The 72,089-nt window shown below is 36.0% G+C and overlaps 1 long non-coding RNA gene across 2 annotated transcripts; it reads right to left on the reverse strand.

The window, feature by feature from the left end:
* Positions 1-20,663: 20,663 nt before the first annotated feature.
* LOC147837971 (uncharacterized) lies at positions 20,664-26,301 on the reverse strand. Of its 2 annotated transcripts, XR_015524800.1 has the most exons (4): positions 26,226-26,301; positions 25,581-25,628; positions 24,573-24,727; positions 20,664-22,685 (listed from the first exon to the last, which is right to left on the reverse strand). It is a non-coding gene; the product is annotated as an uncharacterized LOC147837971 (long non-coding RNA). The 2 variants fall into 2 exon arrangements; XR_015524799.1 differs by lacking the exon at positions 20,664-22,685 and having other exon boundaries at positions 24,340-24,727.
* Positions 26,302-72,089: the final 45,788 nt, after the last annotated feature.

The following is a 72,089-nucleotide window of genomic DNA, read 5'->3' on the forward strand; positions in this document are numbered from 1 at the left end:
TTTGGTACCTCATATGCTTTATCAGGCCCTGGTGAAAGGAATGGCTCTTTTTTCCTCAAACGGTGGACCTTTTTATAGTTATTTGCTTCATTTTCTATTTAATTTTTTTACAAATAATACATCATTCATTCATTCATTCACTCACTTTCTTTTCTTGTAAGTCCCTTTAATCAGGGGTTACCACAGCGGAATAAACCGCCAACTTATCCAGCATATGTTTTGCATAGCGGATCCCCTTCCAGCCTCAACCCAACACTGGGAAACATCCATACACACTTATTTACACACATACGCTATGGCAAATTTAGCTTATTCAATTCACATATAGTGCATGTGTTTGGACTGTGGGGGAAACCAGAGCACCCGGAGGAAACCCACTCCAACACAGGGAGAAACAAAAAAAAATAAAAAATAAAATAAAATAAAATAAAACAAATACATTGACATGGTTTTTCATGCATCTGGAAAAGGAATAGTTCGCAAAACAGCAGCGTAAATATTTTTCTTTGTGGGTTTACTCACCTGGTGTAGCTATATAAAAGTGACATGATCATTCTTTAAATATGTTGTTATGCTTTTATTTGTATACATGATACATGGTACAGCAGGCACTACAATCCTACCTGTCAACATTGGGATGTGAAAATACAGGATCAACCCACCACCCCTGCAAAAAAAGAAGAGACAATTCCCCAAATTATTCATTATGTTCATCTTGACCACTTTCATTGTACATAAACAGTTGAAACGATCAATAAAATATATTTTTATTATTTTTAATATTATGATTATTTTTAATTACAAAGGATAGAATAAATGGTATACATTAGAAAGAGCTGCAAATAAATTTGCAGACAGTTTACCTTTTAAAATGAATTGCTATTATAAAGAAATTGAATTAAGTTATTAAATCTCAGTAATCTTTTCTTCACTGTAAAATTTAAAGAGCAGCGACTCTTACCTCTCCTTAGAGTTTTTGTTTGATCACATTAAATGTCACTTTAAAAATGCACTAATTTATAGTGAAAGCATTTGATTGATTTCCTAACTTTTTATGCTCATTTAAGACTAAATTTGTTGTGTTTACAAGAAAACCCACCAAGATCAACATGTTTAGATATAATAAAAAGAATAATAATACTAATACTAATAATAGTAATATGTGTATATGTCTGTTCAAACACGCACCCAAAACCCAGAGTGTCCATCCTTGATTGCCTTTCAAACCTTGTGAACAAAATTAGTTTGAGAAACATTGTCTATTTATCATGCATCTCTACATGGACTGACTGTTTTGAGAATTGCACAGGAGGGATTTTTTGTGGAAAGAAAGGGCATTTCTTTCCATCAAAGAAGGAAAAAAGTGTTTTCATGCCTTAATAAAATAAAAGCACAGAACCCTGGTGGTTTTGCGGTATGGTTTGCGTAGGGAGGATCTGCCGTTTAATGTTTATTGCCACCCTTTATAGAAAGTTAAAAAATACGGGAGAAATACGGGAAAATACCTTTATGGGATTATAGCCGCATATAATTGTAAAAATTTGGGAGAATCCCAGGAAAAAGAGGAGGGTTGACAGCTTTGTATTTCTGTGTGAAGTTTGCATGTTCTCCCTGTGTTTACGTAGGTTTCCTCCGGAGGCTCCGGTTTTCCCTACATTCCAAAGAATGAATTGGGTAAGCTAAATTGTCCGTACTGTATGAGTGTGTGTGTATAAGGGAATGTGTGTATGTAACCAGGGGAAGTGACATTGACAACAGAGTTCGGATCTACATGCAGGTTTATTGGGACATTCAGGCAAGCAATGGTCAACACGGACAAACAGATGTGTGAAAGCAATCCAGTATTGTAGTACAATAAAAGGTGAGAGGTCAGAAGGCAGGCGGCAGACAGAGACAAAAAGACAAACTAGGCGAGGATCAAAACACAGAAAAAACAAGACAAGGAAACGCGTTGTAATGTCACTTGAAGTAAACAAGACTCAGCGACTGGAGTGAGTGTGTGTGTTGCATAAATAGTGTGTGTAATCAGTCCTTGACAAATCTCCTGTGGTGTGTGTGTAATCAGTCAGAATGAGGAACATGTGTGTGTGAGCGGAGTGCATGTATGAAAACGTGGTCCATAATATGGCGGATTTAGTCCGTAAGCGATTGTGAGTGTATTGCAGTCATCTATTGAGTTACAATCAATTGTAATCGTGACAGTATGGGTGTTTCCCAATACTGGGTTGTTGCTGGAAGGGCATCCACTGTTGAAAACACATGCTGGAGTTGTTAGTGGTTCATTCCACTGTGGTGCCCTTTGAAATAGAGACTTACTTATTTGGGTAAACTGTCCCTGATGAATTAACTTCCAGAATGATTCATCACCATTGACTTCCCGACAATGGATATTAAATGTTTAAATGCCATCATTTTCCAACGTATATTCCTCTCTGTTTAGCAGAAGAAATAAATTCAAGTTCGGAACAAGATGACGAGACGCAAATGATGAAAGAATAATGTTTTTATCTGAATGTAAACTATTCATTTAACATGAGTTACTTTGAAAAATATAATATGACAGAACGCTGCTTTCTTTACCCTTATCACTAAACAGTTCAAAACTGGTAAAATAGCACAGTCTGGGAAGCCAGAAGTATGCACTTACTTCTGCGTGTGTGGGTGTATGTGTTGGACAGGCTGCCACGAGCTGTTCTGTGGTGCTGTAGAATACCTGTGGGTTCAGAGTCACATACTGTAGCTCTGAGGCTCTGTGACGTTTGCACTTCTGCCTCCCATTCTTTCCTCAGAGAAGACTAAAAAACCCAGATCATAAAAAAAGGCTTAAACTGGTCGTAGCCACTGACGTTCCATCTCCGTCTTTAAAAAGTGTTGTTAGATTTGACAAACCATGAAAGAGTGGCCAAAAGTCACACAAATGACAGACTGTAACCCAGAACCACATGCACTTCCCCACACATAGAAAACCAAAAGTTTAATGAGTTCATTTGTTTCGTGTTAACTTCACAAACGAAATGAAGTGGAAAGAAATGTCTTTTAGAGTTAAATGACTATAGATGACATTCCTACAGGGATTAAATGCAAAAATGTGAAGCTCGTGTGTTTTTGTGTGAAACCGCTTGAAATAGGGGTTTATTTTTGGATAACAACCGTCTGGATGTTCAGCTACTACACAGTTGCTTCTGGCATAAGTAAAAAGGGAAATTTTTTATTTGAGTCTATATATTTTATTAACTTACTGAACACAAAGCTTTTACAAATAATAGCACTTATTCTAAAATATGACGAGTTTAGATGCTAAAAACCTCTAAAAATTTTCTTTGGCAGGCTCAGAAATTTTACATTTATAGTGACAAATAAGTTAGCATTTTCATTGTCTTTTAAGTAAAATACTTCAACATAAACATAGATTGCTGAGAAAAAATGCTCATTTTAGAAGAACATTTTAGATGGAATTTAGAGGTTTTTGCATTTGAACTCTCATATTCAAAGTATACAATGGGGTTTTTTATAATACAGGTTTTCCCCACACTAACAATGGGAACAAGGGATACGATTTAAAATTTGTTTTAAAATCTTAGCTGTTTGTTATCTTATAATCATTTATATTGTACAAAATGGCAAGATTCTGAATTAGTTAACATGAACTAACATGAACTATGCACAACATATTTTAATACAATTTATTTACGTTGATTAAAGAGGTTTACCCAAAAAACAAAAATTCTGTCATTATTTACTCACAGGTTACTTGTTCAAAATTTGAGATTTTAAAAAATTATTTTGTTGAAGAAGATATTTTGGAAAATGCTGGTAGCTGGCACCTTCTGACTTTCAGAGTGCTTTTTTTCTGACTGTGGAATTAAATGAGTGCCATCATTCTTCATGATATCTCCTTTAGTGTTCAAAGGTAAAAATGTTTAAAAACACGAGGAAGAGTAAATTGTGAAGCAGTTTATTAAAATATAATACAAATGTTGTATTGTGCTAACACAAAAACAAATTCAGAAAATAATAATGGAACTGGCTAAATTTTATGTCAGTACACCGTCACATTGTGAATCCAAAAATGCGTGGTAAGTAAAAACGCCTAATAAATTCAACTCGGAAAAATATGATGCTTAACAATTAACCTATTATGCAACAATTTCTTTTATAAGGAGTTTAAAGGTCTTATGAAATTAAAGTTAAGTTTTTTAGATGCTAGTATAGTAAGTAGTTTTTAAGTTATGTGTTCTAAAAAAGTAACAACATTTGAGTTTAGAAGACATAAAACTGATATAAACATGCAAAGCTTGTACTTTGTCACTTCCACTTATATGGAGCAATGATTTTTTTTTCACATCACCTTAAACCAAATCAAATCAAATGCTCTCTGGTATCTTACAAGCTCCGCCGCTTTCAAAACCCTACTTAGTTAGCCCCGAAAAAAGCCAAAGCAACAAAAACACTACCACATTACTGTTGTTTTTGCGATAAGGAAAAGCGCTAAACACATGCAGGTATTTCTTCTTTCTTTCTTTTTACTGAACTAGTCTGCAGAATCAAAAATAAACAAATGGGTTATGCAAAGTTATACTCAGGGTTATGGGTTTTACTCAGGGTTAAACAAGGAGTGGCCAACACAAAATACATACAATTCTGACATCCCATCTCACACTCAATACACTACAATTACTATGGTATGAATACAGCACTACAAAATACAAAAGAGATAGATCGACTCAAGATATATATCTTACTTGTTTTATAATGATTTGATCAGCTGTAGTTAGAAATTGCAAGTTTTTCCTCCTCCAAAGGCTTATTATGCGGTCTCTGTCGCCTTCTCTAGATATCTTGTTTTTGAATCTGGCACTATGCTGACACATACAGTATGTATTTGTAGCTCTGCCTTCTTTGAAATAAGGTCTGGAAGCTAAATCTCATTTTAATTTAAAACAGCCGTTTTTGTACCAAAATGGCACAATTAGAATCAAAGCCTAAAAGAGGCAGTTTTAAAGAATTATAGCAACATTTGTGTCGTATTTTTGAGCTGAAACTTTACATACAAACTCTATAGACACCAGAGACTTATTTAAAATCTTTTTAAAAAGGGGCAGAATAGGTCCCTATTACTGCAGTCATGATAATATATTTAGATTAGTTTTTAGATCAGATTAGTAGCTAAGTTTTGCATGTTGATTGTCATCTTTGCGTTTAAAATGACATAACTGAGCAAATTACACTTAATAACAGTCATAAGCATGCATAAAATCTCATTCACTTACCTAAGCCTGGTCAGTATGGGAGACCACATGGGAAAACTAGGTTGCTGTTGGAAGTGGTGTTAGTGAGGCCAGCAGGGTGCGCTCAACCTGCATTCTGTGTGAGCGCTAATGCCCCAGTATAGTGAAGGGGACACTATACTGCCAGTGAGCACCGTCATTCAGATGAGACGTTAAACAGAGCTCCTGACTCACTCATTAAAAAAATCCCATGGCACTTTTTGTAAAGAGTAGGGGTGTAACCTCGGGGTCCTGGTCAAATTCATCCATCAACCCTTACCCATCAGGGTCTAACAATCATCCCCATCCACCGAATTGGCTGTATAACTGTCTCTCCACTCCAACTACTGTATAGCTAGTCTGTGGGGAGCGAACTGGCTCCCTTATCCTGTGGCTGCCGTCGTGTCATCCAAATGGATGCTGGACACTTGTGGTGGTGTGGAGAGACTCCCCTCATGATTGTGAAGGACTTTGGGTGTATGGCCATACACAATAAAATGTGCTATATAAAATTCACATAACATTACACATTCATGACATGACACATTAAGGTTACATGACAGTTGTATGAACAGCCCTACAATTAAAGTGTTACCTGTCGTTCCTTACTTTAAACAAGATTTTATCTAGTGTTGTGTTTAAGAATGGAGTTTATAGTCTTGTAATTAAAAACATTTGAATCAAACATGTACAGTATGTTAATTGTTTATACTTGTCCACCGTACTGTAGAATGTAACTGAGTAACTTTAAACTATTTAAATCTTACAGAAAGTTAAATAAAAGGCTCATTCAGAGTTGAACTACTGTATGAGCAGATTGAATGTTTGTGTCTTTGTCTTTCACACTGCAGTTGTAACTCTTTGTTTGTTTGTTTCCACGAGTTAGTGATTATTGCGGTTTTGGGTCATAATCACGCGCCATTACGGGCTTTGAATGACTGTCTCTCTTTACAGTGAAAGGGAGGCTCTGTAAGGAAAAGAAAAAGGAATGGATTGAGGAGGAAGACTGAGAGACGAGGGGTCTTCCACTATTACGATGAACAAGAGAGGTCTGTCAGCTTTAGTGGAAGCTGAAATATTATGATTAAAACCTATTATTCTATGATTTTTATTTAAACTCATTACAGGAAAGATATTTTTATACAGAATTAAATACAATCTGTTGAATGGAAAATTCCTCAGACATTTCAGAGTTTCAAGTTGTTTTATATTTAGTTTCTTTATTGCAGTAAACTTTGGACTGTTCGTTTTTTTATTATTGTTATTTATTTTATAAAATCTCCGGCCAATTTATTAGGTACACCTTATTAGTACCTGGTTGAAACCCCCAATTGGCTTCAGAACTGCCTTGATCCTTTGTGATATGGATTCAACAAGAAACTGAAAATATTTCTCAGAGAATTTGGTTTAAATGGACATGATAGCATCATACGGCTGCTGCAGATTTGTTGGCGGAACATCCATGATGCAAATCTCTCATTTCACTACATCCCAATGGGGCTCTATCGGATTGAGTTCTGGTGACTGTGGAGGACTTTTGAGCACAGTGAACTCATTGTCATGTTCAAGAAACCAGTTTGAGATGATTGGTGCTTTATGACATGGTGCTCTATCCTGCTGGAAGTAGCCATCAGAAGATGGGTACACTGTGGTCTTAAAGGGATGGACATGGTCAGCAATAATACTCATGTAGGCTGTGTCGTTGACATGATACTCAATTGGTACTAATGGGCCCAAAGTGTGCCAAAAAATATCCCCGACACCATTACACCAACACCACCACCAGCCTGAACCCTTGATACAAGGTAGGATGGATCCATGCTTCCCTGTTGTTGATGCCAAATTCTGCCCCTAACAACGTTTTTTCAATCAACTATTGACCAATTTTGGTGAGCCTGTGTGAATTGTAGCCTCAGTTTCCTGTTCTTAGCTGACAGGAGTGGCACCCGGTGTGGTCTTCTGTTGCTGTAGCCCATCTGCCTCAAAGTTCAAAGTGTTGTGCGTTCAGAGATGCTCTTCTGTACACCTCGGTTGTAACGAGTGCTTATTTGAGTTACTGTTGCCTTTCTATCAGCTCAAACCAGTCAGGCCATTCTCCTCTGACCTCTGGCTCGACAAGGCATTTGTGCCCACAGAACTGCTGCTCACTGGGCATTTTCTCTTTTTTGGACCATTCTCTGTAAACCCTAGGGATGGTTGTGTGAGGAAATCCCAGTAGATCAGCAATTTCTAAAATACTCAGACCAGCCCATCTGGCACCAACAACCATACTACGTTCAAAGTCACTTTCTTTCCCATTCTGATGCTTGGTTTATACTGCAGCAGCTCGTCTTGACCTTGCTATGTGCCATAGAGTATATTGACTCAATATGTTAAATTGTTCTCTAATATCTACATAGAAGGTATGTGGCTTAGAAAATTACTTATAAAATGAAAAGGTTTGTGCTTACCATGTTTGTAAAGGTTGTGAATATTAATGAGCTCTGCTTAGCACTTTAGTGTATTTAGAAATACACATGCAAAATAATCATACTTTTTAGTTGTAATAAATATTTTAAAAAATTGAGCAGATGACAATCTTCAACAGAAGCTGTAGAGATGTTTATTTTAGCTAGATTTAAATGGATGAAATTAATTTTGGTATTATTCCAAAACCCATTATATACTCTTTAATAACTAACTAATTCAAATGATCAATGAATTCATAGTAATATTTTATCAGAGTATCAGTGCTTTCACTCAAGTGCTTGTTTGGTGGTTAAACATAATGTTTTCTTCCACCTTGTTTCACGAAACCTTTAACATGGTTTACTTCTGCTTACACAAACACACTGCATTAGGTAAAATAAAAAGCGCTGTAAAAACAGTTTAATTTCCAGCTCGAAATTGCAGGCAGTAATCTAAAGTGTTACTTTAGTGAGTCCTTAAAGGAACTGAAATAAATAAGTTGATGACTTTAAGTGGTGATTATAGCTGACACATATTTTATGTAGTAGTAGAAAAGGACTTACTGAACCGCTTTTCATTGTCCATTGTTTTAAACAGGAAATCAAACAGCTGATGAACTGTCTGCACTGTAGGTTGATGTCAGCTCTCTACAGTTCATGACTGGACACACACACATAGCCCGTTTCATTAAAGAAATAGAATCCTAACAATGACATCATTGTAGAAGCTCCTGGGATGACAGCACACACTCGAACACACACTCGCACACAAAAGCTTCCGGCCAGCCTTGTAGGGCATCCTGCCCTGACTTTGCTGTAAATCTGCTGTGTGTCTTACCAGGAAGTTGCCTCTGTTCACTGACAGACACAAACAGCTGCTGTGTAATTCTTTGGGACACACAAACTCACAGAACACTATTTAAACAGTCAATCATGTTCTCACAAAGTTTCCAGCATGATAGGCAGGACTTGCAGTAATCTCTCTTTTGATAAAACTAACACATTTGAATGGGTTTGGCTGATAATTATTATGGAAAGCTGATGGTTCAAAGTTCTAATATTTACAACACAGAAAAATGATTAGAACATGCCATTTTATCTCCAATTATCTTCTTTTACGGACCCATGTCCATTGATCTCTTTAGATACTCTATGCTGCAAGTGAAATCTTTATCATGTTGCTGGACTTGAGACTCATTTAGGATAAAACTTTAAGTATCAATTCTAAGATGTAAACTTGAACATATGAAAAACACATTTTTGATTAATTATTACAAGTATACTAACTTCACGTCAAATGTTTTTGAAAATTTTATTAGAGAAATCGATTGATATGTCTGATTAATGTGCTGTTAAATCAATAAGCTGAAGTTTAAGCTTTTGATATGAAGCCATGAGGTGACAATAAAATAATTTGGTAGCTGTTTGAGTAAGAAATAATCTATCAAAAAGTCTGGCAGGCCTACCGGCTAAGAAGACTGAAGTAATTTAGTCTGCAAAAACAACTTTCTATACGTACTTTACCTCTTATTTCAAGAGTTCACACTTAGCTATTGCTTAATACTAGCTATTAATAGTATTAATTGCATTAATAGTATTAATACATAATACTAAGGTTTGGCATGCTTTCCCAGGAGAGAACCCTGAGCTCGGAGATAATTGAGCCCAGAGCTCCTGCCTGGTCATTTAGTATAAAAAGGGGTCCGAGATCAGGTAGGTCTCGAGAGCTCCCCATGTAAAAAAGAATAATAAGGGGAGATCGGGGGGAACGGGGGGATTCTTCAAAAATAAAGATAATAAAAGTGAAGTGAAGCAAAATGGACGTTGTTATTGTAGGGTTTGGTATCTGATTGGTTTATCGATGATTGTTGATGAGAGACCAACCATGTGATCCTCTCGAAATTAGTTTGTAAAACTTCACTCAAACAACTACCAAATTATTTTATTTTCTGCAAAAATTGTCTGCAAAAATTGTCTGGGAAAACAACCGCCTGCATGTACTTTATTCTGTTTATTGCACGACTCCTTGTCACAAAACATTAAAAAATTATATAGACACAAAACATTCTGAGCCATAATAGTTTATGAAACATGACAGAATTAGAATGAAAATGGCTGAATGGAGTATACATTAACCTAAAATATGTAATATTCAGTAAGATGACGACAAACAGTCAAAAATAAGCCTATGAATTATACAAGCATGGGTGTGAATTCAGGCGAGTAAATGATGCAGGCATAATTATTGGGGTCATTTGTTGGAATCATTTATTCATTTATTCATTTATCATCGCTTAGTCCCTTTATTAATCGGGGGTCGCCACAGTGGAATGAACCGCCAACCTATCCAGTATATGTTCTACCCAGAGGATGCCCTTCCAGCTACAACCCATCACTGGGAAACATCCACACACACTCATTCACACACATACACTACAGACAATTTAGCCTACCCAATTCACCTATACCACATGTCTTTGGAAACACACACGAACAAGGGGAGAACATGCAAACTCCACACAGTAACACCAACTGACCCAGCCGAGGCTCGAAACAGCGACTTGCTTGCTGTGAGGTGAACGTGCTACCCACTGTACTATATATTTAAGTTTATTCAGTGGAAAGATGACCTTAGGTCAACTTGACAAAACCATTACTCGAATTGCGGAAAACTGTTTTTTCAAATCAATTGAGTAGACAGCTTCTGGCTGTATGGAATATTCAATTCAATTCAGCTTTATTTGTATAGCGCTTTTACAATGTAGATTGTGTCAAAGCAGCTTCACATAAATGGTCATAGTAACTGGAACAGTGTGGTTCAGGTTTTAGTGTTTAAGTTCAGTTCAGTTCAGTTTAGCTCAGTTCAGTGTGATTTAATCATTACTGAGAGTTCAAACACTGAAGAGCAAATTCATAGATGCGTAGCTCTACCAATCCTGAACCATGCGAGGCAGTGGCGACAGCGGAGAGGGAAAAAAAACTTCACCTGATGGGAGTGAAGAAAAAAAACCTTGAGAGAACCAGACTCAGTTGGGCACGACCATTTTAATTTCTCCGCTGGCCAAAAGTCTTGTGCAGAGCTTCATTCGCCGTGGTTGAGGCAGGAAGATGGCCTCAGCGAAGACTCGTCTGTCCCTGGAGCGTCGCTGGAATCAGACTCATGTTCTCCACTCCCCACGACTATCAGCGCAGCAGCAGCTCAGGATATGGCCTGGTCCTGGATATGGAATCCTTGGGATCATCTCGTCGCTGGTCTTGGATCCAATCAGTGACTCCGCATAATCTGAGGACCTCGGGATGAGTATCCCCAGGTGAAAATAGAGAATAAAGAAAATAATTAGCGTAGCTGCTGTTCATAGTGTATATAAACAAGATGCAGAAGCCTGTGTGGAACCCGCTAGGTGATGCATTGAGAGTATGCTTTACTAAACAGATAGGTCTTTAATCTAGTTTTGAACTGGGAGAGTGTGTCTGAGCCTCGGACGTTATCAGGAAGGCTATTCCAGAGTGTAGGAGCCATGAAAGAGAAGGCTCGACCTCCTTTACTTGATTTTGCTATTCTAGGTACTACCAGAAGCCCTGAGTTTTGAGATCTTAAAGAGCGAGTTGGTTTGTAGCGAGACAGAAGGTTGGTTAGATAAACAGGAGCTAGATTATTTAGGGCTTTATAGGTGAGAAGTAATATTTTAAATTCAATACGAAACTTAACAGGCAGCCAGTGTAAGGAGGAATACTGTATGAAGAAGCATGAATGCACAGGTTTTCACAACAAAGCATTGTATTTTTCTGAATTTTATTAAGGCACAAGACATGTTTGGCAGATGTGTTGCTATTTTCAGACTATCACACCCCTAATTTTCGGGTTTCGCACCATGTTGTTTAAATAGCAAATCCATGTGGGCCACTTTGTAGATTCATGGGTGTGCTGGTCTATAAAGGAGATTTGTTAAGGCGCATTGTTTTGAATAACTGAAATAGGCTTTAGTTATGCGCCCATGTGGGTTCAAAACACTTACACATTGCTTAATATACACAGGATGTACAGCTATATACACATATTTTAAAATATTTTTTCTACATAAATATAAAACCAATGGCTCCTTGTTTCATCTCAAGGGTATTTTTCAGTTTATTCATGGAACATTTTCATTTGTATAATGTTATTATTATTAAAAGTATTTATTATATGCATACTTATATTTGTTTTAATAATAACAAGTTTAGATTTGTCCACCTGCATCACCATATGGAGCATAATAATAGGAAGTGTGTTTGGAAATTAAAATTTTTGACCACACTTTGTTATTATTGTTCATTTATTAGTTTGCTGGAAATTAGAACTGGATTTAGAAATAGTTTTGAAGCAAATCCTTGCGTTTAACAAACAAAATTAAATATGCAGGCTAATGGACGTCTTCAGTGGAGTGAGTTTTCACAGTTTCCTTACTCCACGCAAGTAAAGGAGTAAAAGAGAAAGAGAAAGTAAAGAGGTCGAATGTAGGAAGCTTGTTCTTTATTCTCGTGCTGCAGATGGAAAGAGTTCCGTTTTTCCACTTAAAGTCCGCCATGTAAATAGCAAATGTGCCATGGCGTGATGCTTAAAGGGAATGGAAGATAAGACTCTTATTGGTTTAATACACATTATACTCAAAAGATGTTTGGAACAAGCAGAGGGTGAAGAAAGGAAGACAGAATTTTCATTTTGGGGTGAACCATCTCTTAAAAGTTTGTTGCATCATGTATGTGTTCATTTGTCATTCTGTTAAAGGAGAGCATGTCAAATGTTTGAAATGCTCACGTGTAAAAACTCAGCGTGACCTCAGCTGTTAACATGCTGTGTTCCTGGAAACCCTTGAACTTTGCGAATGAGCCATTAGGAGTCGGGTCTTTGAGTCTAGTTCCACAAGGTTAATATTCAACAAGCCCCACACATCAGCAGGAGAGAAACGGGCGAGAGAAGAGAGTGAGAGATGTGGCACATTCCGAAGATTCCACACAAGCGAGTCTAGAGGCCAGAGCTATGAATGGATCTAGTGAGGATGGTTAGCTAATGCATGCAGATGCATACATACTTTCCCACATTCAGATATATCATATCATGGGGAAGCACACCGAGAATCTGACCTATGGAGGTGACACAAATAAGCACGTTTTTGGCACACATGACATGCACATATGAAGAAACATCAGGGGAAAAATATTTCTAACCAGATTTATATTTGCATATGCAAATGTATGAGATACCTTGTGATTTATTTCACAAGTACTTATAACCAGGCTACATAACATTTATCATGTTCCTGTAGAAAATGTTTATTTCATATTTACTTCCTCTAAGATGTTTTAAGCAACCATAAACCTAAATTGAAGAATGCATGCTAGGATAGTTTGCTTACAGCTCCAAAATGCTTTGAATAGGTTCCCATGAAGATCTTTAAACTGTGCATCTTTATTTGATGTTTGACAATCTCAACTGAAAAACAAAGAGAGGGTGGGACGTAATGTAACCCCTCCTCTTTTTTAAAAACAGCAAATAGCATTTTGTTTTATCACAGCTCTGCCAGTGAGAGTGATTGAGCTCAAGCACATCAAATGAAAAACAAATGAGGTTTATTGAAGGGGGCAGAGCATGCCAGATACCAGAAATTTAATTGGCTATGATATCATGAGAAAGTGTAGTGTGAGGTGACGTAAATGATTGGTTCATTTAGAATATATATATATATATATATATATATATATATATATATATATATATATATATATATATATATTAAACAAACTTTGTTACTGTTTTGGAGCACATGTAACAGGATTATTTTGGATATATTGATTTCACTATAGTTTCCTCCTGTTTACATGCTGTTCATTTAAAATTGTTTTGTGTTAACAATATAAATGTAAAAAGAGTCTGTAAAATGACAGGGGTTTCACCTCTTCTCCCCCCTTGGGTTAATGTCAAGGTGGTATAGTCCAAGCACCCATACCTGTTGCACTATTGTTTGAGCGTCTTTTCCACCTTAACCTTGAACTAAGTAGGTATGCTCTACCTGTTCCATATTGAACTTGGCTCTGGTCATAATTAACACACACACAAATATATATTTAAGTTTAATTTTAATCATTTGTTATATTTACTGATGTAAAAACAGTTTGTTATATTGTAGAATGTTATTTTTGCTAACAGTGTACAATTAATGTATTGAGCTGAAGCTGCCAATCTATCATAATAACATTCTCTGTGCAGGTATGCATTTATGATTTTTATTTTGACAATGTAATATGTGGATTGTCACTGTTCACATGCTGGTTTTTGTAATTGTGGGAGCTAGTTTTCTCTTTTCCTTTCCTGTCTTCGCGTCCTTCCGCGGCGCCTCTCGCTCATTTGCTCCTTCTTTCATTCGCCTTCTCCCCTTTTCCACCATTAACTTGAACAAAGGACTGTACATTTAATGTAATGAGCTGAAGCTGCCGATCTATCATAATAACATTTTCTGTGCAAACTCAAAATGGTGTCTTCTCGTCCTTAACTACACAACGCAGAGCAAAAGAGAGTACGGTTACACACACTAGCTAATAGATATCTTAAAAACTAACAATACTCATATTAACATCTGAATTTTTTTACTCTAATTTCATGGGACCTTTAAAAAACTCTCTTACATTCAGTACTGTGTTTATATTTATGATTCAGACTTAGGCACAAACTTTGGAAAAATCCTTTTTGGTTTACTAATCTGAATATGAATATGGAGACGCATTGGCGCAGTAGGTAGTGCTGTCACCTCACAGCAAGAAGGTCGCTGGTTCGAGCCTTGGCTGGGTCAGTTGGCGTTTCTGTGTGGAGTTTGCATGTTCTCCCAGCGTTCGCGTGGGTTTCTTCCGGGTGCTCTAGTTTCCCCCACAGTCCAAAGACATTTGGTACAGGTGAACTGTGCAGGCTAAATTGTCTGTAGTTTATGTGTGTGAATGAGTGTGTGTGGATGTTTCCCAGACATGGGTTACGGCTTGAAGTTGACAGTTCATTCCGCTGTGGCGACCCCAAATTAATAAAGGGACTAAGCCAAAAAGAAAATTAATAAATGAATGAATATATATACACACACATATACACACAAACACACATACATATATTTCTCGTTCTTACTGTAATTGTTTAAGGGTCCTTGTTTGAGCTTCTTGTTTAATTGTCAAAGACCAATTTCAGAACAGTTTTCAATATCTCAATCTTTCTGTTTATTGTTAATCTTTATTTATTTTGAGCTTACTGTATATATAGTCAACTATAGTTTAGTCTGTCAGTAGCATCCTGGTTAAAAGATTGATTTAGTCTTTCACTGATGGTTCACGGTTCGTTTCTTGGTCACACTCCATAGAATTATTATGCATCATTTCATCATGAATCACTGTAAGAACTATAGAGAACATAAACAAACAACAAACACAAATAAATCTTGAAAATTAAAATCTAAGCCAACGTCAACAATCAAACATTAATTTTAAACAAATAAACAAAATTATTATTTTTTTCCTTTAAACCAGGAGCTAAAACACATGAATGATGAATCCGTGAAGCAGCCGTATACTGGTACCTTTTTTACCGTGTTTCATCTAGAGTTCCATGCTTGGTGTACTTTGCTTTTCATTCATTATTACACGTGATATATATCCGGTAGGCTCCGCAATTTTGATGTCACAAATGAATGGTGACAATCCCCCCCCCCCCCCCCCCCCAAAAAAAAAAACTACAAAGAAAATTTCAAAATCTACACTTTAAAACAAATCTGTAATTTCACGGTTTATTTCCAGCAGCTGGGGTACCGGAAATTAAAAAACAGAAATGTGCGCACGTCTAGAAAATCTCTAAGCCAGGTGCTCGATCAAAGACCAACATTTGTAGCAAAAGATCCAAAGAAAATCGGCACACTGCCACTTTAGCTCCTAAAAAAGTCTTTATTGTCACAGCGTTTCGACCGACATGGTCTTCATTGGGTAAAGCATTACAAGTGGGACTACTCAAGAAATAGTAAAAATGCTCTACACACCAAACCTGCAGTCACGCAGTTACCAGAAAATAAGCCATAAAATTACGGCTTTAAAATTAAATAACAGAAATTTGCAGTAAAATACAGACATGCCGTAAATTTAAATTTCAGGTAAATTTCTGTAATTCAACCTGTTATTTTACTGTAATTTTCTGTAATTTAACAGCCCTTAGTTTACACTTTTCTTCCACCACCCCAGCTGCTGGAAAAAAAACGTAAAATTACTGATTTTTTTTTTTTTTTTTACAGTGTACCCTTTAAATTATTCTTTTTTTCGTTTGGGAAATCTGTGATAATACATAAAACAAAATCCCAAACCCCAAGACATCAGACATGAGGTAATGGAGAATCGATATGTGTGTGTGATGAGGGCCTTTGACCTGTGTTTCACTATGTTTGCGCTTCAATCCTTTGATGATAATGTTGTTTATGTGTAGCTCCAGTCAGGGGTGGACTTGACATTTAAGTGAGGCAAGCAGCCACTTAGGGAACCAGGGAGCACCATCTGATATTGGTTAAATATTTTTGATTTTCGAAATATTTTCAATTTCGATGATTTAATCCTTCGTAAACTGCAAAAAGAGGTTTTAGCAAAGTATTTGTTTTGCTATGTTCAAACTGCAGGTAAATGCAGCCCTAAAACCAAGCCTGATCTGTTTTTGTCATGACAGTGTGAACAGCAAAAAAATCCATGAAATCTGATCCTAGCAATTCTAATATGTCCCTTTCTTATTTTCATATGTTCAATCTGATAGAGATCTGGGGCCTCATGTACGAAGACTTGCGTGGAAATCTTACTAAAACATTGCGTACGCACAAAGCTGTAAATGTGCGTACGCAGAAAAAAATTCAGATGTATGAAACACTGCGTACGCCGAATCTCACGCATATTCTTTTGTACATCTGAATGAACGTGAAACTGAGCGCAACATGCACGAGCACAAAACCCCTCCCTGCCTCCTCCCCCGTATGAATATGCTAATGACTATGCTAATGTCAAAACCCAACGAAAAAGCAATGGCAAAAGCAAGCAAAAAGAGAAACTTTGAACAGAATGTGAAATGGAGGTGCTGCTTTCGGAGGTAGACCGGAGAAAAGCGGTGTTATTTGCAAGTTTGTTCGGCGGAATTAACAACAAAAGAAAAAAAATAGAGTGGGAGAGTTTAGCTGATACGGTTAACACAGTTGGGTCTGAACATCGCACTGAGTGCATTTAAAAAAGACATAGTGTGGTTTATATCTGTAAAATGTTGCAGTACTCTTCGCAGTCTCAGTGGCGCACCTCATAAGAAGCATATGATCATGAACTGACACGTTCGAGCATAAACTCGGCTCGAATCCACCGTCTGATGAATTCATTCTTCTTTTTTTCCCCCGCTACATATCAGATTTTGCCCACTATTTATCACGAGAAAGACAAGTAGGAATCATCAATAAGTTTGTGCATCATATTTTATTTGCACATTTATTGAATGGAAATGTTTCTGATTCACGCATGCAAATTTATCTTCACATAGTGTCTTTATAGCAATGTGCGTGCAGTAGATAGCTCAGATTACATTGGGAAAACAGGCGACTTTGAAATTGTGCTTTGATGTTTAGCTGCTCAACTGTATGGTATGGAAATCTTACATACCTACTATATGAACCCGTCTCATACAGACGCCATTGCAAGGATCAGACACTTTGTAGAGAAGAATTTAACACAACTGCCTCTAGGAGTCGCCAATGGAAATAAAACAGACACGCACAAAAAATGTGCGTAAGCCAGCCAGAAAGCTGCCGTGAACCTGCGCAAATTCCCACGTTCAGTTCATTGTTAGTAAATCCAAACGTGAGCGATTCTGAGCGTGAAACCTGGCGTACGCAAAGTTTTTGTGCGTACGCAGCGTTGATACATGAGGCCCCTGATGTTTTGCCATGCAACCGCTGTGTTAACTGTCATGTCGGAATTAATTACTTCATTTTTGATCAATATTCTTCATCTTTCTACTCTGGAGCATCCTACAAATATGCTTTTCCACCTCAGTGGCTGCTCATTAACCCTCGATGAGTTCACAACACTGGTGTTGTCAGTCTAATCTGGTCTGTGGAGCAAACGATCACTGCAGTGTGATTACAGTGACTACGTTTACATGGACATTTGTAATCAAATCTGAATTAGACAATAATATGATTAAGTTGTTTACATGAGTAGCTTTTTTAAGTGTTTCTTTTATGATCCCGTTTTACATGTTATAGCACATCTCAGGTAGTAAGGAATTCTGGCCCAGATTTGGCATAAATCTGGCACAGCAGGCAGTCATTCAGCACTGGCATACAGCATGTGGGCCAAACATGGCCCTGGTTTGACAGAGGTGGCACCATCTTTAAGGTTGCACACCATACTCGGGCCAAAAGTAAAATGTAGTATTTGGCCCAGATGTTAATAATTGATATGTGGGCCATGTAAGTTTGGCATATCTTGACCCACATTTAAAATAAATTTACAAAAAAAAAAAAGAACGCCCTAAAGAGCAATGCTTCATGAGTTTAACAATTTCATTGCAGTTTCATTCAGCTAAAATCTGCAGGGCACCGGCCCTCCAGGAACAAGTTTGGTGACCGGTGGCAGGGCCGGAGCGGGACTCCTTTTCAGCCCTGGAGTTTCAAGCAGACCGGCCCACCTCAGTTCATGACTGACTATATTAAAATAAGGTCATTTCCAATTCAGTTTCTAATTACACTATCATGTCTTTTTCAAGAAAACAGCTGACTTAGAACTTTAAACGTTCAACAACCTTACAGTTTTATATGTCTTAACGATAAAAATGAAAAAAAAAAAAAGAATTACTCAGGTGAGGATCGAACACGGATTCGTAACACAATGAGCTGACTACCACAATGGCACTGTTACAGTTGTGTGGTCGGAATAATAATTACATCATCATTACCATGCAGGCTGCATTTTGCTCATGAGACTGCAAGAAAATAAATAAGAAGAGCGGAGCTGCGGCAAAATAATGAATAAAAAGAGTGAGGCTATGGTCAAATAAATAAATAAATGAAAAAAAATGCAACTGCTGAGAGTGCAAGCAAATAGAAACACCGGCTCTCGCGGCCAAAAAACGGACCGGCCCACCGGGAATCCTCCCGATCCTCCCGATTGGCCAATCCGGGCCTGACCGTTGGTCTACACTAATGCAGATAAATTTGAAAATGCATTAGTCTAAAAACACATTTTTTCAGTCATTTCCCAAAAGTTGGTCATTTGAACTGTCAAGGAAAATGCTGAGGTAGAGTGAGGTGACATAAGAGCATAACATTTCAAAAGTGAGTGAGAATATAAACTGGGATACATGCTAAAAACAACAGCTTTCAGTATTTTGTGTCCTTTGAAAAAAAGTAATCTGGAGCATGGGCAAACTGAACATCAAAACAGCTAAATCTTAAATTTCTGTACAATATCTATCCCCATTTAAGCTGAATTAGTCACATGACTCAAAATGCATCATTAGCTATGTTTCTATCCAAAACTGCAAATTAACTTTATGCGTCAAACTGGAATAACGCATAAAAGACATGCGAATAAAGCAGTTTATTTGTTTCCATCCAACGAGTCAAAGCAAACAAAATCATGCGAATAAAGCAGTTTATTCGTTTCCATCCAACGAGTCAAAGCAAACAAAATCGTCAATTCCTTACTTAACGGCGCCAAATATCAACAGTTAAAACAGAATTTGCTGCGGTAAGAAAAGCTGCAAGAGTGTTTTGTTCATTTAATAAATGACTTGCGCCTCAGAAGGCAATTCTGACACGCAGTGAACGCGCGGTGGCGTTTGAAGGCATGAGACGCGGAACAGAGACACTCTTGATTCTGGAGATCATTAATAGTATAGGAACACTAAAACTGATAGGGTTAAGGCGTTTTAGCATGACCAAAACAACATTTCAAATGTTTTACAGTGTGTCAGCCTGCTGGTTTGTCCATTCACACACATTTTTATCATCACATGATCGCTTATAACAAAATCACATGACCTTTTTTAATGCGCAAACTGGAATTTGTGCGGTAAAAGTTTATCCTTCTCACTTATGCACATATATTTTTTATGCGCATTTTCAAAATTGATGCGCATCTTAGCATTTTCATCAACCATTTTTTATGCGCATATCCAAAATGCACATAAAAATAGGTAGATGGAAACGTAGCTATTGTGTTCAAAAACCCATCTTCTCACAGTATACACTGTGACACAAAAACTGCATTTTCAAATGTTTAGATAGATACATTTTCATTGCCTAAAAACCCAGTTTTAGTGTAGATGGAAGCCCAAAACAGAGCTTTATATAAAAATGGATGTGTACATGGTTTAATTTCTGTAAAACTAAAAACTATGACCTAAACAAGCACACTGTTCTGGGGGCCTGAGTTGGTGTTTGATTAGGGCATTCAAATTATTAAGGTCACACCAGGATCCAATGTTGTAGTGACCCACAGTGGACATCCCAGATCGTGACACGACTGCAAAGGAGTCCAACCAAATGAATCATGCACTCGCTCAAATGATTAAAGTCTCGAGAGAGGTTTGTTTAAGCATTAGAGATAATTCATTTCAAACATTTGATAACGAGTGTGAAGTAAATTTTACAAGCAGATGGAACAGCTCTGACCCATAACTGTACTTCAGTTCAGAGGAAGTGAACAGGAAAATTGCTTAGTTTAACTTGGCACTGGCGCTAGCAAGCATTAACTGTGAAATCTTCCAAACAATGCACAATATGCTTATTTATTCACAATTTACGTCTGCCATCTGTCAGCGTAAAGTCCTGTTAAAGCCGACAGAATATCCCCCAAAATGTATGGAATTGAGACAAGACTAATTTGTACAGATTATATGGATATCTGTTTTTTTTTTTTTTTTAAGTAATCTGAGTTGACTCCAGTACAGCTTAATTAGGCAATGAAGGATGGCCCCAGAACTAATAGCTTAGTGAGGACTATGGATACATGATCCATTGTAAAGCCTCTCTGTACAAGCTTTAAGAAGATTTAGACAAGTTTTAGACTAATGGAGCGGCATTTGAAATGTGCGCTTCAGATTAAGTTAGGTTTTATCAGCGGAAACAACATGGCAAATTAAGTCATTTTAATACTAAGGTTGAGTGTGAACTGAAAAGTCTACAGATGTTTGCATAATTCAGTCATTTGCATACTGTAGATACAATGCATGTCTTAGTATTAAAGATAAATGATTTCAGGTCACCCACAGTGTTAATGGTTTTTGTAAATTACACAGTATTTAACTGTAATATTAACTGTATTTTACTGTAGGACAGTTATGCAGTATGTTACTGTATTTTAAAGTTTAATTTTGAAAACGACTGGATATTTTATGGTAAAGATATACAACGTTGTAAATACATATACAGCAAGATTAATAGTAGTTAAATGTAAATACTGTATTTTTCCTGTAATTGATTTACAGTAAGTTATTGGCAACTGCTGCCAGTAAGTTACTGTAGATTCTGCAGGAAATTGTTAACAGTGCATGAGACTAAAAAAAAAAATGTGTGTTGTTTTTTTTAGGAAAATGGGTCAATTTTTATTTTGATGGTCCATTTGTTGAATTTGAGTTACATGGCAACTAATTCTCATTAGATTTTAAGTAGACTGTTACGGTTGGGGTTAGGGTTAGTGTAAGTTGACAGGTGCTTGCAAAGTGTCTTATAGTCAGTTAAATGTCGGTTGTAGGAGGAGTATCAACAGATATTAAGCTCAAATACTAATATTCAAATGGACCATTACAATAAAGTGCTACCGGAAAATGTTATAGCTATACTTTTAGACTAAGCCACATGGTCTTTACAAGTGCAAAAATGAAATGATTACTTTTTTAGAGGATGTAAATTTCCCAAAATCACATTCCGTGTGTGTTTCATGTTTGATGTTGAGGATCAGGGGACGGATTTAACCAATAAACAAGGTAAGCGGCTGCTTATAGCCCCAGGAAATCTGAGGGCCACCAAGTAAATACCTAGACGAATAAATTATAGCTATATACTTTGTATAACATCATGTTCTATCATATTTTGCAGGATGAGGGTCTAAAAAAAAAGTTTAAAGTTTATTACATCGCAAATGTGTCCCCACCCTTAATCATGGAGCAGTCCAGCAGTCAAACTAGGTAAAGATTTAGGGTAACACTTCATTTTGATGGTCCATTTGAGTATTAGCAGACTGTCTGCTTAATATCTGTTGATACTGCTAATTTAACAGACATTTAACTGATTATAAGAAACTTTGCAAGTACATGTCAATTTACACTAACCTTAACCCCAACCTAACAGTGTACTTATAATCTAATGAGAATTCGTTGGCATGTAGATACAATGGAACTTAAATTCAACAAATCAACCATCAAAATAAAGTGAGACCAGATTTAGTTTTAAAAATTAAATAGTTTTTATATCATTTTAATAAAAACAAATCCTTTAAAAAGTGTTACAAGATGCTTTAAATGTTGTTATTGTTGTTTTGCTTTAGGACAAAATATAGAAAAGAAGACTGAGTGATATAAGAATAAAAACAGCAAAATAAATAAATTAAAAATAAATCAAAGTACAGCATGGGCATTTTAGAACTTTTGGGCCCTATTGCCGGAATTGCTTCTGGCCCCCAAATTACTAAATCCACCCCTGCTTGTGATTGCACACATGAAGCTCATGTAGTGTTTTTATAAAGGCATGAAGCCAAAATAAGTGTATTAGAATATAAATATAATATAAATATTACCATTGGCGAGGTGGCGCAGTGAGTACCGCTGTCGCCTTACAGCAAGAAGGATGCTGGTTCGAGCTTCGGCTGGGTCAGTTGACATTTCTGTGTGGAGTTTGCATGTTTTCCCCTTGTTCGTGTAGGTTTCCTTCAAGTGCTCTGGTTTCCCCTACAAGTCCAAAGACATGTGGTATAGGTGAATTGGGTAAGCTCAAACTGTCCGTACACTGTAAAAAATGCAGGGATCCACACAATTCATTCATGTTGTCCCAACACAAATTGATTAAGTAAACTTAGCACTTTTAACAAATTTACGTGGATTGAAAAAAACTAAATTGTCTCAATGAAATCTCAAGAATTGTGTTGTTTCAGCTTATTTTAAATAAGTAGTTTAAATGAGAACAATAAATAAATAAATAAATAACATTTAAGTGTATTGTATGTGTGTGAATGAGAGTGTATAGGTGTTTCCCAGTGATGGGTTGCAGCTGGAAGGGCATCACAGATTAATAAAGGGACAAAGCTGAAAATAAAATAAATGAATGAATTAATAATAAAATATTATAAATTTTTTTGGAGTGTAAATAAATTAATTCATAAAATAAATAAATGTGTATATACCCAGATTTAAGATTTAGAAAATGTGACAAACCATATTTTCACCTGTTAACATTAACTATAATAAAAATAGTTTTAAGAATCACATAGGTTACATTTTATTTCGAAAGTTTTCTAATTAGTTGACAGCTTAGTAAACTAAATGTCAAAAAATAAAGTGTTACACAAAAATTAAAGACTTAAAAATAGCTTTTTCTGTTTTTTAAATCTCACATGATGCACCATACACTATGAAGTCATCCAATACTCTATGTAATTTTAGAAATATATAAGGTTATTATCCAGTATCAGTCTGAAAAACAAGAACAGATTATTCAAATTGTAATCAACACTATGGGACAAATGCTATTGATTGAGCATAACTTGCAACTCAATCTTGAATTTTCTGGCATTTACTACAGTATATATGACATTTTATACTTTACAAATTCATCAAATGTGATTCTTTTTAAATTTTGAATGTGTAAATAAAGCATATTTTACAAATTGTACAACATAAATTAAATCAACATTTTACTTTTCAGCCACAATTAGCTAACCTACTGAACTGCCTAATGTCTCTCATTAATCATTATGTTGATACTTTGGTAGATGCATTGCTTCATCGAGCATCTGATTGTGACAATAGTCCTCACAGAGAGTGTGAATGCCATTCAGGATGCCCGGTCTTTGCAGCCTGGCAAGGGCTGAGCCATCTGCCATTCACCCGTCCTCAACAAATGGCATCATGTGCTTCACGTGCACTGTAAAAAATGTTACTTAGATCTAACTTATAAAAAGTGAGGCAAGTGGTTGCATCGGACGTTTTAGGTTGATTCAACTTCCAGCCTTTTTTAAGTATTTTAAACACTAAAACATTGCTTAAAACAAATGCAATAAAATTAAGTTGAGCCAACTAATATTTCTAAAATTACTCAAATCAGATAAACTTACTTTTTTTTGTTAAACTTAACTTACTTATACATTGCTATATGTTGACTGTACTCATTTTAATTAAGTATTATGAACTTAATGATCTAAAAAAAATTACCCATGCATATGTCATTTAAAACAAATTTAATTGACTTCTGGCTGTAACCTCAGAAAATAAATCTTCGTTTCTATATTGTAAGCACAATATACACTAGTAAAAACAGATAAACAGACTTTCCTGTCAATAACAATTAAATAAGAATGGGAAGATGAATTAAAGACCATAACATGTATTCAATATCAATCGGTGTTCCTTTTAATAGTGACTACAAAATAGGCCATTAATGTGGCTACACATACACAATACATAAATAAAAACATTAATAATACCAGATCCTATTGAGAAATCATCCAAGGCAACTCAGTGAGGAGATTTGCATATTTTAAAGAAGATTTAGGATGCATAATGTCCAGTCCCACAAAGAGTCTATAATATATCTCAAATGTATACAGTTTTGATGGATACTTGAAGTCGAGGACATCGGTAAGTCCAAACAGGAGCCATCATGCATTTGACAGGTTTGGCAAACCTCTGACAGTCCTATGATAATCCAAACTGTGTTGGGCTGATGGCAAATTTTTCCCGTGGGCAGCCGCATGCACCTCTGATTCCTCACAACTCTATTGGTAGAGACAAAAAGAAACAGGAGTTCAGGTGGTTGATACCAAACAACATTAAATAGCTAAATACTAAATAGAAAATAACTACAAGTGAAGTTACAAAAGTGCAGTGAGAATGATGCATGGATGAAACACCTTAGTTTATCAGTTAAAAATTACCTTAGTTAAAATTACCTAACTTCTATTTAAAAAATAAAAAAAGGTTATAGAGGTTGTGTAATTACATTATTCCAGGTGTTTTTAGTTATCAAATTTTAAAGAAAACTGTGATTTTACTCAGTGTAACAGTGCATGTCATTGTGGTTTCCTGTCAATCAAAGAATTGTTAAAATTTAGGTATACATTTTTTGTTTATTTTGGCAACTTGTAAAGCATAAGAATGTGTATTTAATTTAGATATTAAAACTGTTTGAAAATGGCTATATGAAAATTATAGAATACAAATTCTATAATTTAATTGTCATCTTCATTTTGCACCAAACTTTGCACGTCATAATACAAATTTTATTAAATAAATAAATAAATACATTGCCATTTTACACATTACATTAAGGTTTACATAAATTTTTTGCTAAAGCTACATTTATTTAACTTTTTCTTCAAATTTAATGTCACTGGCAAATGACAGTTCAGTGATTCAGTGTTATCAGTTAGCTTTATTGAAAGACTGACAGATAATCAGAAACTGCATTAGGATATTTTTATACTGTTTGTACTGTTGCACACATAAAAAAAATCTTCAGATATCAAATGTAACTTAATTCTATGGAGCCCACTATTGTTTGCAATTTTACCAATGTTTTACTTACCTGCAAATAATTATAGCTGTAATTGTATCTAATGTTTTTCTTACCTGGATGTGAAGTTTGAAGATCCACAGGTAACAAAATCACTTTGGTATCTAAAGACCAAGAACATGCATTTTAGAATGAGGTGCATACAATTTAAATGGTTCTGTAAACATCAGTAGTAAATGTAATTTAAGTTAAAATAAATTGTAAATCTGTAATTTATTCACTATGCAGCATTAAAAAACTTATGGACTAAATCTCTAAAACACAAACTTTAAGTTATACTTTCTCTTACGTTAAACACAAACTACTTAACTGTTGCATACGTTTCTGCATTTAGTATCCACCCTTGATGTGCTGCTATAACTTAGGTGAACTAACTTTAGCTAAGTTAGCGCTAACAAACTGAACCCCCACACCCCGACGCCCACCAGTGACCTTGTTAATCGGTTCTGCAACGTTAGTTATACCTACTAAGTGTTTTAAAACTACTTTCACTATTTTTTCTCAATAATATCACTTATAATCGTTAGCATAAACTAGCGTTGGTTAGCGTTAGCCAACTTAGCTTTCCATGTGAGAGCAGTCTAACTGTTAACATACTTGAGGCTACAGTACAATTTACAAAGCTAAAACCTCACCTGCCTAGCGAAGACAGCAGTTTTGCATGACTTTACAATTATCATTCGGCTAAATTTGCAACTTACCGTGTTAATCAGATCCGCTGCTGGGAGCAGTTAATGTCGACCATTGCAGAAGCTGCGTCTGCCTGCTAAATCCCGGGCAATGAAAAAGGAGTCGAACCAAACTATTAAAATCACGTTTAATGAACACCTGCCCACATCGACAGCTGCTCTAATAAATTGTCTGTGTCAACTCACTTTTATAACATTTATTCTACACAATAACCACGTACAAAAATCTACTCAAATAAATTGCATTAGTTTTATTCAAAATATACAGTTATATAAAAACTGATATATTTTAAGTAAAGAGGAAGCAAATTTTATTTTTTTGGTATAAAACAAATAAAATTAACTAGATTGCAATTATTTAAAGTAGATAGAACCAACTTTGTGAGTGTAGCACTTTTTACAGTGTGCGACTCTGAGCCCATATGGCATTCTCTATCTTGCAGGAACAAGATTTGAAAGAATGGATGCAAGCATACACAATAGAAACAAAAGGACTTAGCTTCTGATATGTCATTAAATGTAGTCTAGTTCAAGCAACTCCCTGAGGTTTACTGTGTCATGCTTGGTTTGACATTGTGAACCAAGAAGACTTAGAGCAGGGGAAGAGATGGGTCATGGTCAGGTGAAATTTTACCTCCCGACGCAATGACATCACAGGATCCCGATAATCCTCTTACACGTGCACTATATATCCTGAAGTCATAGGACCGCACCTGTCACCACATGAAGAGGACTGACTAGCAGCACTTGGACAATGAAAGAGTAACTGGCAGGCGTCCAGTGAGGTTAAGTTTAAGGGTATCATTGTTACTCCTTCTTTAGCCTTGCATTTAGATAATGAGCCTGGCTGAAAAAAAAAAGAACAGAACAGAGCACAGGATTTATGATACACTCATGCAGTCCCTAAATATCTTCAAGCTAAAAAAATCTAAGGGAAAAGGAAGAGGATGAGACTGAAAAGGCTAGACAAAGACAGAGATAGAGACTAAATATAAAAGTATCCTAAATTAAAAAAAAATGCATAAATCTTTTTTTTTTTGTAGGTCTCTAGCTGAGATAATCCGATTTTCTGCTTTAATGTAGTGTGTGTATGTTAGGTATGGGATAATGTAGTTGATCTCAAAGAATACTGTATTAGCCAGAATGGCTTTATTCGGTGAAAACAATCAGCTGGATGTACTTTAAGCCAGTTATTTTAAGCCCCTTTGACACAGTGATACCGGTAAACATCTAGAAAATTTCAGGAATGACTTTACTGGTAAATTCAAAAAAGCGATGTTGACAGCGGCAAGGACATTCTGGAATTTTTCCGGAAAAGACCATTCACACATCTATTCCAGTTACAGGTAAACTCTGACATCATTAACCAGAAATGAGCTCTTGTATTTGTAAACATAGAACGAGTTGTTGATGGTTTCACTTTTATTTAAACCTTTAGCATTCATGCTGCTGCTTTGTCCAAGAGACATTAAAAGGCAGAAGCGCATAGCTAAATGTTTACACACTTGACTACATTACAAATTCTGTGGATGGATAAGTATTGTGAACAACTTTAATGAAAACATATGGAGGAACACTTTCGCATGTCGAGTTCATAATATGTGTGTGCTGGCGCTCACCGGCTGCTTCACATGCACACGCGTCATACAACTGAAGCAGAACTTGAAGGTAAACAAACAGCAGTTTATTATAAGCATTTCATCTATGCTTTTTTTACACAGTCTAGCTGCTAAATGTGTCTCGAAAAATATTTAAAGGCTTTTATTTTCATGAACAGTGCAGATGTGAATGTTTCTGAATGTTCTTATTAGCTGGAGTAGACATCTCATGTCCACGCGTCCTAATTTTGAACGCGCTCTTTCTGGCAATTTTCCTTCTGCGTTCAAACAGCGCAGCATTCCGGCAAATTACCAGTAACGGTAATAGTAAATTTTATTCAAAATGAACGAAAAAAAATAAAATAAATAAATTTAAAGGTATTTTCGAAAAGGGCCTATTCACACATAATCCCTTACCAGAAAATTGCTGGTAAAGGTCTGTATGTGTGAAAGGAGCTATTCAGTTACTTGCCAGATAAATAAACAATTTGACATCAAATAGGATCTGTGCTGTAAAACTTCACAAACTCTTTAATTAAACATAAAGCTAGAGATAAAGCAGTCACATTTGTATTATATATAGTGTTGTTAGCTTTACCAGTTGTTATCTAATAATAACTTAAGCCATGGTCACACTGCACTTGTGACAGACTGGAAACACAAGCTAGTGCATCAGGTTTGATCCATTGCAAAATTCAAGCTTGGTGAACTCTGACCAGTGAAATCAAATCATGTGATTGTAATAGACCAATAGAGGATCAAAACATGACCTCTCTGAAACAATAGTGTGTACAATTATGGTACATAAAGCATAAATATACAAAACCAAACAAAAATCCATGATCACTCTCTCTTAAGGACACTTTAATTAAACCTCTTACCCTAATTTTTTTTATTCATTTAGGATATCCTAACAATATTTAATGCATCAAGAGCAATATATTTTTCTTCTTGGGACAGGTGCCTATTCATATTTTCAGTTTTTAGAAATACAATTACAATCTGCTCATAAGATAAAATCAACAGATGCAGTTGAATGATGTACAGTACATTGGGTATATATGTTTATTCAAGCTTTATATTTTCAATTATGAATAATATTTATTGATTTAAAATATATTTTTTCTAAACTATGAAATGAACAATGCTCACTTTGTGATTCATTTGTTAATGAAGTTAATACAGATTTTCTTGTGCTTTTCTGTGGTTGTTAAGTATTCTCGTGTGGCACTGCTGCCGCCTAGTTTGCCAGTACAGCATGTCTTCTGGCACATTTGAGCTCCATCTCTGCCTCTGGCCTCTTTTCATGCTCTGTTTACACACTTTATACAATCAAATTGTTGCATTTCTGTTTGTAAGCAAGTCTGAAACATTAGCTGTATTAAAACAAAATAGTGTCTGCTTGCCAATCGCATGTTTGGTCAGATCAGCATAGAAGTCAATAAAAAAAAACAAACAAGGGAGGTCACGTACAGGACAAACCATTAGGCCCAATACACAGGATGTCTCGGCCAATTTGGAACAGTTGGCCACCCTAAACCTCACACATATTCGACCTTGGGCCACAAAACCAGTCTTCTGTTGCACAGGTATATTTGTAGCAATAGCTAAAAATACATCAAAATTATACATTTTAGTTTTATGCCAATATATACATATATATATATATATATATATATATATATATATATATATATATATATATATATATATATATATATAATTAAGTTAATATTATTATCTTATGCTGCAAATTCCAGACTTTTAATAAAAAAAAAACAATATCATTATTTAAATTTTTAAACCTCTCAGATTCTAGATTTTCAAATATTCAAATTGTGTCCAAATATTGCCCTATCCTAGCAACCTATACATCAATAGAAAACTTAATTTTATATGTTCATGATTTATGATGTATAAAAAATTAAATAAAAAAATCTTATAAATGGATTTGTGGTGTGTGCAACTAGATGGCGCAACACTTACAACACTTGGTCAACATGGTCTTACGATGATCTGAGTCAAATTTAGTGATAATTCGGCAAATGGTCTAGGAAGAGTCTGCAAATTAGGTTTTTAAACAAAATCAATATGGCGGACAGGAAGTTTTATTTGGTATCAGTGTTCTAAAAGGAGTTAGAAAAAATAGGTTTTTAATCAAAATAAAATGGCCGACAGGAAGTTTAGCCAAATATAGCATATTTGGTATCAGTGTTCTAAAAGAAGTTAGAAAAAAACAGGCCGAATCAAAACAAAATGGCCGACTCTAAGCTCACTTCATTTTGCATATTTTGTATCAATGGTCTCGGCATGATTAGAGGAATTTAAACAAGACAAATGTCATGTCAATAAAGAATGTTTAGCAAAAGTTATTAACATTTTAAACAATTGCTTATAACTGCTGCTCCAGAAGCTTTTGAGAACTTTCAGGACATGATGTAGAAGATGCATACCAAGTTTTGTAATGATAACTGAATATGTTTGTAAAGTATGGCATTTTTTGACAAAAGTCGAAATGACCGTCTCCCAAAATGGCTAACCTGAGAAAATCATACATCATTCGACTCGGCATGCTCTGTCGAATGTAATAAGACCAGTTTTATGAGCTTTGAGCAAAAGGTTGACACTAAAAAAAAAACAAAAAAAAAAACTGAGACTAAAAAAACTGAGGTTATAAGCAAAAAAAACAACAACTATTTTTGTATCTCCAGACCACTAGAGGGTCGTGCGCCGAAAAGCAGCAGATAATCTCAGCCCATGGTTGACAAGTTTGGTGTGAATACGTCAATGCATTGCAGAGATATCGCCTTTTTACAAGCTGTATGTTAAATTTCTTTGCAAAATAAAAATGAAAATGGTAGGTCTAATCAACTTGAATTCAATTCATTTTTGTCAGCATGGTCTGTAGATAATGTGATTAAATTTTGGTGAAAATCGGATCAACTGTCTAGGACGAGTTTGCTCAAACAGGTTTTGCAAAAAATCGAAAAAATATTTTATGACGAAAAATGACGTTATAGGGTGCATTTGAATTGTTTAGAGTGTAGCTCATTCGGTTCAAAAGTTAGACAAATAAACATAAGTGAAACTTTGGGCAAGTGGTGGCGCTAGAGAGTTTGAGTTAAACACTTGAGGTTTGCTCTGGTTCATGTTGACTGCTCTCTATCATTTTGCCAAACTATACAACTTTCCTGCATACGGTCATATCGGCTGCCATTCAAATCCGGCGGAAGAAACGGCTGAATAATAATAGTAATAATAATAATATTAATAATAATAATAATAATAATAATAAGAAGAACACTAATGAAAACAATAGGTGCCCCTAATAGTAATGATAATAGTAATAATAATAATATCATTACCATAATGGCGAGCTTTAACTATTCGCTCACCTCAACATGAGCTTGTGATAATCATTCATTCATTTTCTTTTTCGGCTTAGTCCCTTTATTAATCTGGGGTCAACCCAGTGAAATGAACTGCCAACTTATCCAGCATATGTTTTACACAGCAGATGCCCTTCCAGCTGCAACCCATAACTGGGAAATATCCATTCCCACTCATACACGACAGACTATTTAGCCCACCTAATTCACCTATATCACATCTTTGGAGCACATGTAGGAAACCCACGCGGAGAACATGCAGACTTCACACAGAAATTCAATCTGACTCAGCCGATGCTCGAACCAGCGACCTTCTTGCTGTGAGGCGTCATGCTACTCACTCCGTCACCGTGATGCTCAGCTTGTAATATATTGTATAATTAGTTCCCAATTTATCCCAAAATAAAAGCAAAATATGTATTTAATATCTCAGTTGTTTCTCCTAGACAACAAGTTATTCTCAAATTTTTTGACTGTGATGTTTTCATTTTAAAAGTGGTTTAATTTTTTTTAAAAGAATTATAATGCTTATACTGTACCATCCAAACTACACATGATTAGAATCATACAGTATATACAGTATGTGCACGCTGAAGTTTTTCACCCAAAAAGGATTTGAGAGCCTCCTTCTCCTTACCAGATCTATCACGGTCTGTCTGTTAAAAAGGCAAGATTGTGCAGGCTGAATATGGGGCATTTGGGCAGCGTGATTATCAATGCAGCTGCTGTGGTTCTCACAGGAGTGATTTCAGGGCCACCGAAGTGAATTTCACAACACATCGAGAGCACAGAGCACCGGAGGCAGAGCAGGCTGTTAAACACAAGCTCTCCACTCCAATCTCCACTATTCCACATTGCTCAGCTAGTTTTAGATCTTCACACACATATAAAAAAATGCTGGAATCTGCTGTCTTTTACTTCTTGTACACTGACCTAAACTGTTGACACTCAAGGAAATAAGCTCAATTTAAAATAAATCTGCTATCATTCACTCACCTTCACTTTATTGAAACCTTTATTTGTTCGTTCGTTCATTTGTCCGACTAACTTCTCCCCAGACACTTCCTCCAGCTCCTTCAGGGGGATCCAGAGACAACTCCCTAGGTAGGCTTCCAGGAGGCATCCAAAACAAAGGCCCCAGCCACCTCAGCTGACCTCTCTTGATGTGGAGAAGCAGCAGCTTTACTCCAAGCTCTTCCCAGGTGATTGAGCTCCTCACCCTATCTACAGTATAAGGGTGGACCCTGCCACATTGTTGTATGTCTTGTCTTTTCGGTCATGACCCAAAGCTCAAATTTCTTCTTTAGTGAATCACAAATACATTTAAAGGAAACAAGAATATATGAAACACAAGCACACATGCTGTCCAGCTTTAAAAGCTATAAAATCTTATAAAATCGATACAACTATATGAAACCATTTTTTTTTTTTTTGCTTTAGGAAACAATACTGAACTGAATTTTTGAGAAGCTTTATGTTGATGGAAATTATATTGATTTTAAGCAACTTTAAAACTACATGTCAGCTAATTTCATTAGGCAAATTAGTAGAGCATTAGTAGACTGTTTTGTCAAGTACATTAGTTAAAGGCACAGTATGTAATTCTGGCCACTAGAGGGCTTGTGTTCACAACAAACAAAGGTTTTTACAGAGGGACAACAACTGATGGGAGTTGTTGTCTGCATAAATAATGCTTATGAATAAGCTAAAGTATTCAAAATGTATTGTCACTGTAGCATAAAGCAGCAATGAAATCCAACACAGGCTCATTCTGAAAACATAGTCCTGTGGACGTTTCTGGAGACCGTGAATTATGTAGTCGGAGGTACATATGGCTGCATTTCATTTTTTTAAGCAGACGCTATGGGGCGATATGACGGCGTTCCTTTTAGCGCTTACCGGGTGACCGCTTACCTCAGTGTTGAGGGCTTTCTTGCCACAACCAGTTTGTCCACGTATCTCGTTGTGTACGTCGGCAGACTTGAGATGCAGAGCGGACTTGACCACGACAAAGAGGACGATGACTGGGATCGAGTCCGGGGAAGAAAGGTTCCAGAAATCAGGTAAGACAAAAACAGAATGTAAAAAATAAAATGAATGAATGAACAATAGGGTGAGATTGTGGTACAATCCAAAAAACGTGGTAAAAGCTAGACAAGGGCTGGGTGGGTCAGCCAATTGGCCGATCGCCTAGTCAATCACTCAGTCATTCAGTCAGTCGACAGTGGCCTTTGGTGGGTTTACGCGAGAATAGCGCGGGCGTGAACTCGTGAGAGACATTTGAGATATGACAAAGTACACACAGCGGCCATTCGCGGATTCGCGAAAACAAAAACTGCAAAGATACGTACCTCCCGGGACATATTTCGCGGTCTCCAGAAACGTGTACGGGACTACGTTTACAAAATGAGCATGGGTTGATGAAATCTTACAGCAATTTTTTTATTTTATTTAGTGGTTGTATTAATCGTTTTAATGTATACAATTTCATTGCATTATACCCCTTCCCCTTGGCCCTTAAAACCGAGTGTGAAGGGGAAGGGCTTTAAAATTTACCCCTAAGACATGGGACAGTACAACAGCACCTGCACACATCATCATTTATTTGTTCATACTAAAACTATCATATCGCTACTGTAATTACATTTTAAGGTCCTATTACAATGTTGCTCTGTTCAGTCTAATAAAATACACAACATAAAAAAAAAAACATCTTTGGTATGGTAAACTGAAATTAAATTAAGGGTCCTGAGTCATCATTAGCAGATTAAAGCAATTGACTTGGTCTAATCAGTCATTCCGGGTCACTACAATAGCTTAATCCTTTTGATTGAATCATTTTTAAAAACTGTCCAGGTAATGTAAGTACATAATAATGATTATAGTGCATATATATATATATATATATATATATATATATATATATATATATATATATATATATATATATATATATATATATATATATATTGTGCCTTTAATCACATACTGTATGTCAAGCTAAATATAACCAGTTTATTGGAAGACGATAAAAAAAAAAGTGTTAATAAAAAACTATAATTAGACATTAAATTTAATTTAATTTTAGCTTTGCTTCTTGTAGTATTAATAGCAATGATAAACATTACAATTATTTGAATGTCTCCTGTTTTGTTCCACAAATAAAATAATTGAGGCATATGCCTAATGTTTAAAAAGAGTTAAAAGCACTGCTTGTCATCCACATTCTTCTGACTCATTCTCTCTGTATTTTAAAGTATCAAGACAGAGATAAAAAAAAAATACAATTCGCTTACAAGTACTTCAGCTTAATAGCACTAAAGCCTGTTAAAGGCCTGGCGGAATGCCTGAAAATCTCTTCAACTGAGTAAGCAATTTCAGTCAGGCCATTGACTATGCAGGTAAAAAGCTCTCTAAGGGCAATTTAGATTGCAGAGATGATGATTACCGTCTAAAGCGGAGCCCAAGAGGTGAGGATCCTCAGCATTTCATTTTCTTTCCTTTCAGCCAGAGACCATCAAATTTCAAAACATAAAATTTGCTGTCTCATGCATGTGTGTAATAATATGCATTTCTGTCATCGCTTACCCTTCACTTGTCCCAAACCTATTTGAGTTTTATTTCTTCCGTGAAACACAAAATAAGATATTTCGTGTTCCAAAAAATGGTGGTTGCAGGGACTCATTGACTTCCATAGTCATTTTCCAACTATACAGTAAAGTCAGAATTATTACCCTCACTTTGATTATTTTTTCCTTTTTAATATTTTGCAAATAATGTTTAACAGAGCAAAAAATTTTTCACAGTTTGTCTGATGTTTTTTCTTCTATAGAAATTCTTATTTGTTTAATTTCAACTAGAATAAAAACAGTTTTTAGTTTTTTAAAACCCATTATAAGGTTAAATTATTAGCCCATTTAAGCTATATTTTTTGATAGTCTACAAAACAAACCATCATTATACAATAACTTGCCTAATTACACTAACCTAATTAACCTATTTAAGCTTTTAAGTGTTACTTTAAGCTGTGTAGAAGTATCTTGAAAAATATCTAGTCAAATAATATTTACTGTCATCATGGCAAAGATAAAATAAATAAGTTATTAGAAATGAGTTATTAAAACTATTATATTTATAAATGTTGAAAATATCTTCTTACTGTTAAACAGAAATGAACCGGAAAAAAGCAGGGGGGCTAATAATTCAAGAGGCTAATAATTCTGACTACAACTGTATGAAAGTCTATAGGTAACTAGCATTTTTCTAAATATCTTCTTTTGTGAAGTAAGAAAATCATAAAGGTTTTAAATAAATGAAGCAAGTATTTTTTTGAGGGGGAGTGGGGGGTGAACTACACTTTTAAATGTTTCTGGGTGTGTTTTTGTGTGTGGGAACAGCCAGTCTGGCCTTGTTTGCTCCATCCTTCACCTCTCTCATTTATCCAACAAGGCTTTAGTTGCTTATGTGCTCTCATCAAACGCCGTCCGGCTTGTCAGGGACACACGTGTCATTATACTGACCCCGGGGCCCCTCTACAAACAAAGTGATCGAGTGTAGTCACAGGTCAAAACCTTGACATTGCATGTGAGGGAACAAAGCATTGAGGTATCTTTGTTTGAACAGGCACACAATTTTATAGTATAATGCATTTAAGTGGACAATCCATATTTAGTTATGATAGTAGCACTTAGCTACAGTGCAAATTTCATACATAGTATAACACTATGTTCAATCATTCATTCATTAATTGTATTTTTACAAATTAAATAAAACCGTATTGGGTTTGAACAACTTAAATTTTTATATGTATGTTACTATTATTTGTCACATTCAGTGATGGAGAAAAGAGTGAGAACTCAACTGCTGGGAAAATGGGTCTTTATTTATAATAAAATAAAATAAATCGCAAAACAAACTACCTGAGGGGGAAAACATTAACAAAACAAACTAACTGGGCTGGCAGGGAAGATCAGGGCTGGACAGAGCTGGACAAGACACGACGAGGCGATATACAATGACGAACTGGCAGAGGACTGCAAGCATGAGGAAAATATACTGTAAGCAGAAATAAATAAAAAACAAACAAGTGAACATAATGAACTAATAATGGGTTAGGAAGGAGGCTGGGACTAGACAATAGGCAGAAGAGCACATGACACAAAGAAACAACACAAGCCATGTGCTCACCTAAAATGGGACTAGTACACACAGTTCACGTGAGACACTAAAGCACGCAGCACATGTAAACATGTACCACATGCTAAACACAACACCGACAGGGGACTGAAAGCAAGACATGTGTACATGATAAACTTAAAAAAAAAATAAACTCCCCAATCAGTGATTGGGGAAAAGAGTAAGAACTCTCAGCCTGATCTCACGAGAAAACGTAAGTATTTTACGTTTTGCCAGTTTAGTGGCTAATCCGTACGAATTCGTACGAGTTCAGTCGTACGAAATGGTACGATTTTAAAAAGGAGGCGTGGCACCTGACCCCACCCCTAACCCCAACCGTCATTGGGGGATAATCAAATCGTACTAAATTGTACGAATTAGATCGTACGAATTCATATGAATTAGCCACTAAATGAAAAAGTTACGAATTGCCGTGAGATTGTGTTGGAACTCTTTTGAGTGAGTGCTGGGAAAAAGGGTCTTTATTCATAATAAAATAAAATAAATTGCAAAACAAACTACCCGAGGGGGAAAACATTAACAAAACAAACATGCAGTCAGATATTCCGCTGAACAGATCCACCACTTTTGCCGCTCATAAACAATCATAAAGCCCTCGTGCTGCAGTAATAAGGAGATTTGCTGAAGGTGTGCAGTTGTCGTGCAGTTAGGGGTTTGCGTATAAAATAAACTACGGCAGTTTGCGTTCATTGAACACTAAGATTAATTAATAAATCCATATGAAACAGTCCCTTAAAAGTCATGTCTCACTTTAAGTTTCGGGCTTTGGCACGTTTTGCGCTCATGCTACAAAGCCCAATTGAACCGCGCTCAGGCCCACCTCTTCCAACAGGGCCAGGGCCGGCCAAGTGAACTGTTTTTGAGCCCGATTCAGCACACTCACACTTTTCAAATGATTCAGGAAACGGGCCTGGACACGGTACGGATGGCATAGTGTGAGTAGGCCCTAAGATGCTGAGAATAAAACACCATGCTGCAGACAGAACAAACACAAACACCAGAAAGAGCGTGTGTCACAAACACAATCGAGACGGCACTCTTACAAAAAACACACAATGACAGAAAATGCAGCCTGATCTCATGAGGAAACACAAGTAAGTAAGATTGTCAGAATCCTGACAATTATTATTATTACTATTATTATTTTAAGTAGTAGTAGTAGTAGTAGTAGTATGATTAGTGTGTGTTTCCAAGCATTAGTAGTGAGCAAGAGTTACAGTAAGGCACTTTTTGAGGAATGTATCATGAATCTGGATTACCAGTTAAGTTTCAGTTTAGTTTGCACTAATCTTGACTATTGGGTAACATAAAGGCCAGCCACCTAAGTGTCACAGTTTTTCAAAGCTGATGGTCGTATTGGCCCGGTAAATGCATTCAGCTCTCCCAAATGCAAGTACAGAGCTCTATGGAAATGCCAAAAATTTGCTTCATACTGGACAAGATATCTAAAGTAAAACTTAGCCATGGCTAGAAATATTTACAAGTTGCTCAGGCTTCTGGCAAAAGATAGTTCTGACCCACTACAGCCTCAACACCCAACAGGAGGGAACCTTTTTGCAGTTTAGCTCCATTAAAACTATTTGCAAGTTGCTCAGGATATTTCTGAACCACCATAGCCCTAACTGCCAACCAGAAGGAAATTTCTGGCATTCTAGCTCCATTGGGGGTAAAGAAGTGGGGATATCATGGCCAGATTCAGCTGAATGAACAAAAAGGTCATGGGATTCAGGAGGCACCTGTGATTTTAATCTAACTTCCATTTCTGCAGTGGTTCTTACAGGTAGGAGAGCTATCAGCAGCCCATGACCCTATAGGGTAGAGTATAGCCATCCTAGGCTCTAGAATCAAGATGGGTTAGTATAAAAAGCATTGGACAGTAGCTTTCCTCAGTCTCCCTATCGCAAACCTTAAAGCTAATGCTGAGGTCGGGGGGAGTCGCTGTAATTCCGTAAAACCCACATTTATTACTGATGACCAATAAAAGAATTATGTTAGGGTTCAAATTAAAGATTGGGTGATGCTTATGGTTAAGGCTTAAGTTAACAATGTAACTAATGGCAATGTAATACTGGCTGCACTTTATTCAACAGTATGTTTACTACAGTGTACCTTACCTTACCTTACCTTACCTAGGGTTAAAGTTAGCACATTTATGATACATAGATAACTTAAAGGGGTTTAGTCAAGTAGCTTACTAGTTTGAATTTAGGTCAGGAAAGCCAGTTAATTCCAGATAGAATCAAGCTTAAATACTACACCTCAGGCTGGTGCTAAAAACTGGGGTTAAACATTGCAGGACTGTTTGCATGAGCACTTCTTTTTGTTTTAACTGTACCTGCTTGTTTGTTCAAGTTGTTTGTAACAAACTACAAACACAAAAATCAGAAATCAAAGTTGGTTAAAATGACTAGTTTTTTGGTTGATTAAATCCATCTTTACTTACAGTTTTTCTTAGTTGTTTACACACAATTACTTGTTCTACAGACAAAATTTCTACAACATGTAACTGATACACCAACCCCCTGAACCAATTCTGCTAAACTACAAGCACAATTCCTGCTTTACACTCAAATTGCAGGTTTACAACACACTTTTTTCAAAACACTACACACAATTCTCTGCATTTTGCACAATTTTCATGCAGAAAACCTTTTGTTTTCACAAGAAACACACTGTCATAAACAATTCTAAAGTCAGTTGCCCTACTTTGCATACTAACTCATCACATGAGTAAACACTTTTCTCATAGAATTTCAACTTAGAAATCAGAGCTCATCTGGATCATAACTGATTCACTGCCCACCCACAATTTTTAGTGGTTTATCTCCCTCCATATTCTCTATTCCTCAAACCTATTGAGGAATTGTTTTTCTGCCTGGAGATGGAAAGTGTATGACCGAAATCCACACACACGTATAACCCTATAGCAGTTGATGCTTTTCGTGGCTGGATTAGCCATGCAAGGTGACATTTCCCCCGCTGATGGGCCAGACCAAACAGAAAAGAAGATGAAGTATAGCAGTATAGCTTTTTTGTTTTGTTTTGTTTATTACTGTAACTGTCTTGTTATTGTATTGTGTTGGTTGGGACGAACACTGTGTACACAGTTTTTTTTTGTGGGGAAAATACAGTAAAATATAATAGGTATTTGTGTGTTTTGTATAAAACAATATTCTGAAATATTTTACAGTGCACTTCTGTAAGCCTATGTACTGTCTGTCTGTAGTGAGTGTAACGCTGAACAAAAAAGGCTGACATTAAGTCATTATGATGAATGGTCATAGTGTTTTACATTAAGCACATCAGTGTTCAACTGTTCTTATAATTGTCTATTGATGTGATGGTCTGTGTGTGTCATTTGAAAACAAAATACCATTTTGAGAAGAAATTACATCCTTTTGAATGTAGAGTTTCATTTTACAAAAGAATTGAAGAGTTTTGCCCAATGTGTGTGTGTTTTGTGATTTGTGTGTAGAGTTCTGAAAATATGAGACCTGCTTACAGAAAATGTGTGTAAACAATTGGAAAAAAAACTGTAAGAATTAAAAAAAAAAACATATTTAAAAAACTCATCAAATAAATTAAATCTTTGCTTAGGTAAAAACAAAAAGCTTGGCTCAGAGAAAAGTTGGGACAATATGGAAAATGCTAATACAAATTGAAAGTATGAAAGTAAAATGTTTTAACTTGTCAAATTTATTTTATTTGTAAATATACATCCTTTCCTGTCATTCAGACATGCAAAACCAATTTTCCAATGTTATCTCTCATCCTGGTACTGACCAGGCTTAGCTTCAGTGAGTAACCGGTCTTAGGCTGCAGGTAATTATGTACTAATTGTGAGTATGATTTGAAAAAAAAAAAAAGCAGCATCCAAGAAAGGTCTAGTTCTTTAGGAGCAAAGATGAGCTAAGGATTGCTAGTTTGTCAACAAATATGTGAGATAAACATTGAAATGTTTAAAAAACAGAAAAGAGGATGCAGTATAGCTGTTTTTTATTTATTTATTTATTTATTTACTTTTTACTGTAACTGTATTCTGTAAATACTTCTGTTGATGGCATATGTAGTCCACGTTATGTGCAACTTTGTGTTGGTTGGGATGAACACTGTGTACACTGATTTTGTGGGAAAAAAACAGTAAAATATAATTGGTATTTGTGTGTTTTGTATAAAAAAATATTCTGAAATATTTTACATCGCACTTCTGTAGGCCTATGTATGTCTGTAGTAAGTGTAACACTGAAAAAAAAGGCTTATGGTAAGTCATTATGATGTATGGATAAGAAGTGGTCATAGTGTTTTACATTAAGCCCATCAGGGTTTAACTGTTCTTACAAATGTCTCTTCATGTGATGGTTTGTGTATGTCATTTGACACAAAAAAAAAAAAAACATTTTAAGAAGAAATTACATTGTTTTGAATGTAGAGTTTCATTTCGCAGAAGAATTGAAGAGTTTTGCCCAATGTGTGTGTGTGTGTTTTGTGATTTGTGTCTAGAGTTCTGAGAATATGAGGCATGCTTTCAGAAAATGTGTGTAAACAATTGGGAAAAAAACTGTAAAAGCAATCACTAGCTGTTCATTAGCTACTACAGCGGGGGATTTTTCAAGATCTACTGTACCTGAGCTTCCCTCTTGCCTTGCAAATGGGAGGGAGCCCCAGGCTTGAGGATCTTATGAGCTTAGGGCTCTCTCCCGGGACAGCATGGGAAACAAGCTTTATAAATAATCATCAGCTAAGTGTGAACTCCTGAATTTGTGAAATAAATGTGTCCTAATAGTGTTTTTAGCAACATGGGACATATATAAGACTGTCAGTATCTCAAAAAAATTGTTTTGGTGTCTTGTAACCCTTTAAGATATTGATGCAGGAATAGGCCTATTGTTAAACTTGGGCAAATACTTTCCTTTAAAAGGATGTTTGCCGCCTCTCATATTACTGTTTTTCCCACTTTCATCAATCATCATGATATTTCCTCTCCCTCCATCACTTTGGTGCTTGGTATCTTTTTCCTCAATCCATCCCCTCTCATCATGAATAATAAATTGGAAATATGGTTTCATAGAGGATTTGACTGAGACTGAGGTGAATCAATATTGCGCGTGTGTGTGGGTGTGTGTGCTTGTGTGTTTGCATGCATGTTTGCAGTGTCCAGTGTTTCTCCTGCAGTCAGAGGACGCTGCAGATCTCTGACCCTTTTCTATCAATAATATATGCCAAAATGAACCAACCACGCATTAAATTTGACCTTGGTTAATAATTAATGACAGGCTAGTGCTGCAGTCGGATCCGCCTCCTCCTTGGGTGGGCCACGCAACCCTTTTTGTTCCCTTTTATCGGAGTAGATTAAAGTGAGAGAGAGAAAAAGAGAGATTGTTTTGAGCGAGCGAGAAAGAGAGAGAGTGAGTGAGAGTTATTAATGGGGTTTAATTGCCATGGCTACAGTCCACTCAGAAGAAGAAGCTTTGTGTGTGTGTGTGTGTGTGTGTGTGTGTGTGTGTGTGTGTGTGTGTGTGTGTGTGTGTGTGTGCGCACGCTCAAGAAGACTATTTTATTTTCCGAAAAGCTAATTGTTTTCTTAAAGATTACATTACATTAAGATTGAAGGATTAAGGATTTAATTGACTATTTACTTTTTAAAACTATGGGATTGGTAAAGTAAAACAGTGACATATTTAAAATAGTATATATATATATATATATATATATATATATATATATATATATATATATATATATATATATATGTGCTATTTTAATAATGGTTTCTTTTTAAACATGCAGTTATTTAAGTAATAAATAATTAAGTAATGTCATTGTGTTATGATGAGACATGGAAACAGTTTCAAACTACAGTACAACACAATACTTTGTTTGAGGTACAGTAAAACTAAATAAAATAATGTCCTTTAACCATCCTATCTGTTTAAATGGATCAAAATTGTCTCAAAAACTTTGACAAATGCTCAAACAAACTCAAATGGTTTTATGTCAGGTGAAAGTAAGTATGGAATATATTGAGGTCACACTTTATTTTGATGGTTCGTTTGTTCTCGTTAGATTAGATTAGTCTCATTCTCATAAGATTATAAGTAGACTGTTAGGTTGGGGTTGGGGTTAGGGTTAGTGTAAGTTGACATGTACGTTCAAAGTTTCTTAAAGTTAGTTAAATGTCTGTTAAAGGAGCAGTATCAACAGATATTGAGCAGACAGTCTACTAATACTCAAATGGACAATCAAAATAAAGTGTTACAAATATTGTTTGCAGACAATGTATTCGTATATGTATTACATGTATTCGTTAAGCAGATGCTTTTAGATTAGATTTTTGAGTTTATTGCCAAATCAGCTTCTCTGAAAAGGCAAAAAAAAAAAAAAAAAAAAAACAGATTTTATAGATTTTGACATTTTATAAATATCCCTTTTCTATATTTATAAAAAAAATTACCAATGCAAAGTCATCAAAATTTATAAATAATACATAAGATAAAACACAAGAATAATAATATATATTTAAAAATTAAAACTGTTTTAGGGTAAACTTTTGACAAAAATTTCACAATTTTTGAAGGATTCATATTTTAAAAATATTTGATATAGATGTTTAACAGTTCGGCTTTTGTTACAATATTGACATTATGGGGGTTCTTCTCCTTTGAGTAAATGTGTGAGTCTCCTGTGTCTCGTCATCTTTTGAGTTAAAAAAAAAAAAACATTTGATTTTCGTCCTATTTCTGGCTGGATTTCAAAAACTTTATTTTCTGAGCTCTAATCCAATTCTGCTTGCAATTTGGTAAAAAAAAAAATATTTTTATTACAGCAGATGCTTTTATCCAAAGTGACTTACAAATGATAATAAAAGAAGCACTTCACATCAGTAAGGTGGGTTAGCAGTTTGTATTTGAAAAGTTTTATACATACACATAAACACATACAGATACATTATGTGACACAGTTAAAACTTCATACTTGAAAAGAAGGTGGCAGGAACCAATAATGTATATAATATAAACTTTTATAAGAAGGTCACTGGTTTGAGTCCCAGCTGGGACAGTTGGCATTTCTGTGTGGAGATTGCATGTTCTTCCCGTGTTGTGTGGGTTTCCTCCTGGTGCGTCGGTTTACCCCACAAGACCAAAGACATACAGTACAGGTGAATTTAATAAGCTAAATTGGCTATAATGAATGTGAGTCTGTGCAATAGTGAGTGAGTGAGTGTTTCCCAGTGTTGGGTTGCGGCTGGAAGAAAACATGTGCTGGATAAGTTGGCAGTTCATTCCGCTGTGGTGACCCCTGATTAATCAAGGGACTAAGCTGAAGGAAAATGAATGAATGATTTACCTTTTATAAATTAATTAAAAGAAAAGATGATTTGGCAGATCCTGGATCTTTTAAACTTGATAGCTGATCTCTGGCTAATTTGGTTTTTCAAAAAAGTCCGTGAATCAGATTAAAATGTCTGGATGAACTAATCTGAGATTGCTGTGTGTGTTGTGAAGGACAGATCTATCCATCCTTGAAATCATGATCAGCAATGCAACGATTGGCTGACGGCACAGCAGCGTAATGACATCACCTGATTAATATTCAATTATGCATGTGAGCAAAATGACATAAAAAACATAGGAAACGGTTTGTTAAATATGACACGCAATAACTTTACACCTTGTTGTGGGCTGCATGCTTGGCCCTTTCATGTGTCAAGAGCAATTTATTCTTGTTTTACAGTTAGAGCGGATTTTCCTTATTATAGTAGCCTAGTAGTATTATTGTAACTGTTTTTTTAATTGGTGCAAAGAATAACTGGATTTTTACTAAAGCCTTTTGATAGTGGTAAAGGCATCTGCAACTTTTATGAAGCATCAAATCACTGGCATATTAACTGTCAAAAAGTGTTTATAACTGCATAAATGTATTGCTCTTAAAAAAAGTCACATATTGTGCATTTCTATTATCATACACAAATGGTACTAAAGCGATCTAAAAAGTTCATAAAAGTTTTAATAATATATAAGACTTTATTTATTTTATTAATAACTAGAACTTTATATATAATGTGAAAATATTTACTATGTTCCCAAGTGTATAAAACTACTACTGTAAGATAATATCAGCATTCTGTACATACTTTCTGTATTATCTTCGCTTGAACAGAGCTGATGTAATCCTGTTTATATGAAATGAGCCTGCTCCTCACCAGGTTTGAGCTACCAGAACTGTTGCTATGACAACAACTCTCGGATCCGTTTTGAAGAACGAAACGATCCTGGATATTGTCAAATCGTCAATAATCAAATCCAGCTAACTGAGTAATCCACGTACGAAGAACAGACCCCTGGAAAGCTGGGAAGCTGAGTAACTATTAATGGCGGTGACTCAGTAGGTAGTGCTGTCGCCTCACAGCAAGAAGGTCGCTGATTTGAGCCTCGGCTGGGTCAGCTGGCGTTTCTTTGTGGAATTTGCATGTTCTCCCTGCATTTGCATGGGTTTCCTCTGGGTGCCCCTAGTTTATCCCACTGTCCAAAGAAATGCGGTACAGGTGAATTGGGTAGGCTAAATTGTCCGTAGTGTATAAGTGTGAATAAGTGTGTATGGCTGTTTCCCAGAGAGAGGTTGCAGCTGGAAAGGCACCCGCTGTGGTAAACTTGCTGTATAAGTATGCGGTTTATTCCGCTGTGGCGACCCTGGATTAATAAAGGGACTAAAGCCGAAAAAAAAACAAATGAATGAGGGAACTATTAATGCCTTAAATTGTAATTGACTAAATCCATTTGACTAAAATCAGCTTTTGCTTTAAATGAACTGATTAGATTTTTTTAGGTGTACAAAATCAACCAATAATATTACGGTATTCAGTCATCAAAAGATAATCACAAAGTAGATAATTAAAAAGGCAGCAATTTAGTAAAAAAAAAAGAAAAAAAATATATGCAGGATAAGACAATGAATTTGCTTAATGCAAAACTTTATTTATGTCAAACATTTTAAATATGTTTGTATCCTTGGAAAAAAATATAATTAAATATAAATATTTAAATAAATTTTATAAAAAAAGTTTTAAAATAATATTAAATAAACAAATATAAAATATTTTTAATATATATATATATATATATATATATATATATATATATATATATATATATATATATATATATATTTATATATATATATATATATATATATATATATATATATATATATATATATATATATATATATATAAATATATATATATTTACCCTTTTTAGCTCTTTAGTACCCTTTTTAGTACTTGTGTACATATTTTATGTTTTGTCAGTTTAGTGGCTAACTCATACGAATTCAGAGTCATACAAAGTTGAACGATTTTAAAAAGAAGGTATGGCAGGCACCCAACCCCACCCCTAAACCCAACCGTCATTGGGGATGAGCAAATCATCCTAAATTCTACGAATTTAATAATTTTCTTATTATTATTTAATAATATTTCTTATCTTAACTCCTAATTTCTTACGAATTAGCCACTAAATCAAAAAATTACGATTTGCGGTGAGATTGTGTTGTTTTTTCATGGGTTTTTACTTTTTTTTAATGTTTTACAAGGAAGCACTTTATTTATTTTATCACAATTGCAGGCTTAATTACAACTTATTTTTATTTACTGAACAAAAAAAGAATAAAAGCAAATAAAATAAACGCCAGTTTTCATTTTCAGACTCTTGAAACTGACTCTTTTTGTGCATATGAAACAACTTGAAGTGGCTAACTGGAAGTCTTGCACATTCAATTTAAAAAGGTGTTTACCAGCAGCTCATTGAACGCCACGTATGCAGTCCAGACCACTGCTTTATTGCATCAGGTCTCCCAGTGACCCTCTCCTCTACTTTTTCATTCTGCTGCTAAGGAAACAATGCTTTTGACATTTAGTATGGTGGGTCATGTCCCTGCCTGACGCATGCTCCTGTTTATTTGGGTTTTTTATTGGACTAGATGACTCACTCTTTCCCTTGCACACGCCACATTGGTTACCACAGAAACCAGCCGGCCTTGATTGATCGAACATAGATGACTTAAGGGTTCGGATGCATCACAGCAGACCGGCATCAACAGGTGAACTGTTATTCAGCCAGCTGACCCTCTCAACCTAAATAAATGCCTGCAACGTGTTCATTTGTCATATTGTGACCTTTTAATGACATTCCCTTCAAACATAATGAAACTGTTTGTGAAATTGATTTTGAAATGAGCTGATGCAGACAGTGCTGTTTGTGTAGATGGTTAATTGTCTGTCTGGAGTGAAAGTCACATCAGTTGTTGCTGGGGGTCATTCATTTACGCTTACACTAGCCAGAGAATGCAGCTCTGTAATACACTCACTCAATATTATTTAAGGCCTATGATGCTTGTCCCAATTATTATGTTTCTTACTTTGTCTCTGAAATAGACCCACTGTGTTCACTTTACAAAGCATCACTACATAAATTTGTACATTTGGCTGATACTCTTATCCAAAACTGTTTGTCAAGCTCGAGTCAAGCCAAGTTGAGCTTTATTGTACATGTAAGAACTGTAGTGTGATCCGTCAAATGTGATGCCTTTTTTTCAGTGGTGTAAAGTAACTAATTACAAACACTCAAACTGTAAGTTTCTCTCAGGAATTGTAATTTACTTGGTAGTTTTACAAATGTGTATTTTTACTTTCCCTTGAGTACATTTTCAGTGCTGTATTAGTACTTTTACTCCACTATTATCCTTCTGCCTTCAGTCACTACTTTATTTCTTTCTTGTCTATGGTGATTGGCTAAAGAAGAAAAATCAGTTCTTCGATTCCTGTCCAATCAAATCGCACATAGAAAGTAAATCGCATCATACTGAACAACTCCAAGACATATGAGCTTTAGAAATGCAGCAAACTTTTGGGAAGCATTAAAAAATATCTTCAAAATCTTTACACGCAATGACCAGGAGACTGTTTGGACTGCATGATAAAATGATGGATGTCGACTGTATGATGACTGAAATCACCAAACAACCTTAAACAATCACTAAATGGAACGGATGAAAAGTTGAAGGAAAGGCCGAATGAAGGAAGGGTCAAACAAGGAATGGAAGAAAGGACTGAACTAATGAAGGAAAGAAGGACCAAATGAAAGGAGGAACGATTCATGGAAGCACTGAACAAATGAAGGAAGGAACGAACGAAAGAACGAATGGATGAATGAATGAATGAACAAAGGACCTAATGAAGGAGTGAGCAAAAGAATGAATGAATGAGTGAATGAATGAAGGGAGGAACAGAGGAAGGAACAAATGAATGAAGAAAAAAACAAACAAATAAATAAATGAAGGACAGAATGAACAAACAATGGAGGAAAGGAAGGAAGGAACGAATAAATATAAGAAGATAATTGAATTCACTAAAGAATGTTAGGTTTACATATCCCTTCACACACATGTAATCGCATCAACTTTTCACAGTGTAATACTCACTACTACTACTTTTAAAATTACTTTATTTTTTACTTTTAAAAGGGCTACTTATAATTTGAGTAATGTTTGCAACAGATAATTTTACTCTAATTGCATTTTGGGCAAGTAATTGTACTTTTACTTGAGTATTGTTTTTCAGTACTCTTTCCACCACTGCTTTTTATTAATTTAACAATTTTATGTTTTTATATGAATAAAATTGTATGAATTGGGCACTTTTCTGACACTACATAAAATAGTTATTTTCTATAGATCAGTCTGTTCTAAACAGAACCAAGATATGGTTATTTGGCTTAAAACAATAGCAGAGCCCATTTTGGTGCTAAATATAAACTGTGCTGTATGTTCTGTCTTCAGATGATTTCACTCTACATTTGTTTATGTCAGTGATGTCCATACTTGGTCCTGGAGGGACAGTGTCTGTGGACACTATCTGTGGACACTATCTGATACCTTTGCTGTGTTTTCTTAAAAAAAATAAAAAACATATATATATATATATATATATATATATATATATATATATATATATATATATATATATATATATATATATATATATATATATATATATATCATGGGTGATCTTTTATTCATTGTTATTTTTGTTTTACGCAGCGGATGCCCTTTCAGTTGCAACCCGACACAAAGAAAATGTGTACAATTGTGTCATTTTTAATGTGTTACACTTTAGAATGGAGTACACAGGCTTACTGTTCAATTTTGCCTCTGTAAACTATTATAAAGTGTCTTCATAAGCCTTGCAATTACAGAGTTCATTGATTGTTTTTCATCTTTTCTAAAGTAGTCCGGAAACCAAGATAAGCCAGTGCAGAGGTAGATTTTATTGATATTGGTGATGAACGTCGCTCTTCAAATCCTTATTACCACAGTGCAATAGAAAGTCTGCAGCGCTGCACACAGGATATTTGAAGTTGTGACATCTTAGAAACTTTAATTGACTAAAATCTTTCGATACACAGTAATCAAGGTAAATGACAAAATGATAAAAAAAAACTATAGTGTTGTCTGTTTTAGTTGCATTAAAACATTTTAACTCAGTTTATTTTGACCCTTTACCTACCCCAACAAGAAAAAAAAAATGTTTGGATTGCATTCTTTAACTCCTAATCTTGCTAGTTAACACTCAGTGGATTTTTCTTCTTCAACATCCCACAATTTCTAAAATATCAGCCTCTACCAAATTGTTGATATGTCGGTTTATGTTAAAAGTACCGGGCTTAATACATATATTATAAATAAAAAAATCTGAAAATATGAAGTGAATGACCAATTTAAAAAAAGAAAAACACAAACAAACAAAACTATAAGCCACTGGTTAATAAGTGAGAATTGGAACCTGTACTAAAGTGTTACCATATATCAGAGATGCCAAAACTAGGGCCAGCGGGCCAAAGTTGGCTCATTGTAAGCTTTGATTTAGCCCGCCATCCCATCTGAGAATAATGGGTATAGTTCAGAGATTGTCAATTCAATTGTAATGTAACCCTTTGTTTGTTTGTTTGTTTGTTTGTTTGTTTTAAAGCTAACTGAAATTAAATGTTTCAATTAAATAGTGTTAATTAATCAGATTTTATTCAAATGTTCACACTGTCACCCCAGAATGCAGAGACTTTGGTGAGCAAATCAAGTCAAAGGCAGACTCTTGACTAATGTATTTAGCATTGATCTCCACTGTGGTTGTGTTTTTTATTTTATTTTTATTGATAAGTCATCATTTTTAAAGTTATACTGCATTAGATACAATTTAAAATTTGAAAGTAATATTTTCTATTTATTTTAAAATATTATGAAATGACAACTTACCCATGGAAACTTTAATGTAAAATAGTTTGGTGTCTTAACCTCTGGCCCATGGCTTTCAGTAAAATTAGTTTTTTGGCCCCTTCATACAAAAACGTTTGGGCACTCCTTCTATATATGAATATACAGTAGATGTCAGATTTATTAGCCCCCCTGAATTATTTGCCCCCCGTTTATTTTTCCCCCGATTTCTGTTTAATGATAAGAAGTTTTTTTTTTTTTTTACATTTCTAAACATAATAGCTTTAAAAACTCATTTCTAATAACTGGTTTATTTTATATATGCCATGATTACAGTAAATACTATTTTACTAGATGTTTTTTTCAAGACACTTCTATTCAGCTTAAAGTGACATTTAAAGGTTAACTAGGGTAATTAGGCAAGTCATTGTATAACGATGGTTTGTTTTGTAGATATTCAAAAATATATATATAGCTTAAAGGGGCTAATAATGTTGACCTTAAAATGGCTTTTAAATAATTTAAAACTGCTTTTATTCCAGCCAAAATAAAACAAATAAGACTTTCTCCAGAAGGAAAAAAAACAACAAACATTATCAGACATACTGTGAAAATTTCCTTCTTCTGTTAAACATTTGGGAAATATTTAAAAAAACACAAAAATAATTCAACGGGGGGATAACAATTGTGGCTTCAACTGTATGTTATTTTAAACTTCATAAATGTGTGTTATTTTTATAATAAGCCAAAATGTACACAGGGCTGCATGGTGTCTCAGTGGTTAGCACTGCGGCTGAAAGGGCATCCGCTGCGTAAAACATATGTCGGAATAGTTGGTGGTTTAGTCTGCTGTGGCAACCACTGATATATATATATATATATATATATATATATATATATATATATATATATATATATATATATATATATATATATATATATATATATATATATATATATATATATATATAAGAAAATTTAAGAAAATGTACCCACATTTTTGTTGTTTATTGATTTATGTTTTACAAGGAATTACTATTTCATTCACTGCATCAACATTCCAGGTTTAATCACTCAAAATAAACTATTTTTTAACAAATTGAATACCACTTTGCAATAACAAGTACCATCCCTGAGTGATTTTGTACAGCTGAGACAACTGACTGAAAACCTTACACATTAAGTATTTAATACCTGCAGCTCACAGGATGCCACCAGGCCACTGCTTTATCTTGTCCTGTTGTTTATCTTTTCTAAATGACTCTAGAAACCAAGAAAAACAGATGCAGAGGTAGATTTAATTGATATGATTATAAACCCTGCTCTTCAATGGGTAACACTTTATTTTGATGGTCCATTTAGGTATGAGTAGACTGTCTGCTTTATATATTTTGATACTGCTCCTTCAACAGACATTCAACAGGAACTTTGCAAGTACTGTACATGTCAAATTACCCTAAGCCCAACCTAACAGTCTACTGAGACTGTCTAATGAGAATTAGTTGCAATGTAACTTAAGTTCAATAAACGGATCATCAAAATAAAGTGTGACTCTTTAATCCAGTATTAATGAACACAAGAACATTCTCTTATGCTGCACAATAGAAATATGATAGGAATAAGTTGTAAACTTACAAACTTAATGAAAAATATGAGTTAACTGATCACCTGCTGATTGTTTTAGTGCATTTCTTCCTTTCTTTTAATATTATTAAAGTAATCTTTTTGATAAAAATGGCATCTCTGGCTTCACTCAGTACAAATGCCAGTAGAACTGTCTAGCCAGTCACATTTAGTCGTGTTGTGTGAACTCCCAAGGCTTCCTGCTGGCTTCACCCCAAAAGTTTTGCTGAATTAAAACTCTCTTTTGTCTGGGTCAGCTCTGGCTTTGGTCTTTTAATGAGGATATCACCAGTAGGATCTATTTTTGGAGGTCTTTTAAGAAGACTAATGAAGAGGCCGTTAGGTTTAGTGTACCATAATGAGGTACAGATTGTCCAGGGAAGCTTTTGATGAAAACGCTTTTCTTTTTTAACCGTTTTATTCCAGTCCCAAAAGTGTATAAAATCCAGAGTAGATGAATCTAATTCAGTCTTCATATTGACACCTGACAGGTTTAGCCTGCCAGAATCCATTGCGCTATTATGAGACAACTTATTAGGAATAATAATAGCTGTTCATAGCTTGTGATATAACTTGTTGTGAGCTCAGAAAAAAGCAGGTGGTAAATGGCTGGCACATGCGGCAGGACATGCAAATGCCCATTGTGCTGCCACTCAGAAAGGAATTTATAATAAAAAAAAAAAAAACACAAAGCTATTTCAGTTATTATACACTGTTGAAAATCCTTATTCATGCTGAATGACAGCCAGAAATACCACTTAAATTGGGGTCTCCAATATCAAAACATTAATAAAATTATATCAACATCATGCTGCGGACTTGTTTAACAAATTGCAGATCCAAATGTGTTTAGCTATGCAGCATCAGACGAGACAGCTTCTAATGAGAGGAAGCGTTTAAGCTTTGACATGCACTCAAGGAAATCACAAAATCATCAAGGAAATGAACGGTGACCCTCTCGTCATTCACCGCTTTCTATCCCGCGTGGTTCATCCATCTCTTTGTCTCTAGGGGAGACCAGTTAGCCCATCCTTCTGACAGCTTTTTAATGGCCACATAAAACAGCAGCATCTAATAGCCCACCGGAACTGGGTACATCTGAGAGCCCCTGACTGCTTCCATATTTGATTTCAAGGGGTCACACAGAGGGGAATTTAAAGCATCATATTCCTCAGAGAGACAAACTAGGTACAGATGAGAAGAGAAAGCATTCCTACTGAATCATCAAACCAGTTTTAAATGGCCACTTTTAGACTTAATGACTGAATCTGGCATTGTAACCAAAATAAAAAGCAAAATGTCACATTTTGAACGAAAATCATTTTAAAAATCAACAAACAAATCATCTTATACATACTAAGTTCTTGGACATTTTATATTTGTATTAATTCTGATTTATGTTACTCTTATATAAATTTACAAGGACAAATAAGGGTTTTAGACATCAAAACAATACACGTATTAACTCTTTGCTTCCATACATTCAAATATGTCAAATTTTGTTAAAGATTTATATAATTACAGTACCACATAATATAACAGTACATAAATAATGATGTAAACTAAACATTACATTAATATGAAATAATGATGAGTTAATGTATGTGCTTTAACTTTAACATGAGTCACATGAGTTATAATAATGGCTACCTTAATTACTTGTTAGTTCATGTTGTTAATAATGTATTAATTAACATTTAAGTTTAAGCTATCCAACTTGAGCTGTTAATGTATAATTATGTCATGACTTTACTTGAAGGGGCATATCACCATTAACTCATCCTTAACTAGTCATGAACTCCTGTGTTTAAACTGTTGATGTTGACAGAACACTTTTTTTTTTGTTATTCAGTGTAAATGCACTAGACAGATGTGCATAAGGAGTTCATGACTAGTTAAGCATGGGTTGATTATGATGTGCCCCTCCAAGTAAAGTCATGGTATAATTATATATTATATATAAATGCAAAATGTCACATATAATGAAAAGAAAAAGCATTGAAAAATCAACAAACAAATAATTTTGTCTTATACATGCCAAGTCCTTGGATATTTTATATTTGTATCTCTGCTGATTTTTCTTACTCTCATTTTACAAAGACAAAAAAAAAAAGGTTTTCAGACATCAAAACAATAAAATAACTCTTTGCTTCAGCGACGCAGTGGCGCAGTAGGTAATGCTGTCTCCTCACTGCAAGAAGGTCACTGATTTGAGCCTCGGCTGGGTCAGTTGGCGTTTCTGTGTGGAGTTTGCATGTTCTCCCTGCGTTCGTGTGGGTTTCCTCTGGGTGCTCCGGTTTCCCACACAGTCCAAAGACATGCGGTACAAGTGAATTGGTTAGGCTAAATTGTCCGTGGTGTATGAGTGTGTGTGTGTGTGTGAATGAGTGTGTGTGGATGTTTCCCAGAGATGGGTTGCGGCTGGAAGTGCATCCGCTCTGTAAAAAGGTGCTGGATAAGTTGCCGAAAAGAAAATGAATGAGAGAATGAACTCTTTGCTTCCATACATTCAAATATGTCGAGTTTAATTAAAGACTTATATAATTACAGTTACACTTTACATAACAGTACATGAATAATTATGTATTAACATGTAAACTAAACATTACTTTCCTATGAAATAATGATGAGTTAATGTGTGTGCTATTCATGAACTAACTTTTACTACAACATGATTCACATGAGTTCATGAGTAAATAATGGCTACCTTAATTACTTGTTAGTATATGTTGTTAATTAATGTATTAATTAACATTTAAATTTAAGCTAAGTATAACTAACATGATCTCATGAGATGTTAATGTTTGTCAGTGTTTCCTCTAGGATTTTTTCTAGCTGTGGCGGCAGACTCTTTAGGGCCTTTTACACAGATCCACCAACCTGTGGCGTTATTTCAATGACAAATGTCGAGAGCGCAGTACAAGTTAAGATCACATTTGTGTTACACAAGCATGCAAATCTCTGCTTGTATGCCGATTTCCTCTCTTCCTCTATTCTTAGACATCTAATAGATTTTGAAGGACAGCCTAAATTTAGCTTTGTTTTAGCTAAGATGACTATGTTTAGACATCTATTAGACATCTTTTAAAAAGAAAAAAAAAATGCTTGCTGGGCATCCTCCCCACCACCACCAGGTTGGCCCTGTTCAGAGGGGTAGGCTCTGCCCCTGCCTTCATCCTCGGCAGTCATAGCTGGATCTAAAAGCTTCAGATTCAAGCTACGGATGGGGCCTCCACCAAAGAAATCCTGTTTTGATAAATGATATGTTGATCAAAAACTACTCATCAAAAAATATAATTCAATATTTATCTCCCTGGGAGAAAATAATTACAGAATTTTCACTTTTGGGTGACAATTTATTTAATATAATACTATAAACACAAAATATTGAATAGGTGCCTTAAATGTTTAAGTTCATATTAACCTTATAAGTCATTTCAACTTAAATTACATTAAACTCTTTTAAATGTCTGTATGACTTAATTAAAATAGAAACATGTTTAACTATTTTTGTTTTATTTAGAAACAGGATTAACTTAGTTTGGACTTTTTTAAAATCATAATTTACAGGGTAGCTTCTTAAAATACAAGCACATTTTTGGGCATTATTGGTGAATTGCAAGTAGAGAAAGGTCACTACATTAGCTGTCATGCAAAAACAGCAGGAGAGACAGGTGAGGAATGTCATTCACTCTTTTTGACATAAAAGAGAGCAAATGAGCTCAGTAAGTCACTGATGTTTCTGATGTATCTTCTTTTTCACTTGAACATTGAACTGACTGTTCTTGAGGTATTTGGCTACGTTTCATAACAACTATATACAACCAAATTAGTTATCAAAACTGCTGCTCTTTATATATTAATATGAGCTGTCTTTACAGGAATAGTGCTATACTACAGTTTAACCCACCAGTCCTACAGCACCCAACCCGCTCTGTGCTAGGATCAAACTGTCGATTCCTTGTAAAGGATTTGGTTGCTCTAACAAGGAGGCTAAAGACCAGGGCCTCTAGTGTCTGTCGCAAGAGCATTTTTTTAGAGGTCAAAGGAGTGATGTTTACCTGCACAGCACTTTACTAGCTGGCCTCCGCCACACTCACCCCACCAATCACCACACTCCCATCCGGGTCATGGCACCAGTTTTGTAATGGTCATTTCTCTGTTGTGTGTTATTTTTATAGAAGAAAACTCCACACAAATCTAGTCATGCTGAGGTGATTTTATTTTGCCCTGTAACACACACACAATCTGGCAATTACTCTCTTAATATCAGTTGAGTCTCTCTTTCCTGCTGTCTGTTGAGAGGAGAGGCAAAGGGAACACTCAACTGATATTGAGAGAGTGATTGCCTGATTGTGTGTGTTGCGCAGGGCAAAATAAAATCAACTTAGCATGACCAGATTTGTGTGGAGATTTCTTTTATAAAAATAACACAACGCAGAGAAATGACAGCCACAACAGCAACATTGACTCAACAATTGGGATACTGTTTAATCAAAAATGAGCTTCGTTTGTTGACAGGATGCTGATTGTGGACTTCAGGAGAAACCCCTCTGCTCTTCCCCTACTCACCAACATAGACAGGTGTCATTTACAAGTTCCATTGTTTAAAAGGCCCAGCTAAATAGTTCAATCTGTCACAAAAGCTGCTGAATCTGTTCTACAGCACCATCACTGAATCCGTCCTCTGCGCTTGAAAAACTGTCTGGTTTAGCTCAGCTAACAAATCTGACCTCTGAAGACTAAAGTCCCTTTCACACAGTGATACCGGTAAATATCCGGAAAATCTCCGGAATGACTTTACCGGTAAATTCAATAGAGCGCTGTTCACACAGGCAAGGATATTACTGAATTTTTCCGGAAAAGACCAATTCACACATCCATTCCAAAATACAGGTAAATTCTGACATCATTAACCAGAAATGGCCTCTTAACGGCTGAACTTGTATTTGTAAACATTTGACTACATTACAACCTTTGTGGATGGATCAGTATTGTGAACAACTTTGATGAAAGCATAGAGAAACACTTTCGCATGTCGAGATGTTTATAATATGTGTGTGTGTGCTGGCACTCACCAGCTGCTTTACATACATACATTATCATTAATTAATTACACCGTTGGCATTAAGAAAGAACATGTTCTCTGACTATTATCTAGCTGCTAAATGTATCTGGGAAAACATTCACAGGCTTTTATTCTCACACACCGCGCGGACGTCTTTGGCTAAAGTAGACGTCTTACATCAGCACGTTGTAGACGTGAACACGCTCTTTCCGGCAATCTTCCTTCTGCATTCACACAGCGCAACATTTCGATAATGTTACAACTTCTATTTAGGGAAAGTAGCCGGAATGAATTTACAGGTATTTTCAAAAAGTGCCTGTTCACACATATAGACCTTTCTATTTTATATAAAAAATTACCGGCAATTTTCCGGAAAGGTCTGTAAGTGTGAAAGGGGCTTATGTTGGAAAGTTCGGACTGCTGAGCGGATCACTGGTACAACGCTTTTTACTCTACAAGAGCTGTACTAATCCAGAGCAAAAGGCCTGGACTCGTAAATTCCAGCACACTCCCTCTTTGAGCTGTTGCTCTTTTGTGAGAGCACTGTGCACCAGAACCACCCGGCACAGAGTCTTCCCTCAGGCAATCCATCTCACAAACACTTGATAAAAATTGCAGAACAAACAACACCATTTATATACACATTCATACATACATAGATTCATACATAGTTTGCATTTCAATTTTTTAAATAATATAGTTATACATACAGTATTGTGTATAGAAATATACCTCTATATAATTCTATTACTTTGTATTTTTTAGTTCTTTTATAATTTTTGTTTTTTGTTCAGACACTGTTCTTCTGCTGCACTGTGGAAACATCTGTCTCGAAAACGAATTCCTTGTATGTGTAAACATACCTGGCAACAAAGCTCTTTCTGATTGTGATTAAAATGCAATGAATGGTTAAGTGTTTCTTTGTATTCCATGGGTCTCTTGTTATAAACATGGTTGTGTTATTGCATTTTTTTTTACATTTTTGAACCTTATTAAAAAAGACAAAACACTTGAAAACACATTGAAACACTTGAAAACACCAAGGAAATGTAATAATTGATGAATGAATGAATGAATGAATGAATGAATGAATGAAAGAATGAATGTGGCCAATTTTACAAGTGGCTATTTTAGTAAGTCACAATAATTTTTTTAACCCATCAATTTATAAAACATAGGAACTTGTCTATGTCTTCTGGTGTGACACTGTATGCTCATTTAAAACTGGGCAAATCTTACTTGGATTATTTACTGCTACTCAGCTAACATACAAATAAAAGTCATATTTCCTAGTTCCTCTGAAGGCCCACCCTAAAGGATCTCAGCTAATATAATGTGCTGTGATTCGCAGATTGGCTCCACGTCACCAGAAAACGTCACGCTTCTACTAGCACGCTCTGTGTAAAAACTGTCAGTCAATGTAACTGTTAGCCGCATTAGTTTAAGCCAAGTGGTGCTCGCTGCAGAGCCATTTGAGGAGAGGTGAGCTCCAGCGAGGGGGAGCTTAAGCTTGAGCTCCACCTTTTTTGCACTTCTTCTACGAGTGATGTCACTGGGGGTAGGGTTAGGGGTGGGGTTGGTGTACGCATTAAAACAGCTTACAGGAGGAGGAGCGACAGCTCATGCTCCCCCTCGCTGGAGCTCAGCTCTCCTCAAATGGCTCTGCAGCGAGCACCCTCTCGTTTAAGCCTGAATCAGAAAGAGGACACAGCTGAACCTCACGTCTAAAATAAAATCTGACAAGTGTCCTTCATTTATAATTGGGTTATAAGCATGTTTAAGTAAAATATAACGTTCACATATCTTTTGCAAGTTCGTTATTTGAGATGTAGAACGCATGGAAAGTGACCACATAGAGAGACACTACAGGACTGCTGAAGATTGTGAGTGTTTACAGGGGTTCGACTGATAAATATGAATTTGTAGCTAAATTGTTAATAGTGCTAAATAGCATTTCCCCATGTTTACGTCCTTGAAACTGTTCATGTAATATACCAATTTAAACAAATAAACATACTTATTGGTTGTGACAATATCCACAGCTTCTTTTTTTGAAGAGTTTTTAGCTGAATCCAGCACTGAACTGGGAAAGATTCTGGAAGCTGTCCTTTGTCAAATGCTAGAGCTATATCTTTTTTTTTTTTTTAAATATAATTCTCTGAAACATAATTAAAATCAAGCTGTAAGCACTTATGTTTTTGTGTCATGTCCCAAATATGGAAACAGAACAAGCTCTGTGGAAATAGCAGCGTTTGAACAACATTTTAGCTTTCTTTTCTATAATATTGCAGTGTCTCTGGTTACGCCCCATTTGCTGCACAGGCTGTATGCGTGTAACCTGAAGGGTTTATTATTTCATAACCATGGATCACCCCTTTAAGGTAGAGTTTAGTAAAAATGTTTAAAAAAAAGTGGTGACAGAATTGATAAAGTTAGTGACACCTTATATTTTCTCAAACATCAGGATTCAAACTCAAAATTCTTTCTTTAAAAATGGTGTTTTACAAAAAAATACAATAAATAAATAACTGCACATTTGTAAAATACCCACTTGTTTCTTATATGCAAGAGAGATTGTAAAATCTGGAGATGGCTACTCTGAAATAAAGAGCTCATTAATACTTACACTCTGCAGCTGTCTACATACTGGCATAATTTCAGCTTTTACCATTTAATGCCTAACTAATTGCCCAATAACTGCAGATTAAGGGACTGCGAAGTAGCTTGCCGTTGCAACGGAAAGGATTTGGATTACAAATGAAAGTCACAAAAGGCAAATGATTTTAGGAGAGGGTCATTATGCTGGAACAGCAGCCGTTAAGGATTTGCGTCATCTGTTTACACAAGGCCAGGAGCTTACAGGATAACCAAGAGAGAGAGAGGGGAGAAAAAGAGGAAAGAGGCAACAGGCAGTTGCTGGAGAGCTGGAACAGGTGGGAGATTTTTTACAGATCAGGCAACAGTAGCAGCAGATTGTATAGAGAGAGACCGCTGGGACATGCACTTGGAAAGCAGGTGTTCGTCAGCTGCACAACGTTGACCAGTTTCCTGTAGAACTACTACTAAAAGATGAAGAAAAAATGAGACAGATGGAGGAAGCGAGAGAAATTTGGAAAGGGAGAGTGTGCAAAAAGAAGGGCCAAGGGAATTATAGCAAGTGTGAAACAGCATGCATCTCAAAAAGGCAATGAGAAACAATTAGGCAACAAACAGACAGTCAAGCACAAGTCTGCAAATACTGTGCAGTTAAAAAGAAAAATGATTCAAGACAAAAAAAATCTTTCTACCATAAAAAGAAGGGGAAAAGTGAGGAAGACAAAAAAAGAGAGTGCAACAAAGGTCTCAGCTGCTGAATTATCCAGCCGAACAGCTGGTGCCAAGAACAAGGTTGGATGACAGAGTGTTTTCAGTTTAGACTGGAAATGTGCCAACATGGCCCAACCTCACTCAGGGACGTGCGCCAACCAACAGCGAAGGCCTTCGGTAAGATTATATAACTCACTGCCATTGGAACAGAGGCGGATTCAGACCTCAGCTCCACAGAAAGAAATGATATGCTTTTAATTTACAAACCCCAGTACAGTTTGGGCAGAAAGCGTTCTGCCCAAAGACACTATAAAAAGCGAAAGCACACAACTCCCACCATTTGTGCCCTAAGAAAAGGAAATAACTTTCCTTTCTTCACCAGCTTTTGCGGTCCATCTAAAAAAACAGTGAAAGGAAATATCAGCTGACTCTTTAAAAGACATTTTTTTTTATAACATGGGAATGATTTGCTAAGAAAACAAGCGCTGGGACTTTTTTAGACGCTGAGCAGAGATTAAATCATTCTAAAGATAAAGCACAGACGATTGATAATCACTACAATAATAATCCCAGGAAGCCCCCAAGCCTCCGTGACCTCACACAAAGATGTTGTGCATGCTAAATTGCTGGCCTTCATCTGTCTAGCTTCTGCTCTTGTTCTTCAGTGAAGGAGCTCCTCGCAGACAAATTGCTCTCCTCCTGCGTGTTTCTCTTTGAGTCACAGTGGGGTTAATGAAAACGCCACAGCATGGCAGCCCCAACCATCCACCAGCAGACCGCCAGAAATGATTTCCAGCCTTACGGCATAGTTGAGCCTGGGCCAGCCTCCCACTAGAGACAAGCTCCAGCCATCGGCCCAATGTACAGAAATAACACTAGCCCTGCTTGCATGTTTAATGCCCCAGAAAAATGCCCCATTCATTTAGACAGGCTTTAAATCACTACTGTGATCTACCGTAGGTAGAAGCCTTCCTCAGTGTTCGTAGGTCACGTATTGCAGTCGCCAGGCTGGAGTTGGGTACTTTGACACTTATGGATTTATGTCTTTTTTCGCACACTGAACAGCTTATTCCCTGTACGCTTATGTTTGGCCACAAGCTAAAAGAGAAATGGTTGGAATTTTGTGGTGTTTAAGTGGGTGAATACAGAGTAGTGATTTATTTAATCCAGGGGGATTGATATTTGGCATGTATAACTGTGCCCGTTTGTCTGCTTAACAAAGGTGGGCATTGAAAATATCTTCATATCCAAAATCTATATTTTTGATTAAATAACGACAGCCTATAGTTAGCTGCATTCTCAGAAATAAAAGTCCAAATGCTGTCTGTCACATGTCTGGTGTGTCTGTCTTGAGCTGTGTCATTTGATGTTATGTATGCGTTTTGTCATGTGACCCCTTTGTCCTGTTTCCTGCTGTTTCTTATGGCCCATTTCCACCGAGTGGTACAGTGCGGTATGGTACGGGTCACCTTTATCAGGCTTGCGTTTCCACTGCCAAAATCTTACCAACGGTGCGTGGTTTATGACAGAAATTTTCAGTTGACGTCATTCTCGCTCAAAGAAATGTCAAAGTAAAGCTGTTTGGGTCATTCACATATGAAATGAGAAACACTTCTCACAAAACAGATGCTTTTTACACAAATACGTGTGTATAAATGTTCATTACTAATTTTCTTCAAACATGATTTGATTGTTACTGCAGATCAATGATTGGGCAAAATAGCCTACTGTAGCGTCTGCAATTACATAAAATAAATAAATGCAACATATATGAACACATACAAACCCTCACAGTCTGTTACCATATGTTAACGATACTGTATGTTACCAATTACAGAAACACTTCACACAGCATACATTTAGTCCTTATTTGGGTTCAAAAACAAAGTGCAACATATAGCGTATAGTCAGTGCAAACCTTTCATCTGTGTCTGTAATCGTCACCAGCACATGTAAGCTCTGTTAGAAAGTACTTTTCTGAGTTCATAATAGCCCAAAAGGTGATGATAATAGTTAAACATGCCAGTTTGTCCATGACTGCAGAAAGAATCATTTGCTCCTTTGTATATTTTGGGCTTCTCCTTTGTTTTTTTGTGCTTTACTCTCACGTTTGTCTGTTTCTGAAAGGATTGGATGTGAGAAGCACTATAATAAATCACACCCACATTATTATCATCAGCTCAAAAAGTTTGTTATTTCAAATATAGATGCATGAGAAAGTGAAACCGCTTGCGCTTTTAGACGACCTTGTAAAACAAAAACAGAACACAGCCGATTTTGTTCTTCTTGTCTTTGTGGCTGTTCATCACAACAAGGTTTGTTTTAGCTCAGGGTCGACCATGGCTTGAGATCATTTGTATACACTCATACACTACGAACAATTTAGCCTACCCAGTTCACCTGTACATCGAGTCTTTGGACTGTAGGGGAAACTGGAGCACCCGGAGGAAACATACACAAACACACGGAGAACATGCAAACTCCACACAGAAATGCCAACTGAACCAGCAGAGGCTTGAACCAGGGACTTTCTTGCTGTGAGGTGATCATGCTATGCACTCTGCCACCGTGCAGTTCTTCAGAAACAAATATAATAAATGCAATGGCACCCTTTATTTTACCCACAAGTATATCATGATTATCATCAAACTGGAAAGCATAAATCACAATAAAAACACCAGACATCTTTTTAAGACAGTATCTTAGTAGTGGTTTTAAATAAAGTCAGTGAATTTAATAAAACTTATCGTTCGAGTATTTAAGAGCGAAGCAATGATTCCTATTGTCATTCTTCTACTTGTTGCGAATGAGTCCATCACTGTATGTGTGATATCTGTACATAAATGAACAGTGCTTTGTTTCAGAAATGCTCAAGTGGATGATCCTTTGCCTTGCATGTTACTCTTGTACTGCGTTCCCTTGTTCCTTGCAAAAAAGAAACCAAAAGAGTAACAAATGTAATCAACCAAATCAACTATATTAAATTTAATTAAAACACTTAGAGAAGTAGTCAAAATCTAAAACTATATCTCTGCAATACTTTTACAGTACATTGAACTGGATATCAGTGCAAATAATTCCAAATGAATACATCAGCATTCAAAACAAGCCCAAGTCTATTTCCTGGCTATTCCATTCCAGACACTTTTCCTCCACATGAGGATATATAATAAACAAATGACAAGAGCCGGGTGGCGGATATATTTCAGTCTCGCCACAGAGGTCATGACCAGGATATGAATGCGACAAAATAATTACTGTGAGCAACTGAAAAGAAGGAAGCAGTAAATTAGCCCTCAGCCTTTAGAAAGGGCAGAATGACGTGGCCATTACCAAAAGGTTGTGATATGGGTTAATTGCTTTCTCAGTCCAGATGATGACACCTCTAAAGTAAAGTTTATCTGGAAACAGCTGTGGCTGATCTTTTACCACAAGGCAGGGGTAATGACAGGGCACAAGGTGACAGACAAGTCAAGGGTCGTTCTGTGTTTCCGCTGTGACCTAAAACTCCCATCCATTTCACTCAAGCTGCAAATTGCTATTGTCAGTGGATCAATTTGCTTAGCAAGGTTTTTCTGCAACTGCATTTTTAAATTGATATACAATCAAAGCAAACCAGTTATATCCAGTTCAATAAAACAAGTTCATTAAACTAGGCTATATTTGTTTAAGGTTGTGAGCTCACTTACCAATATGAAATGTATATATCTTAAATACAATTGAGTTGTTTGGATATAATCGCTTGTCAAATGTGTAGAGATGCTTGCTTTGAACACAAACAAAGAGTCCTTTAGATGTGTCTTCACCCTTGGTCACATCTCCACATCGGATGAAAAGTTTCTTCCTCAGGCATGTCCAAACATGTCCTCCCTATTGCATGGGGGATTTAAGCCCTATTACTGATCTTTGTTTACATCTCCACACTAAATTAGCTTTATTGCATTCAGTCTCACGGTATAAATACAAAAGTGTGAATATTAAATAAGCACTGCCTGAACTCTTTAAAACTAGGACCTGAGGGATATGCAGATAAAGTGGGGCATAAACAGAAATAGTGGTTATGTCATTATGCTAAATTATATTAGCTACACCTAGTTTCAATCAAACATTAAAGGCAAACATTTTTGGAACATAACAAATAACAGTTATACTAAATTCTAATATACCATCTGCTTATATGGCAAATAATGTTGGGTACTAATATTTTCAGTACAATATTTTATACTGTAACAGCTTATAGAAAAACTGTGTAACCCTTTCGCTACAGGTGAATTGGGTATGCTAAAATTGAACGTAGTGTATAAGTGTGTGTGTGAATGAGTGTGGAAGTTTCCCAGTGATTGAAGGGCATCCGCTGCGTAAAACATATGCTGGATAAGTTGGCGGTTCATTCCGCTGTGGCGACCCCAGATTAATAAAGGAACTAAGCCGAAAAGAAAATGAATGAATGAGTAATATAATGTTAATACAAGTTTGATATGTTTGATAAGTTATTTCACATCGTAAATAAAATTTCAAGAAAAAAGAAAAATAAACTAATTTGGTAACACTTTATTTCAGTTGTCAACTTTAGACATGCTTATAATAACTGTGGAACTGTACTTGTAGGGATGTCCCAATCAGGTTTTTTTGCCCTCGAGTCCAAGTCCAAGTCATTTGATTCAGAGTATCTACCTAAACCGAAACCCAATCTGATACTTCTATAATACTTTAAAAAACAATAGAGAAGAGTGAAGAAACTTATCCAGGATGTTTCATATTTTTTGTGTAATTCGCCTTATTTTAACATTCAACAACTCTCTTAACAACAGAGCACTTCTGTGATGTAGCTTGAACAATCAAATAATAAATAATGTCAACTCTTCACTTTTGGACTTTGAAAAAAAATGTACTGAATGTCTATTCTACTCATTTGAAAAGAGTTTTGAACTCAGTGTTGAAAGTAATGAACGAAATATCAGCATCTAATGATGTTACAGCTTTACATTGTGTGAACGTTACCACTATGAAATCTATGAGAGGTTGGAATTGGGTGTCATACCTGATGAAAAAATGTCAGTATTTGACGTCAATATGATGTTGGTGTAAGATATTGGCTTGATGTTGGGTTTTGGTCACTTTCTAACAACCCAAAATGAACCAAATATCAACATCATTTGACGTTGTTATTGGACATCAAAACAGCATTGTCCTTAGATGCTGTCTAGACTTTAATTACCAACCACAACCTAAATCTAACCTTATATTAACGTCTTATGACATAACTAAATACATTACAGAATGTCACGTTTACACACATCCACAAATTACAAAATGTAAATGCATCAGCTTTGTACAGCGTAATACTCACTACTTTTACTCCTACTTTTAGTAACATATACAACATATACTTTTACTCTACTTGCACTACATTTTTAGGTAAGTAATGGTACTTTTACATGAGTATGATTTTCAGTACTCTTTCCACCCCTGACATAAGGACAATTATCCCAGTTTATCTTAAAAAAATAATAATAATTAAGCAGACCATAATTACAGGAAAAAGACTGCTAAATTATTGCAACAACAATACTTCAAACATTTTACAATTAATTTTGCAACTAATTAATCTTAACTAACACAATAATCAATGCTAGCTTATTGTAAAGAATTACCTTAATGTTCCATGACACACAATTACCAGCAAATCAGTAGATTTTTTAGAAGGAGCATATATCTCTCATAATGAACAGATTATGTAAGGATATCTCAGTGGGAAGTACATGTAACCTACAGCTGAACTCATTCACAGCTTAATTTTAGATTTCATGCTCAAGGATATGCGTTAAAAAGTTTCTTTGATCATGGTCATGGTCAGTATCTGAGTCATGACTATATGCTTCGAATGTTTTGTGATATATTTTAGTTGATGGAATCAATGCTAATCAAGCAGCACCAACACTGAAAAGCCTAACATGCAGTGAATTAAATTGAAATGCTGCAGTTATGGTATAAAATTAAATAAAACGCTAATATTTATGAATATCACTATCTATTTAGTGAAAGGTTCAGTGGCGATATTTCCATTACTAAATGCCAGTCTGCTTTCTAGAGCAAAAGTCATCCAATCCATTAGATGTAATGTGGTTGTATTAACTTGCGAAATTGCAAGCCTGTCCATTAACAGACCAGTATATGTCCCCTATGCTTTTTGAGAAGGTGCTATAAAACTCTCTAAATCACAGACATGGCCCACATAAAAATAAATAAATAAATAAATAAAATTATCTTTAATGGGCCTGAGTCTGAGACAGCACAGCACACTGTACAGCCCCTGTCATGTGCTGTATATCTTTACTGTATAAGCACAACTAGTTAACAATTTAGTTTAAAACTAAGCCAATTAGTTAATAAAAATAAGCCAATTTACATTGATAAAGGAATTCTTGCATCAGATCATCCCTGTCTTTCCAAGGTGCTCCCGAACCTCTGCATATTCATGAATGACCTTTCATGTCAGACTTTGTATTAGGGATGCATAGTACAAATTCTGTTGTTTATTCTGAATTGGAGAACACGAAAGGTAATGTCAAAACATCTCATCTAGACATGTCTCTCTAGATGATAATTCGGTTGTTATTTCAGCAGTCTGGTAGACTATCTGGCAGAGACGACATTGCAGATTTAAATCATGAACGTGAGAATAATTAATGTCAGCCGTTTAATATGGCAGACCCATCCATGGCTAGTAATAGATACATTTCTCAGGCTGTGCATATGAAATGCTGGAGCCCGTCTGCTTTAATTGAGAGATCAGCCAGAGCCATGAATCTTGAATTGGGGAGGCAAGACAGACCAGCAGAACCTGGATTCTCTTTATGTCATGAGTGTCAACTACATCACTTAAAGATTAAACAGACCAGGGAAATCAAACACAGACCTTGCAAAAGCGCTGTAGTATGATATGTAGACATGATAAAAGGGCCCATGAAATGGAAAATCTAAATGTTTTTGATAATTACGCATATGAGAGGATGCTCCGCAATTAAAGAAATATGGTAATGGTTTAGATTACACCCCTCAATTTGCATAGCAAGTAAAAAATCTAAAATCTTTTCAGCATACACTTTTAAATTACTGTGTAACTATATAGTTCTGTAAATTTAGAGGGCCAAAAATTAGTTTGATCTCTCTCTCTCTCTCTCTCTCTCTCTCTCTGTCTGTGTATGTATATATATATATATATATATATATATATATATATATATATATATATATATATATATATATATACACACACACACACACACACACACACACACACACATACATACACACACTCACCTTCCACTTTATTAGGTACACCAGTCCAACTGTACCGCAATCACATGGTAGCAACTCAATGCATTTAGGCATGTAGACATGGTCAAGACGACCTGCTGCAGTTCAAACCAATCATCAGAATGGGTAAGAAAGGGGATTTAAGTGACTTTGAACGTGGCATGCTTGTTGGTGCGAGACGGGTTGGTCTAAGTACTGCAGAAATTGCTGATCTACTGGATTTTTATTCACATGCACTGGGATTTTTATGATTTCGGATGCCAGAATTCAGAGGAGAATGTCCAGACTGGTTCAAGGTAATAGAAAGGCAACAGTAACTCAATCGTCACTCGTTACAACTGAGGTATGCAGAAGAGCATCTCTGAACGCACAACACATTGAACCTTGCAGATGGGCTACAGCAGCAGAAGACCACACTAGGTGCCACTCCTGTCAGCTAAGGGAACAGGAGACTGAGGCTACAATTCACACAGGCTCACCACAATTGGACAATAAAACATTGGAAAAACGTTGCCCAGCCTGATGATTCTCAATTTCCGCTGCTACATTTGGTTGGTAGGGTCAGAATTTGGCATCAACAACATAAAAGCATGGATCCATCCTGCCTTGTATCAACGGTTCATGCTGCTGGGGGTGGTGTAATGGCGTGGGGGATATTATCTTGGCACACTTTTGGCCCATTAGTACCAATTGAGCATTGTGTCAACACCACAGCCTACCTGAGTATTGTTGCTGAGTATTGCTACCACAGTGTACCCATCTTCTGATGGGTACTTCCAGCAGAATAACGTGCCATGTGATAAAGCGCAGATCATCTCAGACTGGTTCCTTGAACATGACAGTGAGTTCACTTTACTCAAATGGCTTCCACAGTCACCAGATCTCAATCCAATAGAGCACCCTTAGGATGTGGTGGAACAGGAGATTTGCATCATGGATGTGAAGCCGACAAATTTGCAGTGATAAACTGCATGATGCTATCGTGTCAATATGGACCAAAACCTTTGAGGAACATTTCCAGTACCTGGTTGAATCTATTCCACAAAGGATTAAGGCAGTTCTGAAGGCAAAAAAGGTGCAGCCCAGTACTAGTAAGGTGTACCTAATTAAGTGACCAGTGAGCATAGATATATACACTAGATATCGCATAGGGACCCTGAGCATGCGTCAATAGTGCCGCCACATTGGTACAGTTCTCCCAGGACAAATGTCATTCAACCGCACTAGTCAAGACAATGTTATTACGTGAAGATGCGGGACTTTAGCGCTGTCTACAGGTGTAGTAACGAGCAAACAAAGAAAACAAAGCACAAAGGCAGAACATTTCATAGGTAATATTAAGTTTTTATGTTTTTGTATGTTCTGAACTTTTGTGCTAAACAGGTAATGTTATTGATGATCATACAGTTACTTACTGCATTCATTATAAGTTGCACCACTCGCACTAAATACTCAGCTTATGCTAGTTTTGTTGAATAAAATCAGCAAGCAATGCTAGCAGGAGAGGAGGTGTGTTTCAGGACACGGATTAGATCAAATTTAATAGGGAGGGTGGATAGTACATTTCCGAACACACAAACACAAGCTTTTTGTCCGGAATGCCAATGCAATCACTAATTTATCAATGTAGAAAAGTGATGTAAAATTATAATTTTTGTAATTAAAAAAAATTATAATTACATACTAACATCCAGGAAAACTCCCGATCATAGATATATGTGTATATGTGTATATTTCTAGCTTTGGATGGCCACAGTCCTCCACTGTACCTTGGTCCCGCATTCATTTCAAAAGAGCGCTACCCTGTTTCAAAATGGCAGCTCTATTGACGCATTCCTTCCAATAGACAACAACAGGGTAGGCGACATCTAATGTGTATATCTATAATCAGTGTGTGTGTGTGTGTTTGTGTGTATTTATAACTGCTTCAATCCAGCCAAACTAAGATAAATAAAACGTTCTACAGAAGAAAAAAATATTATATAAAATACTTTGAAAATGTCATTGTTCTGTTAAAAATGTCACAGGAGTAATAATTGTGCCTATATATTTACATCAACTATGTTTATAATGTATTTTGAATATGTTACTGCTTTAATAGCTGTATATATAATACTTAAAGGAACACCAAAGATAAAATACAGAAACATGAACACTACCCATTTACAGTATATAGCTTATAGCTCTGTGTTGAAGTTTGGTAGAAAAACCTTTGTCCTGTAGCTTGATTTAATGGTTTCCTAAAGTACAACTTTTTTCTCTTACATGTCAATTTCGTGAAATTTTAACTTTCCTAACTGACATAGTTACAAAAAAAAGTGTCATTTGTAAATACAAATGTTCTCCTCCTGCCCTTACTTTAGAGTGCTCGCTCTTTCTTTCTTTTTGCCAGTAAATCTGTTTGAGGGCTAATCTGCTACCATACGCCAGCTGCTCCCTTGGCAACAATGGCATTCCTGTTGCCATGACGATACTCACTCAAGCCTGATCATGCGGGATCAAAGACTGGCACAATGCCAAGGCAGTCAGCGAGAATGTCACTTCTTCTGCACGTTTATGAAGGAGGCGTGTGGTCAGTCGCAGGTGTATGTAGTCTGTGTGCAAGCCAATTGTAGTGTGTACTGCATGTCAGCTGTACTCTGGGCAGGTGCTGGTGTGAAAATAAATTCTTTCACATGGGCTGGTGGACTTTTGTCCCTGAGTGTGATATGTATGCAGGATCGTGCATGTGTTTATGTGCGCTAGCTCAGCCGTGTGGTTAGTTCCCCTTAGCTGGCAATTTAATAGAGAAATGACCTGAGCCATAAGCAAAGATGCACAACTATTAACTACCAAGCAGCTGTTCAAATCTGGGCCAACAATTACAAGTGGTTTTGCAGTGCAGCCGTGTGTTCGTGGATAACGTCCAAAGGGATTGTATCACTCAATTTATAAAATATACTTTTTAGATGCAGTATTTCACTATGGTAACATATAGTAAGATAAACATAGTAAACATATTGATAGGGTTAAAGGAGGAATAGGAAATATGCTCATTTTACAACTCACCCAGAGCTAAACAGTTGACTCTTTTGGAGTTGATTGAAAATAAAAAAAGATATTTTATTAATCAATATAGAAATTATACTCTCATTCTGGCACTCTCACAGTGCCTGAAAGTCTCCAGCAAAGTACACTATGGCATGCGACATTTCTTGATTATTATGCTAGAATAAAAGTATAGTCCCTAGTCATATAAGCCTAGAAGACAACAACTTTTAATGTTTAATCACTCTTAGTACACAATGCTACCACAATAGAGCTCATCTTTTAAATTTTCTAAACTTTTTGTGTGAAATTTTTGAGTGCTAATGGTCTAATCTGATTTAATGATTTATGCTAAGCTAAAACTGCAGTACTGATAGGATGAGCGCATAGATATTTACATTAAATGTTGCCTACCTTGTTGTTGTCTGGAAGGATTGCATCAATAGAGCTGCCATTTTAGTACAAGGTAGTGCTCCTTTAAAATGAATGTGGGCCCAAGGTGCAGTAGAGGACTGGCCATATGGAGCCATAGATATATGAACATATATCTATGATCTGGAGTTTTCCTGGTGGTCAGTATGCAATTTTTTTTTTTAAATTATGAATACTATAATTTTTCATCACTTTTCAGAATCGATGGATAAGTGACCACACAGGCATTGCCAACAAAAAGTGTGTGTTTGTGTGCATGGAAATGTATTATCGTCCCTCACTGTTAAATTTGATCTAATCTGTGTCCTGAACCGCTCCCCCACCTCCTGCTTTCACTTCTCATTCTAATGGAGGAAGCAATTAGTTTGTGAACGAATCTCCATTATAAACGATTTGTGTGAACCATCGATATCCCTGCGTCTCATTGCACATATCCACCTTTCTGATCTAATTGGTCTATAACAATTGTAATATTCAATAATTAAGGGTGGGCAGTATGCACATTGAGACGAAGGCACTGTTATGTTGTCAGCCACTGTTTTAAGTTACTTCATAAACTAGCCGCTACTTCACTTAGCCAACAATCATACAAGTTTCTGGCACCGCAGCATCTTGTCATATTTTATTCATATTGTTTGCTGATTTTATTCAACAAAACTAGCATACGCCTAGAATTTAGTACAAGTTAGTGCAACTTTGCCTTATTGTAAAGGCAGAAAATGATAATCAAAAATGTTATTTGTTGAGCGCAAAAGTTTGTTACATACAAAAACATAATAAACTAAATCTTATCTATGAATCTTACCTCTGCCTTCATGCTTTTTTATTTATTTATTTATTATGTTTTTTTTTTGCTTGTTAACTACACCCATACGCAGTTCAAAAGTCTAGCATCTTCAGATTGGCTTTAATCTTGACTAGTGTGGTTGAATGACTTTAGTGCTGGGAGCACTGTACAAATGTGGTGGCACTATTGATGTATGCTTTGGGTCCGGGGGCAGACTTATGGCCCGTTTCCACTGACTGGTACAGTACGGTTTGGTGCGGGTCACCTTTATCAGGCTTGCGTTTACCCTTTTAATGGGCATGGTGTACGACAGAAAGCAGACGGAAAGCGGATGGCTCCCCGGCCTGAGGCGGGCGGTGGGGGTATGTGGAGAGGTAAGCGTGATCGAACACCCAATAGGGGGGGAGAGCATGCTAGGAGCCCGACGGCAAATCAGCAGGTCAATCAGAAATTATAAATAACACCTGTCTTTCTAGTGATTGGGCCGGAGAGACTCACTTCTTAAGGAGAACGGGAGGAGCAGTCGGGAGAGGAGAGAGCACACGCACATGCACAGACACAGCCTACAAGTGGTGAGCATTAACATAATAAAAATATAATGCTTACCTGATATCGCCGACCCTGTCTTCTTCTTCCCACACAATGAACTTTACAATGAACTTTACAACATCCACCTTTTGTGTTTAGTACTCTTTTGAAAACATGCCGAAAAAGTGGTACGGTACGGTTTGGTGCGCCTTTTGACAGAGGAAACGGCCATAAAAGCGAATCGTACTATACCGTACCACTCAGTGGAAATGGGGCATGGGTGATTTGCAAGCTTTATCTTTCTAGTGTAATATTAAAAGCAATAAATACACAAATAAATAA

Source organism: Danio rerio, chromosome 24, assembly GCF_052040795.2.
Source record: "Danio rerio strain M-AB ecotype USA chromosome 24, GRCz13ab, whole genome shotgun sequence".
Lineage (NCBI taxonomy): Eukaryota > Metazoa > Chordata > Actinopteri > Cypriniformes > Danionidae > Danio > Danio rerio.